The sequence below is a fragment of the Gossypium raimondii genome, chromosome 11 (genome assembly GCF_025698545.1).
Source record: "Gossypium raimondii isolate GPD5lz chromosome 11, ASM2569854v1, whole genome shotgun sequence".
In the NCBI taxonomy this organism is placed as follows: Eukaryota; Viridiplantae; Streptophyta; class Magnoliopsida; order Malvales; family Malvaceae; genus Gossypium; species Gossypium raimondii.
This window is the reverse complement of record NC_068575.1, coordinates 50,199,656-50,270,238: the sequence shown is the minus strand read 5'-3', so window position 1 is coordinate 50,270,238 and position 70,583 is coordinate 50,199,656. Positions and strand designations below refer to the sequence as shown.

General features: G+C 34.1%; 7 protein-coding genes, 2 non-coding genes and 1 pseudogene across 10 annotated transcripts; 6 read left to right on the top strand and 4 right to left on the bottom strand.

Annotated features, from left to right (window-relative positions):
• Positions 1-19,818: 19,818 nt before the first annotated feature.
• On the bottom strand, positions 19,819-22,517 carry LOC105803295 (pentatricopeptide repeat-containing protein At5g48730, chloroplastic). 2 transcript variants are annotated; one of them, XM_052624181.1, is made up of 4 exons: positions 22,014-22,517; positions 21,390-21,796; positions 20,525-21,256; positions 19,819-20,110 (listed from the first exon to the last, which is right to left on the bottom strand). In XM_052624181.1, exons 1-4 carry the CDS (start codon positions 22,431-22,433, stop codon positions 20,104-20,106), a joined length of 1,566 nt encoding a protein of 521 aa, XP_052480141.1. In that variant the 5' UTR covers positions 22,434-22,517; the 3' UTR covers positions 19,819-20,103. The 2 variants fall into 2 exon arrangements, with proteins under 2 accessions (XP_052480141.1, XP_012490850.1); XM_012635396.2 differs by having other exon boundaries at positions 19,819-21,256; positions 22,014-22,516.
• Positions 22,518-27,594: 5,077 nt separating this feature from the next.
• LOC105803299 (hypothetical protein) lies at positions 27,595-29,179 on the top strand. The gene has a single exon (XM_012635399.2). The coding sequence runs from the start codon at positions 27,854-27,856 to the stop codon at positions 28,940-28,942; it is 1,089 nt and encodes a 362-aa protein (XP_012490853.1). The 5' UTR covers positions 27,595-27,853; the 3' UTR covers positions 28,943-29,179.
• Positions 29,180-30,930: 1,751 nt separating this feature from the next.
• Positions 30,931-35,416, bottom strand: LOC105803300 (purple acid phosphatase 15). Its single transcript, XM_012635401.2, has 7 exons — positions 35,042-35,416; positions 34,273-34,464; positions 33,287-33,620; positions 32,910-33,127; positions 32,425-32,615; positions 31,849-32,133; positions 30,931-31,259 (listed from the first exon to the last, which is right to left on the bottom strand). The coding sequence occupies exons 1-7, from the start codon at positions 35,307-35,309 to the stop codon at positions 31,113-31,115; spliced, it is 1,635 nt and encodes a 544-aa protein (XP_012490855.1). The 5' UTR covers positions 35,310-35,416; the 3' UTR covers positions 30,931-31,112.
• A 6,666-nt stretch (positions 35,417-42,082) lies between these two features.
• On the top strand, positions 42,083-44,227 carry LOC105801492 (xyloglucan endotransglucosylase/hydrolase protein 2). Its single transcript, XM_012632774.2, has 5 exons — positions 42,083-42,093; positions 42,186-42,343; positions 43,297-43,397; positions 43,513-43,715; positions 43,819-44,227. Exons 1-5 carry the CDS (start codon positions 42,083-42,085, stop codon positions 44,225-44,227), a joined length of 882 nt encoding a protein of 293 aa, XP_012488228.2.
• A 3,281-nt stretch (positions 44,228-47,508) lies between these two features.
• On the top strand, positions 47,509-52,512 carry LOC105803301 (GPI transamidase component PIG-T homolog; annotated as a pseudogene).
• Positions 52,513-52,612: 100 nt separating this feature from the next.
• Positions 52,613-53,929, bottom strand: LOC105803302 (uncharacterized). Its single transcript, XM_012635402.2, has 4 exons — positions 53,549-53,929; positions 53,233-53,379; positions 53,033-53,155; positions 52,613-52,905 (listed from the first exon to the last, which is right to left on the bottom strand). Exons 1-4 carry the CDS (start codon positions 53,859-53,861, stop codon positions 52,769-52,771), a joined length of 720 nt encoding a protein of 239 aa, XP_012490856.1. The 5' UTR covers positions 53,862-53,929; the 3' UTR covers positions 52,613-52,768.
• Positions 53,930-55,126: 1,197 nt separating this feature from the next.
• On the top strand, positions 55,127-55,199 carry TRNAK-UUU (transfer RNA lysine (anticodon UUU)). Its single transcript has one exon. It is a non-coding gene; the product is annotated as a tRNA-Lys (tRNA).
• A 370-nt stretch (positions 55,200-55,569) lies between these two features.
• On the top strand, positions 55,570-55,642 carry TRNAK-UUU (transfer RNA lysine (anticodon UUU)). The gene has a single exon. It is a non-coding gene; the product is annotated as a tRNA-Lys (tRNA).
• An 864-nt stretch (positions 55,643-56,506) lies between these two features.
• Positions 56,507-58,953, top strand: LOC105803304 (uncharacterized). Its single transcript, XM_012635404.2, has 2 exons — positions 56,507-56,645; positions 56,849-58,953. Exon 2 carries the CDS (start codon positions 57,030-57,032, stop codon positions 58,830-58,832), a length of 1,803 nt encoding a protein of 600 aa, XP_012490858.1. The 5' UTR covers positions 56,507-56,645; positions 56,849-57,029; the 3' UTR covers positions 58,833-58,953.
• Positions 58,954-60,191: 1,238 nt separating this feature from the next.
• Positions 60,192-66,510, bottom strand: LOC105803303 (nuclear pore complex protein NUP62). Its single transcript, XM_012635403.2, has 12 exons — positions 66,357-66,510; positions 65,692-66,078; positions 65,179-65,604; positions 64,296-65,057; positions 63,982-64,078; positions 62,940-63,018; positions 62,348-62,470; positions 62,104-62,181; positions 61,170-61,273; positions 60,857-60,944; positions 60,679-60,777; positions 60,192-60,449 (listed from the first exon to the last, which is right to left on the bottom strand). Exons 1-12 carry the CDS (start codon positions 66,382-66,384, stop codon positions 60,354-60,356), a joined length of 2,367 nt encoding a protein of 788 aa, XP_012490857.1. The 5' UTR covers positions 66,385-66,510; the 3' UTR covers positions 60,192-60,353.
• Positions 66,511-70,583: the final 4,073 nt, after the last annotated feature.

Genomic DNA, 70,583 nt, shown 5'->3' with positions numbered 1-70,583 from the left:
TCAAATCTTGCGTTTCATTCAAACCGAAATCCAATTCAATATTATAATTCCAAAAATAATTCATTTCCAACAATAGAATAAATAAATAATACCATTCACCAATTTATACAAAATATTAAATTTTAACTGTACGAACTTACCTGGATTGAATTGTAGTAATTGTAAAAGTTCGAGACTATTCCACTAGTTTTTTTCACGAGTCTCTACGGATCTTGATCTAAAATATAAACTTATTCATTTATTATCATATATTCCATTTCCAATTCATTTTACAATTAATACCCTCTTATTTTTCAAATTTACATAATTACCCCAAACTTTTACATTTTTTAATTTAATCCCTTAATTAGTTAATCTATCAAATCAACTAATTTTCTCATCAATAATCTATAAAAATATTTTAGGCCTTCATACAGCCCTTAATAAACCTAAAATTCACTATCAAACCCTAATATTTTAATCTTTCCATAATTTAATCCTAAAATCAATATTTAACAAAATTACTTTATAAAATCATCATTCAACACAATCAAAGCTCTAAATCCATGTTATTCATCAAAACATCTAATATTTATCAATGGAAACTTTCAAATTCTTTAATAAAATCAAAAACAAAGGTATAGGACCTAATTGTAATAATCTCAAAAACATAAAATTATAAGAAACGTGTAAGAATTGAACTCACATGAAGAAAAATTGAATAATCAGCTTAAAATTTCTCCTATGTTTGTTTTGAACCGAAAATTGAAGAAGAAATGTCTAGAAAACTATCCAAATCTAATTTGTTTTATTTTGATTTCATCAAATTTACAATTTTGCCATTGAATGGCCTTATTTTATTATCTTACTCTTATTATGCCACCTCATCCATTAAATTTAGGTACAATTATTACTTAGGTCCTTCTTTAATTACTAATCAAGCCATTTAGTCACTTAAATATTAAAATTAGCAAGTTTTTCACCTTTTTCAATTTGATCCTTTTTAATTAATTAACTATCGAAACGTTAAAATTTTTCAACGAAACTTTAATATTACCTTAATGACACTCTGTAAATATTTATAAAAATATTTACGGCTCGGTTTATAGAAACGAGGTCCCGATACCTCACTTTCTAAAACCACTTGACCTAGGGTATTACTACTCAAACCTAATAAATCATTATAAAATATAAATTACCAAATCAAAAACCTTTTTAAAACCATATTTGACTCATAAATATTAAATAATAATATTTACGAACTTATTTGCAGGATTTGGTAGCCTCGAACCACTATTTTCAACACCACTGAAAAATCGAGCTATTATAATCGTTGTATGATATTAATATAATATCTTAGTCAAGCTTGATTCAGTCCAAAATATGAGCTCAAAATTTGCGAAGTCTATATTTATTTATAAATGATTAAGTCAAACTTATTTTAAGCAAACTCATATTTCTTAATTTTAAAAATTATTAAAAATAATTTATGTTATTTTAATTTAATATCTAATAATTTTATTTTATTTTTATTAGAATTTTAAATATATAGAATTTAACATATTTTTAATATTTTTAAGTAAAAAATCATTTCATTAAAAATAAAATCTAGATAAAAGAGAAAACGAGAAGAGAACCTAAACCCAAGCCAATAGTCTTACCCTATACACCCGGCCTTAACTAACCTCATTATCACCCAAATCATGACAACAGTTAGAAATTAAAATTTATCCCGTAGGAGGACAAATGACAAATTTAAAGTAGTCCACTTGAGATAAAACCATCCTCGTTAAGGAATGAGGAGTTTTATTAGTGTTTCTACAAGCCCAACAAAAAGATAATAGTTAAATCTTGAATCTACAATCTAGGATTCGAAAAATCAGAAATACCATGGGGGAGGGCAGCCTAAAGTCCATGATAATCAATTTCCAAAATGATACCCTTCGCATGACAAGATCTAACCCATGAGAGTGCCTCTTGAGCAGCTATAACTTCAGCCATAAAAGGGTCCAAATTACGTCTCTTAAAAACGGCTATGCACCGAACAAAACGACCCGAATCACTCCTCACAATAGCTGCCCAACCAACAACTCCATTATTCGTAAAAACGGCCCCATCAATGTTACATTTAAGCTTACCCGTCAGTGGTTTACGCCATTGTACCTCGCCACCCGTACTCGGTTGTGGCGATACTGTCTGAGCCTAATGAACCACGTGAGCAGCCAGCCATCTATGTAGGTAGACATTCGCATGCTGCTCGATATACCCTATTCTTGGCGTTTACTGTTTTCATAACGCGACATTTTTATGAAACCATATCCTTCATATGGTGCAAAGGTTTTTCCCTCTATGCGCCACTTGTTAATCCGCAAGATCCATGCTAATAAAATCCATAATTAATAAAGAATGGCTATCGATTCCCATCAAACGACAGACATCCCTAGCATACGTGCATTAGAAAATAGCATGCATAATATCCACCCCCACTTGCCGGCAACGAAACATCTTGGACCAATATTTTTTCCACGGTGAAGAAATTTACTGTTACAAGAAATAAACCCCCTCATACATCGCCAAATGCACTCTTTAACAGGCAAAGCTTTAATCCAAAGTGCTTGCCATGGGCCATCAATGTGGAAATTTGATATATTTGAGAAAAGTCGAATAGCAACCTGATACATACCATTATGGGTGAAGTGCCAAATAATTCTATGACGGAAACCAACTAACCCGCCTGCGCAAAACCCGTTGAGTATCATAGGGAGAAAGCAACCCTTCTACCATATCAATATCCCAAGAACTGCCATCAGGGTGCAATAAATCATAAACTTTCATACTCTTACACCCTTCAAGCGAAATAGATTCAACATAAAAAATTTCAGCAGGATCATTAAAAACATCTATCTTCGTCTTATTCTTAACTCACCATCTAACACTTTTAAAAAGCAAAGATTTCGTCTTATAAATACTTTTCCAAATGGAAGAAGAGGTTGATCTTTCCATGCATCAAGAAAACTGTACTTCGAAAAATATTTAACTTATATTATAGTAATATATGTTATTCTAGATTTAAATTTTTTTTATATAAATTATGTAATATATAAAAATAAAATAATATATTATATATTAAAAATAAGTGAGGTCAAATGGAATATGTATTTTAAATTAGCTAATATTCTATTTAGATTCTTTTTAAAATTTAATCTTTCTGTTTAATCTCGTAAATATTAGGGTTTGATAAATAACTAAATTAAAGAATCTAAGGGTTGGATAACTAACCAAATTAAAAATTCTAATCTTAATCTAATTCAAAATTGTGTCAACTGAACTTCTTATATCACTTGAACTGTGTTTCAGTATAAAGTATCATGTTTATATGAAGAGACGGCTTGGTATTTTCAATTTTGGTAGGTTTCTTTTCCATTTTTTTCTTTCTGGTTTGTTTGTCGCTTAGAGAAAAATCAAGAGAATTACAGAGACTCGTCACTTTTACAAAAGATTACGAAGATCAATGGCAGGTAATGATGAAGGGAAAGATGATAAAGGAACAAGAATCCAAGGCCAAAGCAAAAGGAAGCAACCTGATGCAGTCAGCAATATTGCAACGTTAAATTCTCTGACTAAGAAACGTCAACATCCAACATCGTTTCTTCCTCTCCCTTCTGTTACAAACCGACCGTCATTTAAGACTGCTTGCACCATATGCAAGAAGGAGATGGAATATCCTATGATTTGCATCAACGCTGAGGTTCTATGCCCTTTCTGCAATCGCTACTTTTTGGCTTCAGTTCCGCAAATTTCACAACCAAGGTTTTTCCCACCTCTCTCTTCAACTAATTCACCGGTATTCACTGATTATGATCAATATAAACTTGTACTGAGAGATCCACGTTACTTCCGTATCATGCTGGAGCTTGTATCCATTATCAAAAGCAAACTTTTCCAGTAAGCCTTTTGCTGCTTCTTGTTTCGGTCTTTTGTTATTACTTTAATGTGTTCTTGATTTTTCTCTCTGAAAATCACAGAGTTCCTACATTCCAGGGAAAAGAACTAAACTTGTATCGGATTTTCGTCGAAGTTTCTCATCGAGGTGGCATACATAAGGTAAGATGAAACAATTGTAGGACTGCAAGCAGCTCTAGGTTCTTTCTGCTGTTTAAATGATTTTTATTTCAAATGTGCCATGCAGGTTATTCGGGAACGAAGACTGCAAGAAGTGTGCGCTGCACTTGCTGCAAATTTAAGTGTTGGGCTCGTATATCAAATGTATATGAAATGGTTGTATGACTTAGAATCTTGGTTCTTTGATTCCCCTCCTAGCGAGTATTTACAAACTTCTTCAAGTTCCATTGCTGGAGCACATCTCAAGCAAGGGGTAACAGGAACAAAACCATCAGAACAAGGCCATACATCATTTGCAGATCATTCTTTCGGTTCACTTCCCACACCATATCCGAAGCAAGGGTTGATAGGAGGACAACCATCAGGACAAGGCTATTCATCATTTGCAGATCTAAATTCAGCACTTGTCAATGATCAAATAATATTGGTGGATGATGGTCAGTTGAGAAATTTCTCTTCTTCCATATGGAATTGTTATATCAAATATTTATTCTATTATGAATCCATTTCAAAGGGGCCTGAATAAACGACCAGGTACATCTCGATACTTTGCAGACGATACTCAAGACTTTGCCCCTGCTGGTTTGCGCCAATAACTTGTGTTCTTTAGTTAATATGACATAAAAGTTGGTCTCGCGTCTAATCCTACGGAACCAATGCTTGCTCTCACAGATGAGCATGGTTTATCTCTGAGCTCAGATTGGGATCCAAGTGAATGGGAAGTTCATCCTGCGGTTCCAGATGTATGTTCCCCAGGCATTGGTATGTCCGTACAAAGATTAATCATAGACTGTTGAATTTCATTATGTTATGTCTTTACATTGACAAAAGTTGCTATTGATCGCCTTTATGAAGATCCATGTCATATGAAAGGAGCTATATCGACAAGTAATATCACCAGCATCAGAGCTGAACAGCAGCCAAGTAATGACAGAAACCGGTGAGGCTCACCAAGGCAACTCCCGACTTGGACAAGCCAAAGGCAGAGAGTGTGAGATTACATTCATTGGCGAAGGAACAGCAGCAGTTAATAATAGAATAAAAAGAAAACCAAACCAAAGAAGAAGAGTTAGGAAAAAGAGTTAGATGGTATTCCAAGGTCGAAGTTTTTGAAATTATTTAAATAATAAAATATATAGCAATTCGAGAATGCAGAAAATTATTTATATGAATAACTTCCATTTTGAGTTTTCATGAAGAACTTAGTAAAATTTTATGGATGTTTAAATGCAGTTACATGAGGCCAGGTTAAGTATAAATATCTGGTTTATGCAAGAGACGCCATACCCTTTTCGTTTCTCAAAATTGTTAATTATCTAACAGTTTAAGAGGGGAGAAAAAAAAATCCTAATTTGACTCTCTTCAAGTCGTCCATTTGTTCTCAAGAAACTGAAACTCGTTCAGTAAGTTGTTTTCTATGTTGTTTATATATTGCTCATGCATTTCTTCTCCCTGTTTTCTTGTGAATGATTTTCAGCTGTTCTTCATCCGGGTGGGCTCCTTTTCTTGTTTTTAATGTGAAAACAGGGAAGTTTATGGTTCTCGTTTTTTCTATGCTAGTCGCTTAGCAATCAGGAGAATTAAGTTTCTTTAGTAAGCATTTGTTTCTGGATTTTTCTTATATGCTTGGTTTCTTGGACAAGTGTAGCCTATTTTTACGCCAAGATTTCAAGCAAAGATTAGGAGGACTAATGCAGGGAAAAGATAAAGTGAAAGATGATAGACAAACAACTGGCAGTGTTGAAGATTTGTTTCATATATCATATAATCTAGCTATTTTTAGATATAATCATAACTTGGATTTATTTTAGAATTTTTAGAGATTTTTGTTAAAGATTATGATTACGTTATTAGCCTATTTTTAGTTAGTAGTTGTTAACTTGTTTACTATATAAACAACTAGTTTCAGTTCAATAAAATATACCTTTTCCATTTCAATTACTTGATTTCTCAGTTCAGTTTTCTTCATCATTTTAGTTTTCTTTTCTGATAAAATACCAACAATTGGTATCAGAGCTTTCTTCTTGAGAGACTTGTGTTAGTGTTTGCTACATTATGGAAGCTGAAATTAATTTCTCTTCGATTGCGCCGCCTATTTTTGATTGGGATAATTATCATATTTGGGCAGTGCGAATGGAGACTTATCTGGAGGCTATAGATCTTTGGGAAGCCATGGAAAAAGACTACGAGATTCTTACATTGCTTATCAACCCCACTGTGGCACAGACCAAAGCACAAAAAGAAAATAAGACAAGGAAATCAAAGGCAAAAGCCTATTTGCTTGCTGCAGTTTTACCAACTATTTTCACACGAATTATGTCTCTAAAGTCAGCAAATGAGATATAGGATTATCTCAAGACTGAGTACGAGGGAGACGAGAGAATTCGAAGGATGCAAGTGTTGAATCTTGTACGTGATTTTGAGCTGCAGAAGATGAAGGAGACTGAGACAGTCAAGGAGTATTTTGAAAGGCTCCTTAACATAGCCAATAAGGTCAGGTTGCTAGGTTCATCTCCAGTAGATTCAAGGATTGTGGAGAAAATTCTTGTAACAATACCTAAAAGGTTTGAGGCTACCATCACCACCTTAGAGAACACGAAGGATATGTCAAAGATTACTTTGAAGGAACTCTTAAGTACTTTACAAGCATAAGAGTAAAGGCGTATAATGAGGCAAGAAGGGGTTGTCGAAGGTGCTCTACTAATTAAGCATCAAGATGATGGAAAGAACAGAAGGTCAAAGAACAAAAAGTTTCACGCTGCGAGTGGAGAAAGCTCTACTTTTGGGAACATAAGTAAAATTGGAAATAGAAGATCAAGAGTAAAGAAGGATTATCCTCCATGTCAACATTGAGGCAGGAAAGGTCACATTCCTTTCAAGTGCCGGAGAAGACCAGATACAAAGTGCAGTAAGTGTAACCAAATGGGACATGAAGCTGTTATTTGTAAGTACAAAAATCAGCAACAAGGAGATGAAACGCAAGTGGCAGATCAAGAAGAAGAATATCAGCTTTTTGTTGCAACTTTTTCACTAGTCACGAAGCAAGTGAAAGTTGGCTCATTGACAGTGGTTGCACTAATCATATGATACATGACAAAAAGTTGCTTAAAGAACTGAAGAGTACCAAGTCCAAGAAGGTCAAAATTGGGAACGATGACTACATTGCAGTCAAAGGAAAGAGCATTATAACCATTACAAGCTATTCAGGTACCAAGTTCATTACTGATGTTTTATATGTACCTGATATTGATCAAAACCTACTTAGTGTTGGCCAATTAGTAGAGAAGGGTTCAAAGTGAAATTCATGGAAAAGGTATGTGTGATAGAGGATGCTACAGGATAGAAGATGTTCGAAGTTAAGATGGCAGGAAAGAGTTTTTCCCTCAATCCAATGCAAGAGGAGCAATCAACTTTTCTAATCAAAGAAAGCCTCATAATGTTGTGCCATAAAAGGCTTGGACACTATCACCATCAGGGGATACTACAGATGAAGTCTAAAAAAATGGCAATTGATCTTCCAGAACTTGATGATCACATATGTCAATTTGGAAAGCAAAATAGAAAGTCATTTCCATAGATAGCATGGAGAGCCACTTGTAAGTTGCAGTTGATTCACACAGACATTTCTGGACCTCAAAGAACACTTTCAGTAGGTAGTAGGTATTATGTTACTTTTATTGATGATTTTACAAGAATGTGTTGGATTTTCTTCTTAAAATTCAAGTTAGAAGTGGATGGAGTGTTCTGGAAATTCAAGAAGACTGTGGAAAATCAAAATGGCAACCATATTCAAATATTGAGGTCCGATAACAACAAGGAGTATACATCAGAAAATTTCAATGTATTTTGTGAAGAAGTTGGCATTAAGTATCAATTAACAACTCCCTATACTCTGCAACAGAATGGAGTTAGTGAGAGGCAAAATAAATACATCTTAGACATGACCAGATGTATGTTGCATGAGAAAAATTTACCCAAAAAATTCTGGGCAGAAGTAGCTTATACCGCAGTTTTCCTACAGAATAGATTGCCCACAAAAGCGGTCAAGGATCAAACACCCTATGAGGCTTGGTATGGTCATAAACCATCTTTAAATTTGCTTAAAATACTTGGTTGTTTGTGCTTCACTCACGTTCCTCAGATCAAGAGAGACAAGTTAGACAAAAAGGAACTTTTAGGAGTCTTTCTCGGTTATAGCACTGTTGCAAAAGCTTACAAAATTTTCCAACCGTAGTCTAGGAAAATTGTTATAAGTAGAGATGTTCATTTGGTGGAAAATAAATAGTGGAATTGGGATGATAAAAGTGGTCAAAGCACAGCAGATTTGAAACTTAAATTTCCTGTTTCAACCACAGATAAAGATAAAAATTGGCTGAATGAGTTGGTATATGATGCTCCAACAATGGGTACTAGATTGCTTATTGACATTTATGCAAGATGTAATATAGCTGTTTGTGAACTTGCAGATTTTGCTACGGCAATGAAGGACATAAAATAGGTGGTTACAATGAAGGAGGAGTTGTCCATGATTGAGAAAAACAAAACATGGGAGTTGGTTGATCGACCCCATGATAGGAAGGTGATTGGAGTCAAGTGGGTGTACAGAACTAAGTTTAATGCTTATGGCTCAATCAACAAGCACAAAGTAAGACTTGTGGTCAAAGGCTATGCACAAGTTTTTAGCATGGACTATTCAAACACATCCACACCAGTTGCTCGTTTGGACACCATAAGACTTTTACTTATTGTAGCTGCTCAAATGAATTGGAAAGTGTATCAGCTTAATGTAAAATCAGCTTTTTTTTAAATTTCATTTTGCATGAAGAAATTTATGTTGAATAGCCTAAAGGTTTTGTGAAGAAAGGAGAGGAAAACAAGGTGTTTCTTTCAAGAAGACTCTTTATGGACTGAAACAAGCTCTCAGAGCTTGGTACAGTAAGATAAATGATCATTTGCTGAGCTTGGTTTTGAAAAAAATCTGTTTGAGACCACTCTTTATGTCAAACATCAGAAAAATGATATTTTGATAGTCTCTCTTTATGTTGATGATCTCTTGCTAATAGGAAATGATACATGGTTGCTTGAGGAATTCAAGCAAGAGATGATGAAGGTTTTTGAGATGACAGATCTCGGACTGATGTCTTTTTTCTTGGAATGGAAATTAAATAGGCTGAGCATGAAGTATTCATCTACCAGAAGAAGTATGCCAAGGAAATCCTGAAGAAATTCAAACTTGAAGAGTGCAAGGAAGTAATCACTCCTATGAATCAAAAGGAGAAACTGTGTAAAGAAGATGGAGCTGATAAAGTTGATAAGGGATATTTTCGAAGTTTGATTGGTTGCTTAATGCATCTTACAGCAACACAACCTGATATTTTTAATGTTGTAAGTATTTTGTCATGATTTATGCATTGTGCCAGTGAATTGCATCTCAGGGCTGCCAAGAGAGTAGTTTGTTATATCAAAGGCATGAGTAATTTTGGTGTTAAATTCATAAGAAGCAAGGAGTTCAAGCTTGTTGGCTTCTCTAATAGTGATTGGGGAGGTTCCATTGATGACATGAGGAGTACATCAGGCTATTGTTTTACTTTTGGACCTGGTGTCTTCTCATAGAGCTTGAAGAAGTAAGAAACTGTGGCTCAATCCACTGCAGAAGCAGAATTTGTTGCTGTAGCAACCGCTGTTAATCAAGCTTTGTGGTTGAGAAGATTATTAAGTGATCTTAACCTTGATCAGAAAGAAAACACAAAGATTTTCGTTGATAATCAAGCTGCCATTACAATTTCTCATAATCCAGTATTTCATGGGAAGACTAAGCATTTCAACATCAAGCTTTTCTTTTTTAGGGAAGTGCAAAAAGAAGGTAAGGTTATACTGGTTCATTACAAAACAGAGAAGCAGGTTGCAAATATCTTCACCAAGCCACTCCCAGTAAGCAAATTTTAAGTTTTGAGAACAACAGTTAGTGTTTGCAGCAACTGAAGCAAAGAGGAGTGTTGAAGATTTGCTTTAGTTATCATAATCTAGCTATTTTTAGATACAATCATAACTTTGATTTATTTCAGATTTTTTAAAGATTTTTGTTAAAGATTATGATTCTGTTATTAGCCAATTTTTAGTTAGTAGTTGTTAACTTGTCTAGTATATAAACAACTAGTTTCAATTCAATAAAATGTACCTTTTCCATTTCAATTACTTGATTTCTCAATTCAGTTTTCTTCATCATTTTAGTTTTCGGGTCCGTTTGATTGCCAAGAAAATGTTTTCCGTAAAATGATTTCGGAAAATATTTTACTTTTCTATAAAATGATTTATGGAAAATATTTTCGGTGTTTGATTGAATCATGTAAAATATTTTCTATGTTTGGCGATTTCACAAAATATTTTCCTAAAAGTTGTTTTACATATATTAATATATATTAATAATTTTTATATTTTAAATTGTTTTTACATATATTGCAATGATTTATTTATAATTAAATAAATCAAATTAAATATATAATAATACTCAATTATTAAGCTAGAATATTAACCGTATGAACTAGATAAATGAATCAATGAATCGTAAATTGGCAGCAAACTTTATTCAAAAAACATTGAAATTCAATTTTATCGTTCAAGATTTTGATGTTTGTATATAATACTGTCAATGTACACTTCTTAATTTGAACATCTATGGAACTGCCAGATCTCTTCTTTGAACTTTTTGTGTATGAAGAAAGGGTTGGAACTTGGAAGTTGTGAGTCGCTAAAAAGACAAAAGGAGCCAAAGATTGAAGAGAGTTAAAGCAAATGATAGAAACCACAACATGAAAGCCATAGCTGCAGACAACTGATATCTACTGCATATCTTTGACGAGCAATATGTCGAGCTGACATTGACCAAAAGACTTGTCACACTAGCAGCTGAGCAAGCCGCGGCTAGTGAGAGAAATGAAAAGGCCTGCAATCAGATAAAACACATGTTTTTACATCAAATTATGATAAGGGATAACACCATGGTGATGATATGCATAATAAGCCTTGTAACATACCTAGTCTCCAACAATGACAACCAGCAATACCCTTGGTTGTCGTGGTAAGCCTTTAATGAACACGGAATATGTATCAACCAATGCTAATGACACACTCTATGGAGTCACTAAACCCATGACTGTCACCAAGTAGCTGCGAAAAAATTTAAAGGAAAATTGGAGATTGATTTATCACCCAACAATTGGTGAGCAACAATGAAAACACAAACATTATCTTCTATATCATTATATCTAATGAGCAATTAAACATTATAGTTTGTACCTGCAATTGATCGAACAACACCATAGACAAGGCAAGTTTAGACATTAAAAGACCTTATCCTACGGCAATTTTTTATCATTCAATAGCTTCTGTTACTAGTGCAAGGGCTTTGAAATTGCAAGAACATATAAGGTAAGACGACCATGCCAGTCATAGCAAATTGCTACTTATGGTCTTATGTCATAACAAATTGGTACTTATGATCTTGTACAAATGCTCCCAACATTGTGCATTTTATACACAAAAAAGACACATTTTTTGCATTTCCATTCACCTAGTGAAAACTTTTAACAGAGGAAGGAGAATAACAAATAATTTCAATCTGAATAGAGTCAAAAATAAGAAGTCCAAAAATCCAGCCTTGGATAACAAATATCATCAGCAAATAAGTTATACAGGTTTCTTCTCACTGCAGTATGGTAGAAACAAACTTTTATTGCCTACAAAGGATGGAAGATGCTAACTCAAGCCTTAAAATAGTTCATACATCAGAAGCTGCATGCGAGCCAATGGCACCTCAAGAGGCATGAAACTTTACACAGTTAGAATCTTCACATTTACCCTTAAAGTTCAGACTTCAAACAACAGAAAATGGTAGATGAACTAGCTTTTTATAGTGTCAAACATGCTGCATTGCAACAAAATATTTCAATCAATATAATGTGATTCATTAATAAGATCATTTTGCTACAAAGATTTCAATCAATCCAAGTCTGAATTTTCCTTTTTCAGATGAACCGGCAAGCTACCTTCAGATCAAATCCTGGGGTATCAATGATGGTGAGGTTAGGACAGTGTGCAAATTCAGCTCTCATTACAATTAGCTTAGGAGAAACTGAAGTTTTAGTCTTCTTCAGAAGTGCCTCGGTTCTTGATTTTATAACATCCGCAATTGTTGATGCTGAAACAACTGGACTTCTATATTCTTTAGAATCTTCTTCCTGTTTTCAATTGTCAATTTTAAGTATCAACGAAAAAGAAGACAATGCAAACATAGGAAGCTGCTCAAATGGAGCATTTACTCAATGAACACCCAGATGTTACAGAAAACAACTTTTTTCTAGCAAACATTAACCCTATAGTTTAAGATTATTCAGATCTAAAACAAAATAAATCCTTGGTAAATAGATACATTATCGATATTTAACAAAATTGATCCATCTAATTTATTATAAAGAAAAAGCCTTAAATTTTTCGATCATAGATTCTAAATATTTCTTTTGATTATACAATTTGAAATTCTTCCATCCAAAATCTAGTTATTACTTCATATAAATTAAGTAAACACAGATAAAAGGCCGATTAATCATATAAAAAATCAATAAAAAACTTTAAATAGAAACATAAAAACAAACCCCCTAAAAATAAAGTTATTAAACCAAAAGCACCCAACTCTAAAAGCAAAAACCACCTGAAAGCGACAACAAGGCTCAAGTGCAGAACGGTAATGAACCATCTGCAGAATGAGAGGTTGACGAGTACCCATTTCAATTTCACGCACATTGAAACGCAATCCAAGCAAAGCTTCAAGGAGAGAGCTTTTTCCATCAGATTGACTGTCGAGGGCTATAATTTTCGAGAATCAGAAACTTCTCTCCGAAGGCCACTGCCATGGCTTGGAGGCGATTGTAGGCTTCGAAACGGGAAAGGGAAGGGATAGGGGAAAGGGGTAGGGGAAAGGGAAGGAGAAAGGGAAAGGGGAAAAGAATGGGTCATTTTCCGGAAAATGTCTTACCGAATTCAAAACGGTAAGACATTTTCCTAAAACAAGAACTCCTTTTCCCATTTTTTGTAAAATATTTTACAATAGGAAATCATTTACCGCCAATCAAACACTGGAAAACTTGTAATTGATTTTTCGGAAAATCAATTTCGCCAATCAAACAGACCCTTCTTTTCTAATAAAATACCAACAGGCGGACGCAGAAGGAAGGAACCTGCTCATCCGCTTAGACTCCGACCATTGTTTAGGACTTCTTGCACTGAATGCATGAAGCATTTTTACTATCCTGTGGATTGGAAGAAAGCTGTTGTTCCATGCATTTACTGCAATGCCTACTTTTTGGCATCAGAGAAAGGATCAGATCCACAAATTTCACAACAGATACATTATCCACCTTTATTCAGCAATTCTCCGTGGCCAATTTCCTGAATGGGAGAATGGTTTAAAAGGTGCAACAACAGTCCATTTATCTATTCCTCAACATCAGCAACTTGCAATAAAAGATCGATGTTACTTTTATTTCATTCTGAAATTTCTATCTGCTTTCAGAAAACAATCTTTCTGATAAGCCATTGCTACTTGTTCTTTCATCCTTTTCGTTATTATTTTTACTATGGTCTTGAATTAATCAACTATTTAATATATCATGAACCCACTTTAAAGGGAGCCTAATTCAAGTTGACCACTACCAGATACCTCTTCATATGAAAGTTCCTTTCGATACCTTCTAGACGATCCTCGAGACTTTCCCCCTGCTGGTTTGTGCCAATATCATTTTCTTTTGTTAATGTGACACAAAAGTTGGTCCCCAAGTCTAACCCTATGGCTCTGATAATTATTCTCTCAGATGACCTGAGCCCGCAGGCTGGCTTAGACTTGGATTTTATAAGTCATCCGAATAGTTCAACTTCAGGACCATTTCCAATGTCGGGTGATAAAAGAACAACCATCAGAACATGGCCATACATCATTTTCAGATCTAAATCCAGTACCGGTCAATGATAAAATAATTTTAATCGATGATGGTCAGTTAAAAAATTTCTCTTCATCTTCTATTAAATGAAACTGTTATATCAAATATTTAATATATTATCTGAATGGGAGGCTGATTCAAGTCCACTTCCCACACCACATCTGAAACAAGGGTTTGTAGGAGGACAACCATCAGAAGGCCATACATCATATTTATATCAAAATTAATCCATTGCCAATGGACAAATAATTCCAATGGACAACGGTGAGTTGAGAAATCTCTCTTCCTCTGGTGTCTCTATTGTCTTTAGACATTTCTAAATCATAATTATTTCATTTATATGAACATCAATTATATAATGTTACATGTTTTACTATCTATGTTGATAAAAGTTACCATTGATAACCTTTACGAAAATGAGGCGATACTAGTGGAAAGAAGAGAGTCAAAGGGAAGCATAGATGGGAGCAAAGAGAAAGGAGGCTCAACAAGGCAAAGAGTTCGAGATTACTTACAACTTGCAGTCAATAATAGAACAGCAAGAAAAAGCATGTAGTTATTAACTGTTGAAAATGGCCAACCATGCTGCTCTTATTGTTAAGAAATGGCTTTCAGGCAGCCTGTTTTGTCGAGTCATACATGTTGCAGCAGAACAACATGTTGCTTATGTTTGCATTTTGTATTTTGCCACTTAGTTCCATTTTGTTGAAGTTGGCCTGCATGCAGCACAAGGAGCAGACCAAGCTACCGAACCATGCAGTTGCAGATGAAGCCAATGCTGCTGATTTTGTTACTTCAAGTTAATGTTTTGTTTCTTATTTAGTTTTAAACTAAGTTGGTCATATGTTTGATGTAATTAGGTGCTGATAGATTGATAAATCAGCTTACCTATGTGTGCAAGTTATGTTTAACTATTTTCAAGACTACTTAGTGGTAGTAGGTAGTTGTTTAGGTGACTTTGTTTTCTTTTCACCAGCTTATTGACTGGTATATGTAATGGCTTTATGCCTCAATTCATTTTGTAATGAAAAATCCATCAAATTTGTCATTCATTTTCTAGTTCTACTCAAGCAATTTGTTCAAAGTTTCTTGGCTGATTTTCTTGTTTGTTCATCAAGCCATCGAGGCTTCAAGCACAAGCTTCTGTCCTTTTTCATTCATCTTTGTTCTTAGTTCCAACACATTTGAGCTAAGTTGATAATGTATTTGCTTTCATTAGGTGCTGATTGGGTTGATAAATCAGCTTAACTATGTGTACAAGTTATGTTTTATAAGTTTCAGGACAACTTAGTGGTGTTAGGTGTCTTTAGGTGATAGCCTTGAGCTTTAGTCAAGTTGTTTACTTGTTTAAATGGTTGTAAAAAATTCAATTATGATTGATGAACATTTTCAACATTTCTTTCTCTTTATTTTTGATTCAGATTAAGTAATTCTTTTTAACTAAACAGCCTAAAATTTTGTTATTTTTTGTTGCAAGTCATTGAAGCTTGTTGCTCAAGACTTAGCTTTGTCTTTTAATTCTGTTCTTAACACCAACAATTAGTATCAAGAGCCAACATCTTAGAGGGCCTTTTCTCTTTTCTATTCTCAAAACCACATGTTTTCATCCAGTTTCTCTCCAGCTCCACCACCTATGTTTAATAGTGAAACCTACCACATTTGGGTAGTAAAAATGAAGACTTACTTGCAACCATTTGACTTATAAGAGATTGTCAATGTTGATTTTGAACCACCACCCTTAACAGCTAGCACCACGGTAGCTTAAATCAAGCAACACTTTGATGATAGAGCCAAGAGGTACAAGGCAATGTCCTGCCTTCAAAACAGTGTGTCAGACTTGATTTTCACAAGGATTATAGCCTGTGAGACTCCAAAGCAGGCTTGGGACAAGCTTAAAAAAGAGTTTCAAAGCATTGAAAAAACAAGACAGCAAAAAAACAAGACAGCAACAACTCATCAATTTAAGAAGGGATTTTGAAAACTTGAAAATGAAGGAGACAGAGACAATTAAGTAATACTCAGATAGGATTATGGTTGTTGTGAACAATATAAGACTGATTAGGGATCAATTCAGTGAAAGCAGAATAGTGGAAAAGGTTATTGCAACTTTACCTGAAAGATATGAAGCCAAGATCTCTTCCCTAGAAGACTCAAGAGAATTGTCAACAATCTCTTTGACTGAGCTAATCAATGCTCTTTATGCTCAAGAACAAAGAAAAGCTAGCAGACAAGAGGAGAATCATGAAAGTACATTTCAAGCCAAGAGCAGACCAACCTCGAGCTCTTCCAGTTACAAAGGGAAGAAGAACTGGTCAGACAAGTCCAAAAGAGGTGGAAGAAAGAGAAAATATCCACCATGCTCTCATTGTAAAAGGACTAGTCATCATGAAACATATTGATGGTACAGACCTGATATGCAATGAAAGGTTTGTAAGCAGTTAGGCCATGTTGAAAAATTTTGCAAGAATAGGGGCCAACAAAAACAACAACAATCACAGTAGTCTAACACTAAGCTCAAGTAGCTGAAGAAAGCTATACTTAGGAGGAGCAAATGTTTGATGTTTCTTGTTCAGCAATCAGGAGAAAAAACATAAAAGGATGGTTGATTGACAGTGGCTGCACCAACCATATGACCCCTGATTCTACTATCTTCAAGTGCATAGACAGAAACTTCAACTCAAAAGTGAAGGTTGGCAATGGACAGTACATCAAAGCAGAAGGAAAGGGAGATGTGTTAATTGACACTCCTTTAAGTACCAAAATTGTTTCAAATGTCCTTTTAGTACCTAAAATTGATAGAAATCTACTAAGTATTGCACAGTTGCTTGAAGTGTATTTTGTTGTGTTCAAAGGAAAATAATGCATGATTAGTGATCCAAGTGGATCCAAACTTATCTCAGTAGCCATGATTGATAGAAGCTTTATTTTTTACTGGAACAAAGAGTCTATTAGTGCCTATACAGCTGCCTTAGATGAGTCAGAGCTATGGCTTGGAAGAATGGGTCATGTCAACTATAAATCACTACTTCAGTTATCTAAGGGATATTTAGTTGAAAATTTTACAAAAGTGGTTGAACAACAATGTGTTTGTGAAGTGTGTCAATTAGGAAAGCAAGCTAGGCACCTATTTCCAACAAACAAAGCTTGGAGAGCCTCTAAAAAATTGCAACTGGTTCATACTAATATGTGTGGTCCTATAAAGTTTCAATCTTTGAATGGTAGTAGGTACTTCATCCTTTTCATTGATGATTATTCTAGGTTCAGATGGGTATACTTTCTCAAGCTAACACAGAAGTTGCCTTGGTATTTTGGAAGTTCAAAGGAACAGTTGAGACTCAATCAGGTTGCAAGCTCGGAACAATAAGGTCAGAAAATAGGATAGAGCACACCTCTGATTTGTTTAAAAGGTTTTTTTAAAGAATCAGGGGTTGGACACCAGCTCACCAACACCTACACACCTCAGCAAAATGGTGTATGTAATACCCCTAACCCATATCCATCACCAGAACATGGTTATGGCCAGACTAGGGATTATGTCCGCCAATAGTTGGCTTAGAGAGAATGAGGCATTGGCCTCGCCAACTAAGTTGTGAATCCTCTTACGAAATCTAGGAAGTTTAATTTTGGGCCTAAAATCTCATTTTCTTAATATTTAAGCAATCTTCCATGAATTTTATGTATAGATCTCACTAAGTTCTTTTGAATTTATAAAATTATTGCTTGGGTGCAGGGTAGATGAAGATTTAAAAATCAAGAGGAGGGACAAAGCCAAGCCCCACCAGTGTTAGTGGTGGGCACGATAGTTGTTTCATGTATATATAAGGGTTTTCTTGGAGGCCACGCCTTAGGGTTTAAGTGATTATGTCAGTAACTGGATTTTATTTTGAAACTTTTAAATAGATATGGGAATCAAAGTTGTAAGAATTATTATCATTTCTATACGAATCTTAATAGTTTGGTTTTAAATGTTAAGTTGTTCAAGTATGCAATGAATGTAGAATTATAAATAACGTTAAGTTATTTGGGTCATTGTATCATCATGTACCCAAACTTGGCGATTGGATCGAGTATGAGGTGTTACACATAGCCCGAAACATGGGTAAATTATATCCTCTCAATAGCATTACATGATTGATGAAAAGTAAATGTGGTCACGAGTCATTCGTCTTTTGTGATGAATTATTTGATTACTATTTAATAATAATTGACTTTTCATGAAGGAAGATATAATGGTTACTATGAGATAAAATTGGATCATATTGGGAGAATGGATTTATCCCAAAAAGATTAAGGTATCCTATGAGGGTAACATGCTTATAATAAAGTCATTGGACGAGTACTGATCGAGTTACTTTCGTAATGGTATGTTGTTGGGGAGAGCTCAGTCGCAATACTATAGTCGAATGACTTCGTGACTAAATGAGTTTATAATTAATAGGCGAAAAGCTGAAACTTAATTATAAACCATTTGAGCCCTAATCACATATGTCCAATCGGTCCCTCCACTAGCTCATTGAAACCAGAAATGAATTGCATGTTAAATTAAATGAACAAAAATGGATAGAAATTGTGAAAATGGATAAATGATAAACATTTGAAAATGAATGTGATTTTCTCCAAAATAAAAATGAAAATGGAGAAATGGAATCATTTGAAAATGAATGCAGTTTTCTCCAAAATGAAAATGAAAATGACCTGGAAATGAATTTATGTTTTTCGAATTAAATAAAGTTCGAAAATAAAATTAATTCATTTGATCATAGTAAATTCATTGAATGTAGAAATACTAAATATATTTTCTCATAGATTCTTTCACGATAAAATTGTCATGATTTTAACGAAATTAAAATTGAATTGAGAAAATTATTTAATTGGAAGATGTTTATTTTGGGAAATAGAAAAACAAATATCAAGTTAAATCAAATTAAAAAGCACTGAGCTAAAAGTTCAAAAATTACTTGTAATTGGACCGATATGTAAGAAGCCCAAAACCCCTCATGTTTAAAAGAGTGACGACAAACCCTAATATGTTTAACCAGTGTTGTTACCCCCTATACTTCTAATTAGACTAGGAGTTTGTTTTTCTATTTGAAATAGACTTCTACAATTCAACAAAGTTTTACTTCTCCCTATAAATAGATGGAAAAATACACAACTTTAATATATTGTTACTCTTCCCGAAAATAATGAGAATTTCTTCTTTTTAAGTATTAAATATATTTTTTGAAATAACAATTATGTCAATTTTTAGAAAAGGAAATTATTTCTAGTTTTATGTTTGATTCGAATCATTCGAGCCCACACTCGAAACAATTTGTGGTACAAGAATAGTAGAGAAAGGCATTCGATTGAAAGCCAGGAACGATAAAAGATCCATCTAGCCGAAAACACGAGTAAAATTTCAATAAATGGTTTATTGCTATAAATATCACAAATCGACTCAATTTTTAAAATTTTTATTTTCAGCTGTGCAAAAAAATCGTTTTCAAATCTTTCTTTTTTTTCTAATAAAAAGTTGATCCCCAAGTCTAACCCCATAGCACCGGTATTTAACTCTCACAGACGAGTAAACTTCATATCCGAGCTCGGATTGGGATCCAAGAGAAAGGAGAGTTCAGCCTTTGCAACAAATGATAGAGGTCCCGATATCTTTTCCACAGGCATCCATGGGAGCACCCCAGACATTGGTATGGCCAAACAATATATAGAAGTGGAAACCAACTCGTTAGGAATTTCTAAATCACAATTATTACTTTTGTTTTACATTAATCATAGAATGTTGAATTTCACTATGTATGTCTTTTGCTATGACAAAAATTGCTTCTGGCCACCTTTATGAAGATCCATCTCATAATCAGCCAACGATGGCAGGATCAACCGAAAGCAGGATGGCAACAATGAGAAAGTGGCTCCATCAAGTAATATCATCAGCATCAGGGATGAACAGCAGCCAAGTAGTTCCTCTCCGAGTTCGAAAAGCAAAAGGCAGAGTTAGCAAAGCAGAGTGAGATTACAACCTTCACCGATGAAGAGTAACAATCAAGAATAGTACATAAAGTTGAAAGAGTATAGATATTAACCAACTGTTTCCATACTGCATTCAACGGTTTGCCATAGGAGGGAACTTTAAAGTTGAAAGGGTTTCTTTTTTCTAACAAAAGGAAGGTCATGGAGTTGGGATAAAAAAAAAAAGAGTTAGGACGTTGGGATGTTGAGATTTGAATTGAAGGATGTCAACTCCGGTTCAATGAATGTTTAATTTTCTCAACAATAACAGCACACATAGAGCTATTAAATTACAAAGTTGAATTAAATGAGGCAAACTTATACAGAAGTGGTGATCTGTATTTCATTTTACTCATGGTGCTGATGTAAATTTACAACATAAGGGGGAAAAAATGAAAATATACATTAGATCTCAGGAATATGACCTGTAATATTCTGGTTGTCGGAAATCAGGCTTTGGCATCCCCAAAGATGACCCTGCCGCTGACTCAACAAGATTGCGAAGCTCCTTTGCATGGCTAGTCATACCACTGATAGAGTAAGCCTTAATCATGGTTCTATATGTGATCTTATCAGGTTTATATCCTTTTTGCTTCATCATTTCAAGCACCCCCTTCATCTCTGCAAAGCATCCCATCCTACCGTAAGCATCCACTAGACAGTTGAAGAACACAATGTCCAATGTTACATCCGAATTCTCAATGATCCGCAAAACACCAGCAATTTTTTCAGCTTTCCCAGCTTGACCATAAGCCCTTACTAGAGAGCAAAGTGTGACACAACTAGGCTTGATTCTTTCTGACCGCATTAGCCTAAACAAATACTCCATCTGTTTCAAATCACCAGCCCTTCCAAAGGCATCTATCACTACATTGTAGGTAACAATCGTCCACGAGTAATGGTATTTTTGCATATATTCCATTACAGCACTCATCTTCTCGTAGTTTCCAGTTTTTCCATAAGAATCTAGCAGAATGTTGAAGGTCTTAATATTGGGCTGGATACCAGCACTCTGAAACTTCTCGTAACACTTCTCCATGGTTTCAATTTGCCCACTGCTGCCAAAGGCTCTAATTGTGGAGTTCATGGTCCAAACATCTGGTTCGCAATCCTTCCCTCTAAGCATCTCCACGAGTGTCATTTCCATCTCTTGAAACCTTTCAGTAAACCAAAAGAATGAGTTACTTTCATGTAAGTGGACTTGAAATTTTGTCATAGACTATAGTGCATATAATTTGGCAGCCAGACAGAGCATATTCCTGAAATCATAGAGAAGGATTAACAAGATACATTTTTGCTTTGCCATAGGCATCGATAAGGGTGTTGTATGTAACTGTGTTGGGCCTGATTCCCTGACTTGCCATGTCGGAAAGCAAGGCGCGTACTTCATCAAAGGCAAAAACCTGCAGGCATGATTTGATGAGGATGGAGTAGGTCTGCACATCAGGGTGACAAATAGGAGTGTCTTTCATCTCCTCTAAAAGGGAAAATGCTTTATCAAAGAGACCGCTCCGACTGTAGGCAGACAAGAGAGCAGTGTAGGCTTCATGGTTCATAACACAACCTTCATCGCTCATAGCCTGAAAGAGCTCATAGGCTTTATCAGGCTGCTTGCATTTCCCAAGCAAAACAATAAGCTTGATGTATATAGCAGCGTTGGGTCTATACCAAAGCTGCTCCCGTAGTAACTCAAAAACCTGAAAAAAGAAATGTGGTGACCTTGGTATTATCATTAGAATATATGCGTGATATAGGAAGCTAAACTTGTTTCTCAAGGCAACAATGAAAAGGAATAGAGAGCACTGTTTGATTTTTAAGATAAAAATTTCAGCTTCTCTTCCATTGTAACTTGTTTACAGAAGTGGTTAAGCAAAATTTGAAAAGCAAAAGGAAAACTCAAGATTTCAACCAGACCTTAAGAGCAGATTCCCAACGCAAAGCAGTGATTCTCTCGTGAAGGGATTCGAGAACAGTCCTCGGAAGCAACTTCTTGGAATTGTTAGGTCCTCTCTTTTTTTCGATAAAAGCCTTGGTGGCCTCTCTTCGCAGGATGACGGAAATAGCCTTCCTTGAAGCTATCTTCCTGCTCACTTCTTCTCTCCTCCCTCTCGTCTCTCTCTGCTTCAATTCCTCGGCAATTACAAGTCTTCCCTTTTCCCTTCCTCTCTCACTCACCGTTAAGCTCGTCGTTTCCTCTTCTTCGTCTTTGTTTGGAGCAGATGTTTCGGATTTGGAAGCGGATACGGGCGGAACCCGGAGGGGCTTAAGGCTAGGCGACGGTGGCCGATTGACAGCGGGTAGAAATGTGTGGGGGTGACTGCAGAGAGAGGCCATTTAGATTTGCAGAGAAATTGAGCACCAGAAATTTAAGTGGAGTCGGTAAGGTAAATTTTCAGATATTTTCACTGTTGGGCTTTGGTTATTGCATTCCATTTTGGATTTTTTGGGTTTCCCCTAATATTAAGTGTTGTCGAAAGCCCCGTTTTAAAAGTAGTGTTAAAGACCCTTTAAATCCGTATTCAAACTATTTAATTATATATACCTATATCTTTACTACAGTTGTACATGGATCCAATCGTGCTTGGGTTGGGCCCTAACAAAATTTTAAGCTCGATTAATAGATTTGGACTCATCTCAAAAAATAGGTCTAATTTTTGTTCAAACCCAACCCAAATTATATATGTTAAACTTGATTTCAAACCGATCCGACCTATATTAAAGCCTATATAATATTAATACTTGCTACGAGGTATCGATATATTGGGGAGGATATTGATACTCAGGAAATATTTTTTTAATTTTTAAAACATTGAATCTTAAAACAGTATTGATACTTTTGTGAAAGGTATCGATACTTTGTTAGGTATATGGGCTGGGCTCGGGCTAATAAAAGTTTATTCGAGGCCTTGCCCATTTTCTAAATGTGTCTTCTTTTTTTGTTCAAACTTTTTTTTAGCCTATATTTTTCTCAAACTATCTCATTTTTTGGGTGAGTACTGACCTGACTCATGAAGGATTTGGGAGTATTAATCTTACCAGCTTGTCCACTGTTATTTGCAAAATTGTGACAAAATTTCCGCCTTACATCAAAAGCATGTTAGTTTAGTTTCAGGCTGCATTATTACTAATAATATTGTTGTAGCGCAAGAAATTATTCATTTTATGTATAAAAAATTGATTTAAGAAAGGCTCACCACAAGTTAGATTAACATTGTGGAAACCATTTTTTTCAAAAATTAAAAATTTAGTTATCGACTTATTAAAAATGAAAATTTGGGAGTCGCCACCGATCTTTTATTAAGGTGTGACCGGTTCACCATTAAAATGATTTTTGGCCTGCGAATTTTGAGAAAATCAGGTTCGGGAGTCGGTTACGCACGAGGAAGGGTTAGCACCCTCGTAACGCCCAAAATTGGTACCGAATCGATTGTTTAATGTCTTAATGTCGAAATTTTGAATACAATCTTTTTGTTTTGAATAAAATGAATTAGACGATGAGATTCACTTATTTCAAAGGAATAAATCGTCACACTCAGTAAGTTAGAGTGCAACATTTTAAATCCTCAAAATTAAGTTTATCTTTTGATTTTTAAAACCTATGCATATTGAGAATGATATCTGATTATTTGAAAACCCAATAAGTTAGGGTTCAATTTCTCGAAATTCTCAAACATCAGACATTGCCTTTATTTTAAAATCGAGATAACAAAATGTTGTATCCAGTAAGTTAGGATCCGACATCTTGAAATCTTAAAAATTTTATTTTGAAATTGTATGGTTTTAACAAAATAAGTACTCGGCCATCTAAATTCATGGAAAAGGATTGAAACCCAGTAAGTTAGGGCACAATCCAATCGAAAACGATGAACACCAAGCCTTTCTTTTGAATATTATGAAATAACATGATTGTAGTGCTTTAATAAAATACAATTTTTACAAATGAATCCCGATTGAATAGCAAATACTTAATGTAAAAGATACAATTCATAACCTAGATACATATTGAGGCAAAAATAAACAAAGAATAAATTCGAACAAAATGGCTACATCAATTTTATCATATTATACAAATATCAATCCTAAGTGTCAAATATCAAATGAATTAAATACAACAACATTCATTAATAACATTATTAAGTTGAAACATTTACACATGAACTCAAAATAGACTTAAAACAAAAGAATAACATTATGGAATAATAATACGTAAAATAAATTTGAAACAAGCAATACATTTATTAATCTACCTCAAATAACACATATAAAATAACCATGTAAAAGTTTAAATTTGAAAGAAGTAAATTATATAACTAAAATTGACCTAAAGTACATATCTAGATATAAAAATACTTGAAATTTATAATCATAATAATATCAAACATCAAATTAATAATATATTTTTTAATAATTTAATAGCACATGTAGTAGCATTCAAACATTATATCAAAAGAAAATTAAGTTATATCAAAATGAGTTACTAAAATATTTTCAAAGTATGTCAAATTATTATAAAAAACATTTTTACATATAGATATGTCAAATTATTATAAAAACATTTTTAGATATAGATAATGAAACATATAATGATATAAAGTTTAAAAATAAAAGGATAAATTTTAAAACAATGTTAATCCTAATATTTAAAGCTTATTAAAATAAACATATAAAAAATACTAAATTAATTTTTCATTATGTTGTATATAAAAACTAAATTTGAATGAAATTTTCTTTAATATATTCACTATAAGCCAATAATATTTATGAAAATTAACGAAACTTTATGACTAATGAGAAATAAAAATAAAATAAAAAAGATTAAATAAAAAAACAACACTTAGAAGACTAAATCTGCAATCAATCGAAAACATAAGGACTAATACCGCAATTAAACGCAAAAATTCCAGAATTCAAATTCAAGTAATGAAAACGTCGCCATTTAACAATGAACCAAATTGAAACCGGAGTAAACTATACAGTATGAATCGAAAAATTGCAGAAAATCAAACTAGAACAATACAAAACAAAGGAGGACTAATTGCGCAAAAAGACCAACGAGCGAAAGGGCACGGATCCTCCCTGGGTCGGGTCACCGCGCGGGTTGCTGGGGTTAGTCGGCCAATACGACACCGTTTAAGGGCCACTGAAACAGGCCCTAAACGGTGCCATTTTACGCGCTATAAAAGGCCCCTGTTGAAACCCTAAAAAAACAGTCTGTTAAAACAGACCCTAGCCTCTTCCCTCTGCGCCGCTTCGGGCCTCCATCCCCCATCCGACTTCGACTTCGACGGAGTAGATGGAGGATCGGCCACCAGGTAAGTTGGTTTCTCAACATCTTTCTGTTACTTTTTCATACGGTGAATAATAAAAACAAGAAAAGAAAGAATCAAAAGAAAATAAAGAAGCGAAAAAAATGAATCACCTTCCAAAAAAACTTTGTTCTTTGAATCTTTTTTATCAATATTTCCAGAATATTTTTTTTTTGTATACAATATCCCTCCTTTTTTGAATACAAAATGAATGGCTTTTTATATAGTCGAATCCAAAAGAAAAATAAATAAAAAAATCCCTTTTTTTACGTTTTTTTCTTATTTTCTGCCAGTTCTTTTTTTTGATTTGCTGTCGATTTCTGCTCTCTTTTGTTGCGTTCTTTCTGCCTCTATTTGTTGCAGGTACAGTGCTTGTGCTGCGATGTGCATGGCAGATGTGGAGGGTACAGGAGCGATGGCAGTGGCGCGGCTCGGCGCAGCGCATGAGGCCGGCGTGGAACGGCTCGGAGGTGTGGCTCGTGGGGCCGAGGGAAAGCCCTGGCTGCGGCGTTAGAACTACGTGGGAAGGCTGGTGGCGCGCTTGTGGGGAAACGGCGCTAGGGGCTTCTAGGGTTCCTTGCTCTGATTTTTGTTTTGGGCTGCATGGTGATTGGGCTGGAATCGGGTTTAGGTTTGGGCTAGGGTCTGGGCAAATTGGGTTGATTGGGTTGGGGCTAGGCTTAATGGGTTTAGGTTTGGGCATTAGGAAATTCGGGTTTGGGCTATTTTGTAGTTGGGTTTTGGGTTTAGTTGGGTCTGTAATCCGAGCTCAGTGTTTGTAAAAAAACTGGACTGTTTAATAATGACATTTTAATTTCATTTGTTTTTATATTTGGTTTATTTATTTTTGTTTGTGCTTTTGGTCCTGGGCAAATTGGGCCTATTACCAACATTTTATTTGTAGGCATTGGCATTCTTGTGAAGCTGCGGGGCATCACTTTTGTATCTATGCAACTCAATTAAAAAGGTAGCCTTTTCGAAAGCTTCAAATTGAAAAGAGGAATCCCCATGGTGATCCCTTTCATCACCCTATTTGTTCATTCTTTGTATAGAGTGTTCCCAGGCTTTTTCTTTTGAGGTAGACTTGTTATCTTTCGTGGATGATATGATTCTTTTTACAAAAATTTCTATTAATTAAATGAGAGGATTGAACTGAGGTGTTGATCATTTTAATCAAAGCTCTGACCGGCAAAAGACTCAATGTACTAAAATATTTTTATTTAAGTATTTTTTCCTTTTCTTTAAAATTTTAAAATTATAACTAAATTGAAAAAGGAATTAAAATTTTAGAGCTAAATTTATTGAATTTTTTAGAATTAGAATTAAAATGACAAATTTTGTAAACATAAAGGGTTAAAATTATTATTAGGCCAATAAAAAAGATGCATATCGCTTTTTCATCACTCATCTAACGACAACAAATAAGAAAGTGACTAAAATATTTAATTTCGAAAAGTTGAGTGACTAAATCGAAAAAATAATTGTTTGGTGACCAGAATAGAACTAAAGGCATAGTTTAGTGATTTTTTATTTATTTACCCTGATAATAAATATAGATAAACTTCACAAAAAAAATTTAGGAAAAAAATACTTTCTAAACAGACTTCGCTTACAACATAAAAATTTTACCGACACCTTTCATCTCAAGCAAGATTATTTTATATATCCCAAAGCCTCCGCTAAGAGAAGAAATCTTGCCAAACTCCATCAAGAGATATACTTTGTAAAGTATTATACCAGTTTAATAAGACTACCATCACATCACATTAAACCTACTTGATCATATGACAACATAAATTATAAATGTTCCTTTAAATATCCCCTAAAGACTACCGCTTATTTCTCTCTATCTGGAGTATCTTTCAAATTCTTCATAATTTTTTCTCTTCCAACTCCATGACTTAATCACATTTTTCATAACAATATTACTTTATTTATTATTTGTCCTCAATTAAACTCTAATTCTTGATTCCATCAACTGATTTAAAAAAAGAAAAGGAAAAATGTAAGCAAAAAAGCAAAAGAGAAAGATGATTTGGTTGGACAAACGACCTACTTTCAAGCGATTGTCCCCTCTTATCTTATTTTATCACTTTATTTAATAGATATTGTATTTTGGGATGAAAGAAAGGCAAAGCTGAGAAAAATATGATTGCTGTCTCACATCAAGAAATATTTACTATTTTGTTTAATGGAGAAGCAGTAAAAGAAAATATTTTCACCGTTTTTGTGCTCTGAAGGAATCCGATGTTGATTTATTTTATTTGTAAAATAAAGAGGATTTCTTCCTTTAATCACAGTTTTTTATTCAGATCTCCTTTTCTTCGCGTTTTAAGCCAAACAAACTCTCCCAATTTTCTCATTCGTCTTTCATTTCCAACATTTCTTTCTCCTAAAATTCTATTTTATTATATACTCTTTTTGTTTTATTTACTCTAATCTAATGCCATGGAGAGTAGTAACCGGAGACTTACGCTTTTCGAGCAGATGTCAGCGGTCGACAACGGCCGCACCAGTCTGGCCGCTGCTTTCACTCTCGATGCCCTTTTGGGAAACACTAAGCCGCCTCAACAACCGCCGTCTCACAACCGTACGCTTCTGGAGATTATATTAGACGATGGGTCCAACAAAGACAAGAAGAGTTGGAAGGCGTTTCGGGACAAGATCCGGCTCAAGCGACCGGGCTCTGCCTTGACCTCCTCGCTTCATGTTCCGGTTTCCGATGTCAATGTTCAGACTGATAGATCTCAGTTACCGAGGCGCGGTCCGTTTCTTTCCGACCCGGATGACTCGGTTCGGGTTGAGGATGGTGGTGAACGTGCCCCGGTTTCTGACCCGCCGGTTCTGAATTCTCTGCTGCGATTGGAACGGACGGACTCGGACTCGGATCGGTTCGGGCACGATCCGATGCAGCCCTTTAACGATGATTCAGCTGATGTCAGCATGCCTAGTAACGCTCCGCCGTTGAGAAGAGTCAGGCCACAAACAGACCGCAATGATTCGAATCGTTTACCTTCCTCGAACACTGCCGTAAACAACATTGACAGCAGCGAGGACGATGACTCTCCCCTGGCGCGTCATGTAACGCGCCAACTGGGAGCGGTATTGGCAGAGGAGAGGGCATTGTCTGCAAGAGAAGCAGCGGAAGCAGCCGCTGCGGCGGTGGAACAAGCTGCAGTGACAGTGAACAATGCTCCACCAGCGTCCGAGGAACCGGTGAGGATGTCATTAATGGAATTATTAGAAGAAACAAGCCAACAAATGGGGCTGATGGGATCCAGTTACATCATAAGCGACGCCGGTGAAGAGTATGAGAAAGAGGAAGTGACGGATGAAGACGAAGACGAAAAAGAGGTGGTGCAAAGCAGCGGTGGGATGGAGCACGCTTGTTGCGTTTGCATGGTTAGGCATAAAGGTGCTGCGTTTATTCCATGCGGGCATACATTTTGTCGTCTCTGTTCAAGAGAACTCTGGGTTCAGCGAGGGAATTGCCCACTTTGCAATGGCTCCATCTTGGAAATTCTTGATATATTTTAATCTATATTTAAATCCGCGTTATCGTTTGTTCTTCATAACAATTTTATCTATTCTTTTTCTTCATTATCAGCAAGGATAACAATAGTTCATGTCTTCTAGTTTCCAACTTTTGGTTGATTGTCTTGAGGTAGATAGTAAATTATCAAGTTTCAGCGATCCATTTAGAATTTGTCAGTTCAGGGAACGCAATAAATGTATATCATTGCTAGGTGGTTGACAACTTGATTACCATGATTATGACCAAGACCCATGGTTTTATCGTTTTCCATTTTGTTCTTTAGGCTAAAAAAACATTTGGAAATAGCTGGAAAGCGAATTGGATGATGCCATGATGATTATAATATCATGTTCTTGTCTCTATGCTTCAAAATGAATAGGGATGACCAGTGGCCCTGAATATGGGGGCTTCCTTTCTTTCTTTCTTTATTTATATATGAAAGAAACAAACTGATAGGCTTTGGAGACTGTAAAACAATGCTGATTTGATGAATTGTTTGGGTGAGACGCAAAGCTGTCTCTGGCTTTGGAACTGTTAAAAAGGGATTGCAATGATTTTTGCTCCTCAAAGTGAGAGATTCTGTCTTTGAATTTTTATTTAAACAGTAGGTAACAAATTTTAATAAATTAAAATTTGGTATATATTTGTTTATATTATACTGTATTTTATAAATGTTTATCGAGAAGAGGTGTGTCGAATTGATCGCTAGTCACGTGCTGAGATGTGATTTATTTCATAAATTTTGTAAAATAAAAAGAATGTCAATAATTTATCATAATGCTCTAAAGACAAGAGGACGTCGATGGTAATTAATTTTGCATACTCTCGGTTCAATCATTTTGTTTCTGCCACGTAATAAGCTTTCGATACATTTTGTCTAAAGTCATAACCGAAGTAATCAAGTAATCAGAACTAAAACATAATCAAAGGTAATTCGTGCAATCATTTTAGGTATCCAATAAGCTGGAAGCTTGAGCTTCAACGTCTTCAAACTCTTGTCTCTACTCATTTATCTATAATGCCAAAATCCACGAAAATAATGGACAGACACCATTAACCTATTCAAAGGTCAGGTTATTGGTGGAAGATTTATCCGGAATATAGGAGAGAAAAGTTACTCATTTAGAACTTCAAAATCTGGCTCCAACTTAATCCATTTTCTACACTGTAATACATATTTTATTATTTTATTTATATCAAATAAAATTAAATATATAATACTTGTCTTAAAAAATATGTTATCTGATAATATAAGAAAAAAACATATAAAATTAAGAAATCTTAAATTTAAAATAATATAAATTTTAAAAATAATAATCTGAACTAATCTAAAATAGATTTAGATTAATGGTTTAATAATATTGACGGACTTAAGCAAAATTTAAGACTCGTATTTCAGATCAAACCTAACTTAAATAAGTATAACTTGTACTAATATCATGCATAAATACAATCTAAACCCAACCTGATCTGACTCATGATCAACTCTAATCAAAGTTATAGAGAGAATACTTGGTTGGGTACAATACGCTTAAACACACGACTGTTCAGGGAAAGCCATTTGGCTTATATTTATTGAGGTGTTGCAGAGGCTCTACCAGCCTGTCTCAGAATCAATTTCAACCAACCACAAACCATATGAGGTTCAACTCTGTTGACCAACAAAGATTCTAAAATACTACCTACCATACTCCAAAGTTACACACTTATTTTTGCAACCGAGAAAGCCATGAGTGCATTACTGAACCATGGTTTCTAATAATTCTGGAGGCTACTTTAGTTTCTACATGAGAGAAAGCTTAGATGACACAACAAACAGCTTCTGTTTTGACCTTAGTATCAAGCAATCACTTGGCTAGATTCTGATGATACAGTAAACAGTTTCTGTTTTTCCAAATTTTGGGATTGTTTCATTCATGCTATAAAATAGAAAGTTACTTCATGATGAAAAGTTGTCCCCATTTGTGGACCAGCTGTTCAGAGAAGTTAGTTCTGCATGAGAAAACTGCAAGTTATATTATCATGATCTTATTTCTCTTTTTTTACATTCCATCAGCTGTATCGCATATAACTATAGCTGTAGCATTATTCCCTCATTTCATATATGCTTGAAAATACCTGGATCTTCCTTAAAGCCCTACAAGGGAACATTAAATTCCTTTGTAGTGTCACTCAACTGTCTGCAAATGAACTTTTTGGGAGTTTGATACTGCCAAGACACAGCTCAGGTTGCCTCACTATGTAAACTTGATCGCCGACCTTACCACTTGAATCCTGGTTCCGATACCATGTCCATAGAGCCCAAGTCTCATTCTTCACCTGCAATTCACTTATAAGTTAGAAAAAGCCAATCAAGGGCTCGCAATTAAATCAAGAAAAAATAAAGTAGAAAAATAATTAAGTACTCCACGTCAGAATTTTTAAACATGTTGTGGAGCATTTCGAATCTAGTTGTCTAATATGACGCTATCGTTGAATGATAACAGGCTGAAATTGAACTCACAATCTGTTTGTTTTGCAAAATAATGGTTTTTTTTTTCAGCACGTTTATCTGGTGAAACATTGACTGATTAATGGATCTATCCAATAATGGATCTATCTAAATTTTCTCCCAATATTTCAGCTGATGTCAGCAAATTTTCCTTGCAACTTCACGAGATAACCATAGAAAAGCTATTCCTACAAGGTGCAGATGTGATGAAGGGCACCACGACAACGTTGTGGACAGTAGCACATACTAAATCAAAGTTCTCTCAGGTGCCTTTGGAAATATCATAAATAAAGCAAATTAGTACATGGCAAGTTAAAAATCCAAATTCAATATATATAGGAAATTTTTGACGGTTCTATGATGCTTAGGCTGTGGAACATGCAGAAGCAGAGAGACAAAGATGCACAGAAAAAATACCTCCAAGATCCCATGACCAAAGCTACTCTCTCTGAAGGCACTGTAATCAGGTTGCTGGTCCCAACAGAACTTTCCTGCTGCTGGACCGCTAGTGAAGTTTGTTGCACAAAAGCCACCCATATCTTCGTCATGGGTAGATGATGGCTCTGGACAGTTAGCAGCTTCATCAGCATGTTCAATTGCCATTTTTTCACGGTTTCCCCCATCTCCTACTGTGATATGTACTGGTCCACATGGATCTAATGTATAATTGTAAACTCGATTGGACCTCTCATAGGCATGAACCTGTAAATTTTGGAGCGGAATAAGTTTGACATTTCTAAGAGATAACATATGTTTAGGAGGAAAGGATTTCCCCTCCAAACCCCCAAAGAAAAAAAACCATAAATACATACATACATGTGTGTGTGCACGCTCGCGTGTGTGTGAATTCAATCTAATGGCTCTATCTGTGAATTCAGATGATTTGATTAAAAATTAAAAATTAGTCCATGACCATCAACCCTTCATGTTCTTTTACTGTTTCAACCTTGATACCATATTGCCTAAATACCAAAGTTGGTTTTCGTGACTTACATGTCCATTAAAGACTATATCAACACCATAACTATACAGTAATTCTTCCATTTCCAGCCTCATACATTCTGCCTCTTTATAATGAGCAGTATATGTATTGTACCATGGTGGGTGCCAGGCAGCTACCAGCCATGGTGTCATGGATCTATCAACATTAGCTAAGTCTCTCTCCAGCCACTTGTATTGCTTTGCTGCAGAAGAAATAAGTAAAGGTCTTAACAAGGTTTACACAATAATTTGAAATAAGGAGGGGGGGACTCGTGAGTCAATATTATAATTTTTATTCTTCATATTAGCAAGAAAATGGTACATATTCCTAAGATATTGTTTACTCTCATAACATAGTAGAAACTCCCAACTGCTTGCCTCATTTCAAAGAGATTAAAATGCTTGAAACTCTACATTAGTAATAGATTATTATCCTTGATATCATTACGAAAAAGCTTTGTAGAATGATTATACAAGGAGTCAAGGACAGATACTACCTGATTTACTATAATCAACATATGCTCCAAGCATGATAAAATGTATCCCCCCTGCATTAAAGGAATAGTAAAATGGGGATGAAGATTTGCTTTCTTCAGAAGGGAATGCAAATCGCGATCTGTAAGCTACAAAGCTCTGTTTCCCAGCTTGCTCCTCTATTTCATGGTTCCCTTCTATCACCATTATTGGAGTTCTAGAAATTAAACTCTGCATAAACCTGCAGAGAACATTCAATTAACAGAAGTTCAGCCTTTTGGCACAGTTGATTTTAGGCTTAATAAGGTGACTCAACAAACTCCTCTCCTAGCCACAACCAAAAATAGACAAAAAGAAAGGCAATAAATACAAAAAAGAATGTAATAGTGAATTATCTGACCTGCCCCAGTAATCCCAACGAGGCTGATAGGTCTCATGTATTGGAGTCTCCGGAAATGAGCAATCATAGCAGTCAGAGCCAGTACCATTTGTGCGGTAAAGGTTTGCATAACTTACGTCACCAACTAATAGAACTAGATCAGGCTTGTTGCTTTTCAAATTATGGATAGTATCAGTTGTATTATATGTTAGTCCAAGATCTCCCACAACTGCTATTCTGTTTGGATAGCTCCTGGGACCAGAAACTGGCATGGCCCTGAAATGGTAGATACCACTCATGGCTGATATTGAGGGATCTCCACATCGATAATAATAGAGTGTGCTGGGTTTCAGTCCTACATTAAAAGGAAAAAAAACACACACACACAAAACTCATCCAACGGCTCAAATCACAAGTCCTCACCAAAATACGTTACATAGAGATTATAAAATACGTTACATAGAGAAGTATTCACCAAAATAGGGGAGAAAAATGTCTGGGAAGGGCATTTGAGAAATGATTTCTTTTTCAAGAGTAAAATACTTGGAAAAAAATCATTTTCCATCATCTAATAACTGGCAACAATCATCAGGTAACCTTATCCTAGTTTCTTCGCAGAGTTCATGCATTATCTTCAGCTCAAACATTTGTGGATATTATAAAAATTGGTGGTAAAAATAACTATTTGATTTAAATCCAACCTGGTTGCTACTATTGCAAACTGCATGATAACTGTAAATTGAATCCAACAACTCCTCCATCAAAAGTAGAAACACTTTACCAATCCAATAAAACAAGAATAAGGCCAAAAGTTTTCATTAAGCTCGTCTCTATTGTTTCTTATTTAATTTTTAACTTTTTTCCAATCAGCAGACCTCTTCAAATACTATCATCACATTGTTGGAACAGAAAAAAATCCGGTGGAACCAGGCATAGTGGCATACTGAATTCCAAGTTAAAATCCATATGATACTGAGTTAAAGTAAGGTAACCACTATGTCTCAAACCTGTTAGACGAACATGGTGGATGATTCCAGAAGTGTAATTCTGGAGACCTTCAAAGGGATAAAGTTGGTTGTACACCAAAGAATAACCACTGGCTTCATCAGTTAATGGAACCCTTGACCTCCCATAACGAACCACACTTGCAACAGTATTGGGGTTCAGTGGCTTTATGTTATTACCAATTTGGAATTCCCCTGCCAAACTTTCCAAAAGCTAGCTCACATAAAACCAAGCAATAGACTAGTAACAACAGAAACAGAGACAGATAAAAGCAGATATGCAGCTAAATTTAAAATATCAAACGAAAATTTATGGCAGCTAAACAAATTTGTGTTGTAGCAACCAAAAAGAAAAAGAAAAAAAAGTTTTGCCTATAAATTAAAACCAATTCCAAAATCAATAAGAAAGAAAATTCTCATGATTCTCCTTTTACTTATAGCTTTTGGTATTTAAATTTCATTTTATTTACTTGGAATTTGTTAAAAAAAACCAAATGGCTAATAAACAGCGGAGTTCAAACATGGTAAAGCATTTCTTTCATGTAAGAAAATTATATAATATTGTACTTGAAGCTTAAGTCATTGAGTTCATTTCGTTCATGGCATGCAGATGCATTCCTACTCAAAACATACTTTCATTTTAACTCTGTTATTTATGAATTATGATTCTATACTTTATACAGTCAGTAATCTAAGAAATGGTAATTTACTGGGAGCCAAGCAAGCCAGAAACACAATAATAAATAATATAGATAAGATTCGGAGGAGCAACCGGTGATCCATGAGATCCAAACAGAGTCATAATTGACGGAGAGAGAGACCGAAATCTGCTCGGGCTCGAATCCTTCGACGCAGCGGCGCACACGGGGATCGGTGTCGGGCAAATCGACAGCGTTACCGCGCAAGCTGACATCGTAGGGGACGGTTACGGGTTCGAAAGGCCCGTCGAGAGTGGAAGGAATCAGGTCGTCGTCGATAGCGGCGACGGCGATGGAGACTGAGAAAACGAAGAACCACCGAAACGTCATCGTTAAGAACATCTTCGACTTTCCAGCGAGAGAAATAGCGAGTATGTGAAGAAATGAATATATTTTCCTTTTTATCGGATGATCGGAAATATGATAAGCTGACGCGTGGGTTTTGCTGGCAGTTACGACAGTCTAGTTTATGAAACTTGTCCAGTTGTCTGCACTGCGTGTATTAATATTTTTATTTTTTAGACCCCATTAATTTAATTTAATAATTAACTTAAGCATATTCCTTTTCTCATAACTTAATTTTTTTTCTTAAGTGATATTTAAATTATTATTTTAAAATTTATACTTTTATTAGTTCAACTATTTGTGAATGGTTAAATCTATTTTTAAAAGAATATATAAATAATTAAAATTTTTCATGTAACAAGAAAAACAAAAGAATTATTTTTTCTTTTTATGTATAATCTTTTACTTCAATTTTATTTCCTTTCTTTTCTTTCTCAATTTTTGATATCTTCTGAGTATTTTAGACTTTAGGATTTTCAAAATCGAATCGATGGTCGAACCAATCGACTATTATTTCTTGTTTTGATCTTTTGTTCAATTCAATCAAATAAATTATTAGAAAAATTATAATATAAAAACAAAAAATATTTAACTCAAGTAGAAAATAATTAAAATATATTATTATAAGGATATTTTATCTTTCTATTTTCTATTAGATTATTATGGTACTTTTGCCTTTTTATAAAAAATTACTAAAACCAATGTATAATGAGGTTTGAACCTATAGCATTAAAGATTTTAAACTTTCAATTTTATTATTTTAACTAAAATATCATTTTATTTTTACATAATTTTTAATAAATATGTTTTTTCATAATTCTTTCATCTACATCATAGATCTGTCATAATTTAAACTAATTTAATTGTAAATATAAAAATTATTTAATTGCACATATAAAATTTCATCTTAATTTAGTTGTACTCAATTACACTCATGTTGTAATAAATATATTTTAGAAAATAAAGTAGTATCTTTTAAGTAAATGGTTATTTTTAGGGTTAGTATTTGGTACTATATTTTTTAACTCCACAAGCATGGTTAAAGAATTAATATATGTCTCATTCTTTTTAAAGTAAGTATTTGATACACTGGCAATATTTTTTTATTTTACAAGTAGTTTTAAAAATTTGACATGTGTCACTTTTTCTTAATATTTTATTATACTTTTATGCGATACTTGTTAACCCTAACCCACTTACGGAATCTAAAACTCGACTAATAATATATCAAATATTTTCCTTCATTATATGCATGTATATATATAATTTATTATATTCTTAAAAAAGAGAATGCATGTTTGAAAAGAATATTATTAATAATCACAAATCTTTAATATAAACTTTAAAATCAACATAGAAAACATATTTTAAAAATATTATACATAATTACACTAAATCTCAATCCAGATCATAATTATACTAAAATAGATTTCATACATAATATGGTATTAAAGGATCCATTTTATTAAATTATTGAAGACAGTAAGTAAGAAATCTAAGGCTCAAAATAAATATATAAAATCATGGTGCTTAAGATTCGCTTTACCACCTTTAACTTTTAGAAATGTGTGAAGCGACCATCTTTCTAGACTGCTTTTCCCTAGGCGTGAAAGATACGTAGCCCAAGAGTTTAGTAGTATACAACATTCACTTCACTTCTTATGTTCAGAAAATGGTTAATATATAATTTAATACAAGTATTTAGTTGGTATTTAATTTTTTTTATTTAGTTAATATTTGGGTTTGTATTCTACTATTTAGGTTGGTATTTTTGCAATGGTAAATTATACCAACAGTCACTCAACTTTTATGCAACTGATAAAATCATCACTCTGATTTTAATTCAGTCACTTAACTTTTGAAAAATAACAAATTAGTCCTTTTAACCATTTTCCGTTACAGACATAACGAAACGATGACCTATCATCCTACTGCGTAAACGGCCCCAATTTAAAACCCTAGCTGGGCTGGGTAGTAAAAGAAACAGAAGAAGAAGAGAAAAATTCTAGAATGGTTCAGCAGCAGCATAAGGTTGTGGATCGCAGTGACAGCGGTGGGGAAAACTTCAACCTTATTTTCCAAAATCTACTTCGATTTTCCTCTCCATCATCTTCTTTATGACCCTCTGCTTTATTGATTTGAAACGTTTCCTCATTTAACCAAGAGAACCCTTTACAAATGCCAATTTTGACTACTAGAGGATTCTTTTTAAGTTGAGAATGCTCATTTGGATGCAATACAAGCACATTTCAATGAATTGACATGGGAGGTTTTTTTGTCTTTTTGGCCAAAGATGATGACAAATATTTGAATCCTTCTTATCAATAGTTTCAAATAATGTGGAAGTACCCAAATATGTTTAACCCCATGTCCGCATTTATAGAGCAATAATTAGCATAAAGCTTTTCGTAACAATTCAAGAGATTTTATTAAAAGCTTATTCACTTACTTGTAGCAAGCTGGGAATTAGCCCAACATAGATAGCGGGAATTCCTTCTTGCTCAACAATCTTCAAACCAGTTGCCAGTGCGCCCATTTTGCTTGCTTGGACTTGCAGTTGCAACTGTCTTCTCACAACCCCAATTGGGTAAGTAGCAACTTCGGCACTAGCAATATCCCCATATAGTAATGTTCTGACTAGTCCCAACTCTACCTGGTCCAAAGCATTCAGATCCTACCCCATCTGTCTCATGTTCTGAATTCTTTTCCTACCTTTCAAACTTAGATGGGGAGAGATTGGAAGGTAGAGAAGGAGACAAAAGAGGTTGATGGTAGAGTGAAGCAGATCACCATTTTTTTAAAACAAAGATTGTTGGGGTGAAAAAGAAGAAGTACAAACATATTGGGTCATTTGCGCAAAAAGTAAAAATATTGGGTCATTTATTTAAAAACGAAAAAGAAAGGACGAAAAAAAACAGACACTCAACTTTGCCTCGTCCAACGTGGCATGTTAACTGGCCACATCAGCTAAGTGATTGGCCACGTCAACTGTCCCATTAAGCTTGTGACAGAAAATGTTAATGGGTGATTGATTTGTCACTTTTCGATACGTTAGTGATTGATTTGTTATTTTTCGAAAGTTGAGTGACTAAATTGAAATCAGAGTGATTGTTTTGTCAACTGCATCAAAGTTGAGTGACTGTTATTGTAATTTACTCTTTTTGTAATTGTACCATTAGTTTGTGCTGACGTGACACTAATAATTAATCTAATGGTTACATGTGACAATCTCTCAATATACTATGCAGTGAACATAAATTAAAAAATATTTAAAAATATATAAATTTATAAAATATATTTCTTCACATCAAGAATGAACCTAGAGAAATGGTTGTTCAAATACATATATTTGTCAGATTTATTCCAGATAGATTTTTAGTAAGTTTATATATATATATATATATATATATATATATATATATATATATATTATAAAATATTAGTTTTAGGTTACTATTATTTTTAAAAATATATAAAATATAAATATAGTAAGAATATATAAATTTATAAGAAGAGTTTATAAGAGAACTAAAATGTAGGTCTACAATGAATCTGGACAAATCTAGATGCATTTGAATTTAGACAACTATACGAGGAAATTCATTCTTCTATGTAAAGACTTTTTTTTATTTTATTATTTTAAAAAATTAATTTTGCTTAATTAGCACCAGGTATTTCTTTGAAGACACAAGATATTTACGCCATCATTTTTGGTAGCTATTACTTGGACATTTTCACTGATGAAGTTAATATTTTTGGTAAGCTCCTTTTCGATTGTTTGGTACATGCGTTTCCATAAGATTGTTCATAAGTCTTATGATAAAGACCATGACACTTTCCGTCATTGCCTTGCCTATTGTTGGCCCTTCTCAGTTCATGAGAAATTCACCTTCAAGGAGGTAATTGTTTTTCAACCTTTTTATTTTTCCAATTATGTTTTGATTTTGTGGAAAATGGGTTCCAGGTAATGTGGACTTTCTCCTTATGTATATCTAGAAGCTGTTACCACTTACCATACTTCCTCAACTTATATATTCTTGACAAAGGACTATAAACATTGACAACCTGACTGGCAAATGCGTATTTTTTCTTGGGTATGCTTCAAAAATTTTCAATGTTTTTAAAGCAGTGTTTATTTAGTTTATTGGCAATATCTTAGATCTTTTGCTCTCTATGTTAGTACTTTTTTTTTCTTCGATTGGTCCTACTTATGTTTTAACTGTTACTCATATGGTAAGGACTATCTTTTCAATTAGCAAGTTGAAGTTCACACTTCATAGTCGTCTCACTGCCAAAACTTGGGTTTTCCTTTACCTTTACATCATATTTTGGATGCTAAAGTAGCTTTTGTTGTTTTAGGACTCAATGAAGTTTAGTATATTTTTGTGTTTCAAGCAATAATGAGTTCTGCTCGTAATATGAAATTGTTAGGTGCCTTTTATTTCCGAAGAAAAGAATAATAGGCCTGAATTAGAGATTTAAGGTTTACTTTATTTTGGCAAACTAAAGATTGAAATTGTAAGTTGTTCTACATATGACTCCAAATGCGATATGAAGTTTTGAATAAAACAAAATGAGTCCATTTACGAAAATAAAGAAAAATATATAAATATACATATATATATATATTAATAACATATGTGTTGAAAATATAAGTTTGTATTTAAGCAAATAAAAACATAGACAAGTGCGTATATATATATATAAAATATTCATTAGAAAATATATAAATACATACATGTACATATATACAAAAGTAAAAAAAATTGAAACTAAATATAAAAGTATACATATATGTATATAAAAGTTAGGAAGTAAAATAAAAATAAAAACATATGTATAAAATATATATAAGCATACGTATACTATATATAAAACAATATATATATTACATAAAAACGATGCATGCATGAATATAAAATAATAATAAATAATAAAAATAATAATAATAATGATACAAGATTAATGATGCCACATAATAGTATTAATAATATTAAAATAATTAATTTAATAATAAAACACTAAAATAACAAATAGAGGATTAAATAGCATCAATAATCAAATACCAATGGATTTAAAACAAAGAGTATAAAATAAAAAATATAAGACCATATAAAATGTAAATAAATTTGAAAATAATGAATTTGAAAATGAATAATAAGGGAAAAAGAGATTTGAAATCAACAATATACAAATCAATAAATAAATTATACACAAATCAACAAAATAAGAACGCAAGAGAGAGAGAAATTTGAGTAAATACTCTTAAGGATTATTATTACTCCCCACTTCCGTCTGTTACAATGAAGGGAGAGGCATCTATTTATAGTTGAGCCTCCCCAAATCCAACGGTACAGATTAATTACATCAACGGCTAAGATTAAAAGGTATCTACAAATTAAATCTCTAAGATTACAAAATCATATCTTCTAAGATTGCATATCATATCTAAGATTACATATCATATCTAAGATTACATATCATATATAATATTGCTTATCCTTGAAGATTATGTTTCCATATGCATCAAGCTTGTAGATAGACCTTCAACCTTTTCAAGTAATGGCCCATCCAAATCGGGCCAAATGATATAATTTTGGACTTTGTTTTATTATTTTGGGTTTATTATTTTTTTATGAGCCCGGGCTAAATTGGCCTATTACAATTATTAATTTAAAATTTTATAAACTATAAAAGTACCTATCAGTCCAGAATTTGCCATTATACTTCTAATGTCGAATCAGGATCAACTAGGACAGAAATAAAGGATTAGGTCGAACTCTTCTTTGGTATCAAGGTAATAGCTATGAATAGTCATTGATTCCCTGGAAAGGGTAGAAGAATGGAACCTATTATGGGACATACAATGCATTACAGGCGTATGATCATTACGCTTCAACCGGGTTATTCTATTCCACCTCTTAGAACAAAAAAAAAAACTTAAATCAAAATACTTAATACATGGCGATACATTTATACAAAACTTCTACCCCGGGCACAAGCAATGGAGCCGTAGACAGTCAAGTGAAATCCAATCCACGAAATAATTTGATCTATGGACAACATCGTTGTGGTAAAGGTCGCAATGCCAGAGGGATCATTACCGCAAGGCATAGAGGCGGAGGTCATAAACGCCTATACCGTAAAATTGATTTTCGACGAAATGAAAAAGGCATATATAGTAAAATCGTAACCATAGAATACGACCCTAATCGAAATGCATACATTTGTCTCATACACTATGGGGATGGTGAGAAGAGATATATTTTACATCCTAGTGGGGCTATAATTGGAGATACCATTATTTCTGGTACAGAAATTCCTATAAAAATGAAAAATGCACTACCATTGATATGATGTCGTAAACATAACATGAATTAGTTTAATAAATGCATTATAACTTCTTACCTTACTGGAACTCCTTTTCATTATACTTTCAATATACTCATCAATATCATTCATAAAATTTACAGAAATCATGCTTATTAATGATAATTAAATGAATATTATTCAGGAATATAAAATTTATGAAAAGCATACTTATTAATGATAATTAAAATTATATTTTGTAATAAATTAACCGAAAAAGTAAGGGGAAGGAATTAAGAATTCCCGTATCTTCCTTATAAATAAAATCTAAAAAGAATATATATTATTAAATAAGAGACTTGTCGTAATTTTCTATAAATACACAACTTTCTTTCTATATTAGGGAAGAATTTATGTTTAGGGTTCCATTCATTCAAGCAGAAACTTCAAAGATAATAGCCATGGCAAAGAGGTGCATTTTTCCCCTTGTCTTGCAAGTCACTTTTTTTTAAAAAAAATGGGTTTCATGGTTTAATATATTCATGGTTTTATTCTCAAATGCAGGTTGTTGGTTGTTATGGTTGTTGCAGTTATAACATGTGGAAGCAAAGCTGATCATAATGTTAGTTTTGACAAGAATTATCACGTCACATGGGGAAACTCTCATGTAACCTCTGTAAACCAGGGAACTGAAGTCCATCTCCGGATGGATAAAGCGTCAGGTCTTTTGAAAATCAATTAATCTTAATAGCAATCATATTTATGTGTGTATGTTTCGATGCATGCATGCGTGCATGTTTTTTTTTTAATACACAATGCATGCATGCTATGCAAACATATTAGAGCTAGCTAATTCTATGCATGTATGCATATAATAATTACGAATATTAAAATACACATAACATAAATACAGGAATTTATTAAAATTTACATAGGCTGATATATTTAAAAAACCTTTAAACTATTATACACTGTTTATATAAGCTCTTGTATTATTTTTAATTAAATAAGCTCCTAACATACAATTTTACCCTTTTGCTTTTAATATTAAAGTACAAAAATTTAAAATTTAAAACTAATTTGCATTTTGTGCTGATTTAAATTTGATAAAATAGTTTATTAAATAATAATATTTTAAAATTTCTGTCATTCTATACTTAACTCATTTAATCATTCTTTTGTAATTTTTATTATTCTTTTAAATTTCATATTGATGTTAAAATATATAGAATTTTATTACATCAACAAAAATTAAAATAAGAGTTTGAAATTCAAAATGATTTTATTTTAATATTAAAATCATTGGCTTTTACGGGTAGAAATCATAAAATAAGGGCTTGTTTAGCTATAAAAATAGTTTAAGAGCTTGTTTAAACATAATGTAATAGTTTAAGGACTTTTTTAGTATATTAGCCATTTATACAGTATTTTCTAACATTAATCTCATCCTAAGTTCTTATTATATATGCTATTTTTTTATAGCATGCTTAAAACTATCCATATCCTCCCCAACCCTTAAATAGGAAGATAATGCACTTTAACGTGCTCGAACCTGCACCTCTTACACTGACAACAATGCCAGTGCCAATCAAGCTAAATTCAACCGGCAGTATTTTAAGATGCCACACTACGTATATAAGTGAATAACATGGTTTCTTTGTCCAACATAATGCAGGGGCTGGGTTTGAATCCAACGTGGGATATGCTTCAGGGTTTTTCCAGATAAAAATAAAGCTACCCAACAAGGATTTTTCTGGGGTTGTTGTAGCCTTTTACGTACGTTATCATTTACCTTTCAGGCTCTCAAACATAACATGTATGAAAATTACTGTCTGCATGTGTGTTTTTAATGAAAAAAAAATGGGTGGGTTGATTGCATGCATGCATGCAGTTGACATCGGACCCAGATGGCAAAGGAGGAAACCATGACGAGCTGGATTTCGAGTTCTTGGGTAGCAATGGACCACCTTTTACATTGCAAACGAATGTGTTTGCCAACGATGAAGGAGGGAGAGAGCAAAGATTTCATCTCTGGTTTGACCCCACTTCTGATTTTCATACCTATGGAATTGTTTGGAACCAACACCAAGTAGTGTAAGTAACACCTAACCGTGTTTGTTTGTAGATTATCAAGATGTCCAATGAATTGGATCGGATACTAAAAACGCTTTTACTTTTGCTTTTTCTTTTGGGGTAGGTTTTATGTGGACAAGACACCCATAAGGGTTTTCAAGAACAACACAAAAATTGGAGTGAGTTATCCATCGCAACAATTAGTGATTCAAGGAAGCATATGGAATGGAGAAACTTGGGCATCAGGTGGAAGGAAAATCGATTGGAGCCAAGCGCCATTTGTAGCTAGTTTTGTAGGGTTTGGTGTCACCGGCTGCCAATTCCAGAGCAGTGATAGCAAAGATCAATGCTACATTTCCAGCCCCAAGCTGTGGTGGAATGGGGATAAGTATTTGGGACTTGACCCTGCTGAGCGTAAAGCTTTACAGGATGCTAGAACCAAATATTTGTATGATGACTACTGTTCTAAACATGCTGACATTCATCAAGAATGCCAGATTAATAAAAATACATCATATGGTATAGGTGAATAAATATAGGAGAAAGAATTGTATGAAATAGGATATTATCTCTTCTCAACATTAGTAATTTTATCTTGAATTTCAAAATTTTTATTTGAATTTAATTTTTTAAGGATGAAAATATTAAAATTCAGGATGAAAATAGTAATGTGATATTAAATTATTAGAAAAAGTTGCGTACATCTTTACCCTATAAATACTTACAATTAAGAAATACTAATATATATAAAAAAATAGTTCTTCTGTGTTGGACTGTTTTACGCATAATTAGATAGAGCAAATAAATTATACTATATTGTCTTTCTTTGTTTGATGTTACCTATAATTAAATCTCTAATTGATGTTATTGGTTAAAAAAATATTATATTAGTAGCAGCATATAAGTAATTCAGTTTCTTTTTAAAAATTTGAAGGGTGAAATAAGTTATAGATTTAGTATTTGTATTTTAATTTGGTCATTTTCGGTCTTTATATTTTTAGATTTTGAAAATTTTAGTCCTAACTAAATGATAATTATTAAATTCATTAAGTTAATTAAGTTTTATTTTTAAAATTTAGTGTGTCAAACATATTATCGCATGTAATATTATGTCTTTTATTATTTTCACATATTACTCACAAAAGTTAATTAATAGATTTAACAATTATCATTTTCATTAAGATTAAAATTTTGAAATTCAAAAATATAGTCACTAAAAATAATTCAGTAGGTGAACGTGGACTAAATCTATAACTTTATGCATAATACAAGACTAATGACATAATTTAACCAAACAGATTTAACTATTACTATTGAATTAGGACTAATATTTTAAAATTCGAAAAATACAGAAACTAAAATTAATCCAACTAAAATACATGATCTAATAATTGAATTTGACAATTCGCTCTCAGTCTCATAGAATTTTTCACCCTATCAATTTTAGATAGTATTTTAATAAAATAATATTTATATTTTACTAACCGTTACTTGAATAGTTTTTATCAAAAAAAGTTTAGTATTTTTTTAAAAAATTTTAAAAACTTATTCTATTTATTTATCCAAGCACATAATGAGTGTGCATATGACTAATCATATATGTTGGTAAAATAAGAATTATCATGCTTAACTTTCCTCTGAAAAATTTTAATAAACAAATTTTTGGGTTTTCAATTAGTCAAACTGCCAAAAAAACAAATTTCAAATGTAAAGAAATAATTTGAATATACATTAAATTTTAAGATATAATTTTGGTGTAAATCAAAATTTTAAAATTGATTTACTGTAACAAAAAATAAAAATGCATAACTATCAATAATCAAATTTTTATTCAATATTAGGGGTAGGGAAAGGGAATAAAGGTGCGCACTGTTCTGGTATCAAAACGATCACTTCTCTTTTCCGTACTAATTTAAATTTCAATTTATATCGGTTGCACCGGCTCGTTTCAGCCAATTTCAATTGCACCAACCGAAACATTATATAACGGCTGATGCATAAATAATGTTAAAATTAGATAAAATTATTTTTTTACCGACTTTAATTTTTTATTAATATTTTTATTAATCAAATTTGAAATTCAACATTAACCAAAGTAAAACAGCAATTCTAAATTTTAAAGTAAAAATTAATAAAGAATAAAAAAATTTTATAACAAACAAATTGAAGGGAAAAAAAACAATTTTAAATGCTTCACGAACACAACTTTTGTTTATATTTTATTAAACATTCATTTTATATATTTAGTGTGGGATGATCTTATTGTAGATTTTTAAAAATAATGTTGTGATAATTTTGTTGTTTAATGTGTAAGATGTTTTTTCTTTATTTACTTTAGATTTATTAAATGATAAATTTTATCTGTGAAGTTTATAGATAAGTATTTTATATAATCAATTAATATTTTTTATATTTGAAATTTCTTAATCTAATTCATTTGATATATTAAATATTTTTTTAAAAATCGGTAAATTTGAAACATTATGCCAAAATAGGTCAGTACCAATACATACCAGTTCCAATAGAAAAATAATACATCCATTGGTGGTACCTGCTACCTTAGGTAACACAGTTAAAACTCATGCCAAACAAGTATTTGACAATATTTTTAATCACCACTCCATTCTAGAGGTGAGCTTTCGATCGAATCGAGTGAAAAAAATTTCAAATTGACAAGTCTTATTTTATTATTTTAACTCGATTTGAATTTTTTTGAATCGAGTCGAGTGAAATGAAATTTGAGTCGAGTTAAATCAAGTGAAATTGTTCGAGTTAAATTAAAAAATTAAACATGTTAAATTAAATTCTTGTTACAGTATAATTAATTTCATGTTAGAATACATAAATTTGAAACCATATATATTTTAAATCTTTTTCAAACCAAAATAATAATAAAAATAACATACTTTAGCTTGATAAACTTAAATCATTAATAAACTTATTTAGGTCCCAAAATTATTATTTTAGAAAATTTTAGTTTTTTAATATATTCTTTAGAAATTTTTAAAAATTTTATAATTTCTTTAAAAAATCTTTGAATTTTAAAAATTATTTTGAATTATTTTGTAATTTTTCTTGAGAGTGAGACCAATTTGCTCATTTTCAAAATTGACATTCTTAAATTATATTTAAAAATAAATAATCATGACATGTAGTAGGTTTGTGTGAAGTTCTAAAAAAGTATAATGTAAATTTTAGCCTCAACGTTTATATTTTTTGTTAATTTGATTATTATTCTACTCTTTTAGTCAAATTTAATAATTAATCTTTCAAAATAATCGAATTATTTTTTAACGAAAATAATAACTGAAATATTAAATTTTTAAACATGACAGTTTGAATGACAATTCACATATACTTTATACTATTTTTATTGAGTATTTATTAACTTTTATATTTTTTGAATATTTGTATAAATTTTAAATTATTATTGATATGAAAATAAATAATGTTATATAAATATGAAATAAAAGTGGATTGTGATGCAGATTTCGGCAACAATATTATTAAAATTAAAATTTTATTCAATATTTTCGTTAAAATTAATCTAACTTTTTTTTAAGATTATTAACCAACTTTAGTTTAAAAAGTGCAGCATAAAAGATCACCATGGTAAAAAAATAGAGATTTATTACTGGTTTTTTAAAGAAAATCCGCTTTTATTTTGTAAAAGTCAAACTCGTTCATTTTGCAATGTAAATGGGGTTTTTAAGCCCAATCATAAAAAGAACATCTGAAATCGGCCTAAAAGAGAAAGAGCATTTAAGGTTTTTTTCATAACAAAACAAAAAGAATGCTCTTTAGTCTTCGATTCAGGTATTATTTTTTAATAATTAATAATATTATTATTTGAAACCTCCGCGGACTGGGTGTCCCATGGCGAAATATGTGCACTCAATATTATAGTTTCAATTTGGTAAGAAAACCCAGTAATGGTCCTTCTTCAGAGACCACATATTTTGCTCCTCCTTATAGGCACTCATCAATTCTTGCAATGCTGGATTGCTTTTGGATCGGTCAATGAAGAAGGCCAAAAACAAGAAGAATTCAGTGAAGAACTTCTATTGAAAACTTTGCCGGATCACAAACTGTTGGCTCATTTCCATTTTCAAAGCTCCGCCCCTCCTTCTACCTCTAATGGCTGCCACCACCACTTATTTCCCAAAGCCATTTCTCAGTTGGTACTTTTTCTTCTTTTAATTCCTTTGGGTCACTGCCAATTCTTGTTTATTATGTTCTTTCATGGTTCTTTTCGTTTAAATGAAGTTTTAGCCAACTGCATTCCTATAGTGTCTGAATTTATTATTAAGAAAAACCTAAGGATTTATGCATTTATTATTAGTTAATTATTGAATATTTCTCTTTTTCTACGTTGATACATTGATTGGCAATATATTGAACCATTTATTATTGTAGGAGGACGTTTTATTAGCTTGGCTCGGGTCATTTAAGATAGTTCTTTAAGGTTCCTTTTTTGGAAAACTTTTTATTAGCCTATAAACTTTAAATTATCGTTCCACCTTTTTCTTCTATTTTCATGCTCAAGGTATGATTTCCAAATTCATAAACGTACATGAGAGTGAAATGTTTTTGAAATATCTAACTTTTTCGACAATGTTATGTTTGACATGAAGTACAAACTCGGTTACAAGTTTACTTGAAAAATGTCCTGCACTAGTTGTGTATGTGTTGCAGTAATCTGCATCTCACTTTCTGCAAGGAAAAGATAATAGTTCTGATAAATAGCTTTGTTGTAGATTTCAATAAATTGACAATTAAGATAAGTAGCTTTCTTGTAAATATTAAAAGATTAATGATTAATCTAATTTCTTTTCTTTTTTTGGTGGGGGTTATAGGCCTACTGCCCTCCGCCTTACCAAACATTATAAATGATCAAGTCTTTGCAGTGTTCAAAACTGTGCACGTAAACATCATTGAACAGGTTCAGAAATTTCGAATCAAGGAAATGGAGTTGTCTTTCACACAAGGTCGTTGGAACTATGAAAGCTGGGGTGGATTTGATCCCAAATCAAGCAGCAATGCAAAGCCCGCTGGAGTTGAGTTATGGGCTGTTTTTGATGTCCCACAACATCATATTGATGCTTCCTGGAAGAACTTAACACACACTCTCTCAGGTCTTTTCTGTGCCTCAATCAACTTCTTAGAGTCTACTGCTACTTATTCTACTCCAGAATGGAGTTTTCCACCAGCTTCAGGCAATGTGAGGTATGGTACATTGCCCTGCGAAGCTGTTTGCACGGAGAATCTGAGTCCATGGTTGAAGTTGCTTCCTTGTCGGGACAAAGCTGGGATTGCCTTGTTACTGGATAGGCCATCACTTTACAGAGGTTTTTATCATTCTCAGCAGTTGCATTTAACCTCAACTGGATCTAGTTCAGAGGGGATTGATTCGGGCATCATATTAGAACAGACCCTTACAGTTGTTCTCCAGCCTAATAGTGAAATGGCCATCGAGGTCCATGCTAGTGAAAAACATATTCAACCAAGCTGGTCTCTTAGTTCAATTTTTGGGAAACAAGTTAGTGGAAGATGTGTTCTTGCAAAGTCCAGCAGTGTGTATCTTCTCCTTGACAGGGGCTTAGTTGCCGAACTGTAGTTTCCAAATAAAGAAAATGGGAAGTCTGCAGCAAATGGTTTGACCTCTGAGAACTTTTGGTCTAATCCGAGCTTTGAGCTGTCTGCTAACCCAGACAGGATATTTTTAGAAGAAAGCAGTTCGCATAGCAAGAGCTTATCAATTTTGTACATGTTTCAAGTTGAGAAATACTGTGAATCTGAACCATTTGATATTGGTCTTATGTGGAAGGTTCCTTTAGCTTGGTTCTGTCAACAAACACCATTACATGCTAGTAGGTTTTTGATGGGAAGCGGAAATGAGAGGGCTGCCATTGCTATTTAATTAAAATCTACACAATTCACTGAGGGCTTCATGAGTGCTAATTCCAAGGATGGAAGTTGTGAACTGCGAGTTGATGTTTTCCAAGTTGTCCCTTGGTATGTTAAGGTCTATTTCCATTCATTGAGGGTGTTTGTTGATCAACAACCTAGGGCTGTTTCAGATATTATTGAGAAGATACACGTTTCACCTTCCAAAGATAAATGTCTCCTGGTGTGATGGAGGTGGTTCTGAAACTTCCTTGCAGAGTGAACACTGCTGCTTTAACCATAGAGTTTGATAAGGTGTGCTTTTTATTATATTTATTCAGCTAATAGTCATTCTAGCTTTACAAGTTCTATTAATTCAACACAATTTATTTTCTTTTACCTCTGAAGTGAATTTGTTAAAACTGTTAATTTGGTTCATAGCGGTAAGGTGTTAGGCATAGTGATATCAGCTCAAAATATTGGTGTGTATTTTTGCTGCAATGGAGTCCAATTATTTAGCTTAAAACAGAAAACCTGTTTCTGTAAAAGCTATTTCTGATAAAGCAGTCATATAAAATGGCAAATTGAATCCCTCGAGCATATATAATATTGATGATGCAATACTTGGTTGGCATTGGCATTGTTGCCAGTGCAAGAGGATGTGGGGTTGAGCGCACTGAAGCGTGTTGATCCTCCTATTTACGGGTTGGGGAGGGGTTATGAGTAGTTCTAGGCATTATATCAAAAAAATATTGGTGATGCAATGTATCTGAATTCGGACCTTGACTATAAATGTTTTAAAATTCGAACAAAAACCAGTTAACCAATGCCATTTGTTATGTGTAATGCTGAAACATAGACCTATCCCAATTTCTAGATTCTCAACCCATTGGTCACTCCTTAAGCTGGATGGATATGATAAAACCTACCAATACCTTCAAATTACATAACCTTTGCTTATGTCTGAAAAAGAAAAACGGATAAGTTAGCAGTAGCTGTTTCCATCATCCTCAAAAGACTGATGTATCTTATTTTTAGATATTTCATAATTTTTTATTTCACTTACAATGTTAGAAATCCTTTCATTGCATACACAAAATAGAAAATTAGTTGCTATCCTAATATACTGCTATCAGTCTAGGACATTCCCTGCTTTGAGATGATATGTATTTTGATGAGATTAATAATATTGAACTGAAAAAATACATAGTGGTTCTTGCTCGAAGGACCAAACTTTACTATGATTTATGTGTCTTGGTATATTATCGATTAGTTGATCCTCTGTTCTGAATTGTCTGAATAGGGTTTTTTGCGCATTGATGAATATCCCCCAGATGCTAATCAAGGATTTGACATACCATCTGCTATTATTAGCTTTCCCAACTTCCATGCAAGCATGGTTTTTCTCGAAGATGACTCTTTGAACAAGTCACCACTGTTGTCAAAGTTTCAGGTATTAACCTCTTGATATTTTCTGCTCCTAAACATGACCAATTTCTCTTCTACTCTCATTTGATATTAGTTTGATTTGTCATGCAGGAAAAATGTCCTGTAATGCCTTACACAGAAGTCTTACTTGTACCTTTGACAACTCCTGATTTTAGCATGCCTTACAATGTCATCACAATCACATGCACGGTGTTTGCACTATACTTTGGATCATTGCTCAATGTGCTGCAAAGGCGTGTTGCTGAGGAGGAGAGATTTCTTAAAGCCAAGGGTAAATTTATATCATTGAATAAGACATTATCAGTTATCTTGAGAATGTGATTAACGTCATTCTCCTAAATTTTTTGGCAATAGCCCTTCTATGTGTAGTTTGTCAATAGAGACAAGTCTATTTGTCATGTTCAATGCAAACTTTTGTAACATCTGTAACAGTTGTTTCTATCAGTATATATCTAAGTACTTTAGCCCCACATGGTCAGTTGAGCAGCTTTGGAGATGAACCCAAAATTAAAGGTGGTAGACTTAAGTCGTAATGAATGATTCTTAAATTGTGCCCCTGTCAAGTTGCTTAACAACTTGATAATATAGTTCCTATTTTCTTGTTTTCTAATCCAAGATCTCTCTCTATGTTTCTGGTCTGGTTGGTATTTGGGGTTATGTTAATTCAACTCTTCATTTTTTTTGAAGTACCTATATTCATGTTGTGGTTGCAGCTTTTGATGTCTGACTGATATTTTACTTTTTTTATTTTTTCTGCTTGCAGCTGCCAAGAAAACTGGCCGGCTACCTCTGCTGCTATCGAAGTTGTCTGCCAAGCTTAGAGGTAGACGACTGGAACCTCTTCATTCACCTCCATCTTCATCATCTTTCATAAATTCTAAATTAGTATTAAAAGTCATACTAGTAGCTGGACTTGCTGTAGGTTGGCAATACTTTTTCTCTTAAAAGTAAAAATATGGAAATTTTCAGCATAGAATATGAGAGCAAAATGAAAGAATACTTTGACCTCCGAGTTAGTGAAAATGATTATGTTCCTCCACAATCCCATGAGACTCTACTTTGCATCATTCTCAGCAATTGATCATTTTCTTTTACTCCCTGAAATTTTTAATCCTTTTTCATGAAACTCCGACACTAACTGAACTTTGTTTCAAATGGTTATTATCATATGCATCAAAGTCATTAAGTTTCAAGCTGTTGTGGTGTGAGGGTTTGTGTAAATCTCCTAGTCCGACAAAGAAAATTGATCAAAGTTTCAACTTTGGTATATCTGCCATTTTCTTAAGGATGTTCCTCATGTTGCTGAAGTCTGATAATTTAGCCTTCACTAATTTCTTGTCTCATTATTCTTAAAAACCAGTCATGGCATCCCATTAGAGCTACTTTAATAAGCTCCATCAATAAAAGACATGACTAACATGCACGAATAACATAACAAAATCATCGGCTATCAAGGAAGAGATCCAACTTTTCTTTGGCACTCTTTATTTTCATTGCAGCAAGTACTTTTCCAGTATAGATTATACATGTTTGTTGTGGAAATAAACTAAGCTGTGCATGTAACCTGTAAATGCAAACTAGGGTTATGGCAAGCTCTCTTCTTTTTATTTTTTATTTTTACTTTTTGTGTGTGTCTTCACTACAAGAAACATGAATTCAGTCGAACCACTATTTACATCCTTAAAACTTAAAAAACTCTCATCTACAATGTTTGCCATTTGGTGCATTAGGCTCGGGAATCAACCAGAACTGATCCTCTTGCAAGGTACACCTACAATCACTTCATCTTCCCTCCTCCTCTTCATAGGGCCCCTCAAATAACTGCACTTAAAAGGTGTGCTCGAAACATTGCTAGCTTTACTGTTGCCTTTAATATCTACAATATGAAGCACCGAATGCATCAGTGGAAATGGTAAACGAACAAGGAATTAAACAATGAATTAGAACCATTCAGCTGTAATGATGATGGGATGATTGTTGAATGGTAAATGGTTTTAACAAACCTGAGTTTGTGTGATTAATCTTTAATTTCTTGAGCAAGCTTGCATGGTCTATCGAACACTGTCTTTTGAGGCCAACCCCAATATTGATTTCGGAAACTGAACGATCACCTCCATCATGGGATCCTGTATGCCAAGGCGAATAAGCTGCTTTAACCAAGCCAATTCCCCGTTATTTTTAAACAATGTTGTTTGTATTTTACCTGTTAAGCTGCTTTCCCTTAACTTTTTGTTCTCAAACAAGTAAATATCTTTACGTTGTAGCTTTGCAGTAAGTCCGACATCGTTTATTCCAGGCTTTCCAGCTGAATCTCGACTCCAGCTAACACAATCTTGAGGCTCATGTGCTCCTACCAAAAAAAAAAAAAAAAGAGGATAAAATGGCAACAATTCTAAAAGAACAAACCAGTGGCCACCTTCCTGATTTTCCCAAACTTTCCCAAGAACCAAACAGAAATCCAAAAAGACGACTATATTCATCCGAGAAACCCCATAAAAAGACAACAATAGTGTGCGTACTCTTGCTCCCAACTTTGCAAAGCTTGCCATCGACTATGAGAGCGCCCTTATGACCATCAGTCCCAATACACAAGCCTTTAGAAGAGAAGAAAGAAAGCAACGACCTCCACGTAACAGAAGAAGAAACAAGATCAACCCCTCGGCTTATAAAGTGGCCATTGAGCTTAACCGTTAATGGGTCTAGCCCGAACATTCGAGATATGGACCCAATGTCCAGTTTCTGGCTATCCCATGCCACGAACCGGATTAGCTTGGATACCGAAGGGCAGAAAAGCTGGATTGTCTTTGGTTTCTCTTTGTTATCACTTGACATTGATTCTCAATCTCTGTTCTCAGCCTTGAGCTATGGAAGCTTTGCTTTGCTGAGATGGGTAGAGTTGATTTCTAGTTTGCGTTGCTATCAACTTCCAACGGCTTCTGGAAGTATCTTTCAAAAAAGTTGTAGACCCATTGATTTTGGATGGGGCTTAAAGACCATGGGCTGATGGGCTTTTAGAGGCCATTGTTGAAGCTTTTGAAAGACCATGGGCTGATGGGAAAAGTGGGTGTAGCGGTGTCTGTTGAATCTCAAATCGATCTGTATTATAATTTATTGGCAAGGAATCCGTTATTACTTCTTTAATTTGTGCTCTGAGTGTAGCTTTACTGACAAAAAAATGGGTTTATGAGCTTGGTGTTGAAATCAAAGGATGAAGGGTCACTTTTTCATTGCTTAAAAAAAGTACTTTTGACTCTAAAAATACTTTTGAAAGAAAAACTGTGAAGAACAAGCTGCTTTTAGCTAAAATTTTTAACTTTTCAGAAGTGCTTTTGAAAAGAACTTCTGAAAAGGAGCTGAAAATGAGAAGCTAAAAATTTTAGTTTTTTTTCTCCCAAAAGCACTTTTGATACTTAATTACTTTTTCACCCCTCCAATAACATAGTAGTTTTTTTTTCTTGGTGCTTAATTATAATTGTGTTAAAATCCTTAATTAAAAATAAAAAAATATTTTTTAAAATATTAATTACAAATATTTAATGGTTATATTTAAATATTTAAAATATAGTTTATATATTCTAATTAAATTTTATAAATAATTAATATTTATTGCTTAAAAATATATTAAAATATTAGCAACAAGTTATAATAATTTTTTTATATTCTTACTAAAATATAATAATATTAACTAATTTAAATATTATTTAAATGCATATTTGTTACTTTATAATAACATGTCTAAAATGGACATTTTATTTCTCAAAAGTATTTTTTGACAGCAATGCTGAACACTCAAATTTTAAACCAAACTTTTAAAAAACACTTCTCAAAAGCACTTTTTCACAGCACTTTTCAAAAGTAATTTTCAAAAGTAATGAACTAGGCTGAAGTATGAGGCGGCTGTCAGCAAAATTTAAGAGCAACTCCTTCATTTTGGCCTCCATAGAGAACACATCTGCCTACCAAAATTTCAGTTCCAATCGACCCTTCTCCGCTGTTACACCACCATCAGCGGCCATCCTCGGCTGCCTTTATGGTGGATTCGGTTCTATAATTTTCTAGTTTCCTCGAGAAAGAACTTAAGCAAGTAAGAAACAATTGCCGTCTTAGCTCAGCCGGTAGAGCGCATGGCTTTTAACCATGTGGTCGTGGGTTCGATTCCCACAGACGGCGATTTTATGCTTTTTTTTTTCGGCTTCAAATTTCTGAGACATGGGAGATTTGTGCCTTTTGGGACAAAAGTAGCCTGCTTTTTCTTGATGGAGACAACAAATAACCCACCAAGAATATGAAGCTATGGCATCTCCATTCGACTGTAAGTTGACAAGTCTGCCTATCAAATTTCAATTCCAACTTCCAAATTGAACTCCTTTGAGATGGACCCTTCTCCTATCACTACCGTCAGCGCCATCCATCCATGCATGCCGGAATAACTCTGCCTCTCACCCCGTTTTGGTGGGATTCAGGTTTCCATTTGGTTTGAGGGTTAACTAAAATTGTTTTCTAGGCCTGAGCATTAACTTAAGCTCAATTATACATCAAAGCCGTCTTAGCTCAGCCGGTAGAGCGCATGGCTTTTAACCATGTGGTCGTGGGTTCGATTCCCACAGACGGCGGCTTTTTCTTTTTCTTTCTCTTTTTCTCTCCCTGGCTCCAGCCACTGAGATATGAAGGTATTGCATCATCAAAGAAATTAAGAGCTCCCTTTTGCCTTTTCCATCATCATATGCTTTTATAGTTTATATCATGTCTCCTGAGGTGCTCTTTTTGGTTACTGTTCATATGCTAGTAGTTATGAACCCAATACACAATGTAAAACCTGCAATACTAAGTTCAGACTGTCAAACATGACCAATACCAGTAAGAAAGAGAGAGCTAGCAATAGAAACAGAACAACCATTCAGCCAATTCACTTCCCTTTGAGATCACCCAATGGCATAATTCGCATCAGAAAGATTCAACTTTTAAAAATTCTCTATCTTTTCTGTCTTGTAAAATCACTTAAACACAGAAATATGTACCATTCTGCAATTGGGTTTCCGATTAAATTCAAGATCAAGTTAGATCAGATTTCTTGACGAGAGGCAAAGCTCTAACTTGAATGTGATGTCATGCCACGTCAAAGGAAAATGTTGACCGATAGTTTTTGTAATTGTCATCTTATTTGAAAATTTGTTGCAATATTGTGAGTGAGAATGAGGAAAAAAAATTAAGAGCCAAAGTGAAAAAACTCACAAACATTAGGGTAAATTTTGGTCAAAATAATTTTTTTTGCAACACTATGGGGGGAGAATTAGAATGAGAAAAAAGATTAAGGGTCAAAATGAAAAAATATACAAACATTAGGGTAAATTTTGCAATTCTGCCAAAAGAATACTACGCAATCCAACGGCGTGAGTGAAAACACAAGAGCGCCAAACTTTTCGCGGTTGCTTCAAAACAATTCAAATTCCAAAATCCAAATTAACGTCTTAGCTAAATCAAAACAGAATTCCCTCCCTCCTTCTCTCTCTCATTTGCTCTCACCACTGAGACCTGTGATTTTAAAAAATAAGGTGAAAAAGAAAGAGATCGGCACAAAGGAATTTCACCCTTGTTTTTTCTTTTCTTCATTCTCAGGTACTTATACTGTTCTTCATTTCCAGTTTTCGAACTGTTCCTCTTCTTGGATCCTTCTTCTGTATTTTTATTATATCACCAATTTTTAATTTGTTGTTTTTGGTTAACATTTTCTTGTATGTGGAATTGTCTCAATCTTTTTTTTAATTGTAGCTAATTGAAATTAATATGTATAAATTTTTATTATGAGCTGTTTCTTCTAGGTTATCGATGTTGGGTGCAATCTAGTGAAATGATGGAAAATCGAAGGAAAGAGGGGTATTTTCTTTCTGGGTATTGATCTATCTCTTAAGATCCCCGATTCTGTTTTTTTTTTTTTCACGTCAAGAAGAGTTTCCAATTTTGCATCGAATTTAAGTGTTGGTTTGAGGGAAAAGAAATAACATGGTGAGGGAGGAAAGAGTAGAGTCGTTTTACGCAAGGCTTAGAGAATCGGCTAGGGCATCATCTTTCTCTCCTTTACTCATATTCCCTTCAACCTCTGATGTGGACTCTCTTTGTACTCTCAAAATCATTTTCCACATTCTTGAATCTGATTCAGTCCGGTACTCGTGTTATCCGGTGTCTTCATTTCAACAAATCCGTGAATACGTTGGTTCTGATTTGAGTTCTTCCTCTGAGCCTGTTACCATACTTTTGATAAACTGGGGATGCCACCGTGACCTCCAAAAGGATCTTAAATTAGGACGTGGCGTGCGGGTTTTTGTTGTTGATAGTCATAGGCCGATTCACTTGCATAACTTGAGTGAACAGAATGATCAGGTGGTTGTTATTTATACAAATGACGATGAGCGGTTGGCTGATCTGGCGTATGATTTTGAGGTCATGGAGTTGGCTAATGCCAGCTATTGTTTACATAATTCGGAGTTGGATAGTGAAGAAGATGAATATAGTGAAAGTGAAGATGAGGATGAAGCCAATGGTGATGAGGAGGAAGGTGGAAGTCGGGATGGGTCTAGCAAAAGAAGAAGAATGTCTTCAGAAGGTGAAGAAGAGCCCGCGGCGCGGCGTTTTAAGAAGTTCAGAAGGGATTATTATCGGATGGGAACTTTTCATGGTAAGCCATCAGGGTGTTTGATGTATGACTTGTCACATTCTTTGAGGAAAAACACAAATGAGTTGCTTTGGCTGGCCTGTGTTTCGCTTGCTGATCAGTTTGTTCACGAGAGGCTGACAGATGAGAGGTATGAAGCTGGGGTCATGGAGCTTCAGCAGCATATCAACAGTTTAGGGAATTTGGATGTAGTTACTTCAGTGACTCTTAAAGATGGAACCAAGGTTCGAGCACCTGATTCCTCAAGAATTGCCTATGAAGAAGAACCAAGACTTATGCTGTTAAGAGAATGGAACTTGTTTGATTCAATGCTGTGTTCCTCGTACATTGCCCCTAAGCTGAAGACATGGAGCGATAATGGTATGAAAAAGCTTAAGCTTCTTCTTGCAAGGATGGGGTTTGCGCTGGTGGATTGCCAGCAGAAGTTTCAGTACATGAATTATGAGGTGAAACAGAAGATGAAAGATCAATTCGAACTAATTTTGCCTGAATATGGACTCAATGATTTTTACTACAAAAGTTTCTTGCGTCATCATGGTTATACTTCAAGGGTTTCAGCTGCAGACATGGTATATGGAGTCACTGCACTGCTTGAATCATTTGTGCAATCTGATGGCTTTTGTGCTTTGAAGCAATTCGGGATGGCATACGATGCATTGTCCTTAAGTAATCTTGATAAGCTGACGGCTGGAATGGAACAAGCAATCAAGATACAAAGGGCTATTCTCAGACAAGGAAGTGCTGCAATAACAAAGAGTGGGTGCATCAGGAGTGGAAGAAAGTTTAGGTGGGTGAAGGTTGAAGATTCAGTGGACGCAAAGCTGTTGGGTCACCCGCAGGCTCTGACCAAGTTCTGCTACTTTCTAATGGATGCCTTGAAGGAGAAAGGAGCTAGGTTGAAGCCTTTGCTTTGTGCCTGCACGTCAGAAGAGGCAGCTAAGGTGTTGATTGTTGGGGTGTGTGGAAAGCCTCGCCTTGGAGCACTTCAAGGGAATGCATTTGGTCTTGCATTCAGGAATGCTGCCGAGGAAACTGGAGCTGAATACTTCCATGAGCTTTTTGAATCTTCATGGATTGGGTTGAATGCAGGTGCTGTCAATTCCTTCATGGTTAGATTAACTGAGAAGCTTTGATGTCAATCTTTCAATGTGTGGTGAACCGAAAACTTTGCATGTTCTCAATAGAAAAACATTTGCTCCTTGCTCCAAGTGACTAAAATTTTTAGCTAAAATGCAAATCGATTATTTTCCTCAATCCCTTTTTGTTGATACAGAGATTTAGCCGAGTCTAATAATTATCTACTTTATTTGTAAGTTTCCTTCACTTAAAAAGTAGTGATAAATTAATTTAAATGACAATTAAAAATTAAATACTTTTGAATAATTAATATAACTTGTTAAATTTTAAATTAAATATAAATTAGTTGTTAAAATTAATAAATTTGTGGCTTAATTGAACAAAAAGTTTTTAAAACTATGATATTTCGCTAAAAAGTCATCTCAACCAATCAAAAAATCATGTTATCACCCATTAAGATATAATTAAAAATTATGTAAAAATATAATTAAAAATTATTTTATATTAATATTAAATCAAAGTAATTATATTAATATTAAAAAAAATACGCCACCCCGTCCCTCTCCCTCTTTCCATCTTGAAAACCTATTATCAGGTTAGGCATAATACAAAAATGCTGTAAAAGTGATTTGAAGTGTATTAAAAGAGGGAAAAATAAGCAAGCATGAGTAGTGGATGGTGCAATTGTAAGGCAAAAATTGGCATAAGTTATGCAGCTCTTTCTAGTTGTGATCGATAGTAAGACAAGGTGGAAACGAAGGAATAAGGATTAAGATGAATGTGCAGGTGACATGGGGGAGACACGGGCCGCCATCACTTAGGGTCGTGACCCGACCGTTTCCCCTTTAGAAGTGAAGTTTTTCGCACCATTAGGATTGTGCCGAGCAGAACAGGGTCAAAGACGTAACTAGGCAAGAACCGAGTCATGCAGCAGGGACGAGAATCGAGCAGAAGGGTCTAGAAGGGTAAATTCATAAATAATCCTTACATTCCAACAAAAATACTTAATGAACCAAAACGTTAATCAGTATCTTTCCATAAATCACGCCACATTCCATTAGAATTATAACATGAAAAAACACCAATCAACACTTAATAATTGATACTTAATAGTTGAGTGATTAATTATATAATTAACCCTAATAATTATATAAAAGAATTTCCCACTGGCGAAGCAAATTATAAGACCTTATCAGTACGTCATAGTGGCGATACTAAGAAATCGGTTGGATTTAGGTTTATGTACCCCATCTGAACATCTTCCATTAAAGCCATAGCAAGAAGTGAAATTATCCTTTTTCTCAATGGAATTAATTAATTAATAAAAAAAGTTTTGTTCGAACTTTATATATAGACCGTGAAGCAATCATGCTCAATAATTAGACTAGCCAGGAAAAAGCGGTACAAGAGCGAAATACAGGCCTTGAAACCTCAATTTTTCTTAATGAAACAATCAGTTAGACCAAGTCTGAAAGTCAGGTCTTATACATAATCCATCTGATGCCAAAATAATTTGGAAAAATTAACCATACTCCCTCTGTAGTTACTAAACTCAACAACAGCAACTCCTGGAAGGGTCAGGACATCCAATATTTTGGAGCAGCAATTAATTCTCCATCTGCAGCATTACCCTGGGCTGCAAGCTTCCGAATACGACCAGAGAATTCCTCAGCCTGACATTAACACGAGTCAGTGCCTCCTCAAAACTATCTACAGATCTATTTTGGGTACTCTAACATGATGTTCGTTACTCGGGGGTATGATTTTTTTATTCAGGTAAACAGGGCATATTCCCAGTTTTCTACCAAAAAGTTCCTTCTCACAAATTACAAACCTAACAATTGCATCACACAACATATACAATTGAGGAGACCAAGGGATGCCAAAGTGAAGATTACTAACCTTCTCATCGATCCACATTAAAGAAGTTAGTTGATTATTCAAGATCTTGACCACCACATCTAGGGGAGTCATTCCGTCAAGTGCCTCGAGTTCCCCACCCTAAACATATTGCAGGGCAGTTGTCATTTCTGCTTATGTTGTAAAATCACAAATTGATCATAAGACCAAGGACAATTACCTGACTAGAGTTTACTGTCTCAATAATCGACTTGATCTGTTCCGTCATATGCTCCAGCTCCCTCTCCACATTTTCTGCCTGCTCATACCTGGAAAGAAAATGAAAGAATAAACTCCTACACTTTGCAAATTACAATATATCAATGTACATAGAGATGAAGGCCACAGTTTGATTGCACTCCAGATTTGACAAAGATAAGGTTCTTCAAATGTTTATATGTAAAAGCAAAGCTGACTTGAGCACAACTAGACCAAGCTTGGAATAAGAATGCACAGTGGACTTCAGTAAAAACTTCAAACAAGCATGTTCTCACATTGCATCTCTTGTTGACGCAGCTTCATCATCAAGAAGCAATCCACGCTCATCTTTATAAATTCGTTCTGCTTCTTCTTCCATACTTTGCAAAGCCTTATCAACCTAATATTCAAGCACATTTTCAAATAGTTATGACTATATCGCATCACATTTAAGTTCATAGGTTTGATGAAAAATCCACTAATCTTCTTAAGGTTTATTTATTAAATGAATTTTAAATGAAAAGACAACTTTACCCTTAATTAATTATTCTATTTGTTTTTGTTATTTTTAATCTTTATATTCCATCATTTTCAATTAAAAATAATAAAAATCTAATTGGTTATAAAATATTTTAATTATTATTAAATTATAAATTGCATTATATTCCAATATATCATATGTTAAATATAATATATATTTTCAATAAATATATGTAAGTTTAATTTAAGTTACAAATACAGTCACAATTACAAAGAAAGCATCTAAATAACTATCATTAGAATTAATCATTATAAAGCAGAACTGAAAGAGACCTCACTAATGAAAAGTTTTAAGCATATTGGACAATACACACAAAGAGATACACGGAATAGTTGGTCAATTCAGAGATGCTACAGTCACATGCAAGGTTAAGCATAAACAAGCTTCAGCGGGTTTTAAAAACTAGCTGGCTTATTGTTGAAAACCTAAAAGTAGCATAAGGAAGCAACAATCTAGATGGCAAAGTCATTAATAGTAAAGACAAATGAATCCTCTTAGAACTAGGACAGCATTGCTAACCAAAGCAAGCAAACATTTTCATCCAGAGTTTAAGTAATACAAATCTCGGTAGTTATATATAGAGATTCCTTCAACAAAACAACATTAATAGCGGTCAAATGTCATCTAAACTAAAGTCTGTGAAGTTTAAAAGTTAGCAAAATGTATACCAGCAAAAACCATTGAAATACCTCTTGTTGGTGAGTCTCAATTAACTCCAGTTGTCGCTCCAAGCTAGCTTGGGTCTCAACCACTTTTGCCACTTCAATCTGAATTGATGTTTAGAATTAATAGAGAAATATATGTAGACAACTTACTTGCAAAAATTCAGTAAATAAGAGTATAAAAACCTTATTAGATGTCAATATAAATTCTTTGTCAACAAGGCATATAAATAAACTAATAGGAAAGTTGCCTCACAGTAAAATATAATACCTCAAGCCTAAGAAGAACATCACGATTCTGCAAGATTCGCCTATCCCACTCAGCAATTGCACTAGCCTGCTTTCGAAATTTTCCAGTGCGTTCTTGCAGTTCAGCATTCCATTCCTTGATGATCTGTAGGCCCCAAAAGGAAGAAGCTTATTAGCTCAATGACAACCATAAATTAGAATGCAGGGGCTGAAGAGATGAAACATGCATCTTGGATCCACTAAAAAGATACTGTTACTATTCTTCCTGCTAAGTGAAGTTTGAGAAACACTCAAGAAAGGAGACTGAATGGTTTGAAAGAGGCAGATCAATCAGACTTGTTTGCTTTGAACATGCTTGAGATATGTATCCCTCACATCCACTGTTCCACCTGTTGACTTCTTTATTCTTCCAGATACCCTATGAATATTGCCTTTTTCTCTTAGATTTATTTTGGAATGACCTAAAATCTTATTGGATATTGCTATGGAAAGATAGCCTGCCCTTTCTACTAGCATGATTACAATAATTGCTCATAGCCTATGAAATACTGGGGAAGCATTAAGAAGACACATCAAAAAAGAAGTTTACATCAAAAAACCTAAAACGAAGTTACCTCCTCCACTGTCTTTCCGGTTATCTCCGAAGGTAATTTTGGGGTGGTAGATACTGCAGCAGTAGCACTTGAACTTGTCCTATAAGAAAAATAAACAAAAGTGGAAACATTATACAGAAGTTAAACCAAAAACTATTTCATACATTCAATAAGAAATTTAACAACATTTTTATTGAAGACTTCTTAAAGAATATAGAAGAAATAATAACATTTTTAGTAAAGAAATACAGAGACGATAATAACATGCACAAGGGTGCTACCCTGTAAACAGTAAAGAGGTACAAAGGAATAGTTCCTATAGTCTAAAACATCAAAAGGCTCTAAAAATGTTTCAAGCACTTGAACTCGTCCTGTAAGAAAAACAAACAAAAGTGGAGACATTATACAGAAGTTATGCCAAAAACTATTTTATACATTCAATAAGAAATTTCACAACATTTTTATTGAAGACTGCTTAAAGAATTTAGAAGAAACAATACCATTTTTAGTAAAGAAATACAGAGACGATACTAACAAGCACATGGATGCTACCCTGTAAACAGTAAAGAGGTACAAAGGAATAGTTCCTATAGTCTAAAACATCAAAAGGCTCTAAAAATGTTTCAAGCACTAGAACCTCCAAAAATCAGACCAGTTTTATTTAGCACCCTGCAATCTTGTACACATCACAATCGTCTCTCACAAGTTCCACCAATCGCAAGTTCAGGTGTCCAATATGACAGGGTTCCAGACCTATCTATACTCCTGACTTAGGCACCCCAAATTCATTTCCAATGCCCTAATCTTGTTTCCATTAAACAGTTTGACACAAAAAAAAATTAAAACAAGAAGTAATGCCAAGGAAATATTAGAGAAGCCAGGAAAGTGAGAAATGATGGGTTTAATCTCCCTTCCGCTATTTTTCTATATAAAGTTTCAAAGACAATAATAATACTTGTTATAAAAGAATTACAATATAATATTGACAGAAAAGCAGATAAAGTTAAACAAATACGGCAAAGGGATAAAAGATAAAGCCACCAAAAATAAAACCTAAACGTACCCACTACTTGAAGCTACAACAAGTGCCGATGATGTTTGGGCAGAAGTACTAATGGAAGTTGAAGTTGTTGAAGCAGAAGAACCAGAAGCAGTGAGACCTGCAGGTTCAGAATTCACAATTGCATGAAGACTTCAATATATTATCACCATTACTTAATCTAGGCACTTTAGAATTCTATGAAGTGACTGATTACAGGATGAAAGCAATTTGGAGTAAGAACTTCATAATTATTAGAACTTAATGTAATATATATAAACACAAAATAAGCATTAAACAAACAAACCCAGAATATTGTAGTATATAATAAAACTCACTGAATACAGGAGCAGTGGCAATGGCTTGTGCTTGTGAGGACGAAGCAGGAGTGGATGGTTTTGTTGATAAAGAAAAGCCAGAGAAAGAACCAGAACTCCCAGATGTAGCGGCTACATTTGTCACACCAAATCCAGTCAAAGAACTCACAGCAGCTGATGTAGCAGCTGAACTAGCAGGTGCAGCTGATGAAGCTGTAGCAGAAGAAGACGAAGAACTTAAGTTAAAGGCCGGGAATGCTGGAGTTGAAGCAGTGGTAGTACTAGCTGCAGGGGTAGAAGCAGTTGTGGTAGTAACAGTCGAAAACAATGGTGCTGATGATGTTCCAAAAGACAAGGAAGTGGGTTTTGACACAGCAGAGCCAGACAATGTGGGTGCAGGTGTTGATGATGAAGCTGCATTGCCAAATCCATATGCAGGTTGAGAAGCTGAAGGCGAGGCAAATGAGAAGCTTGAAGAGCTTGATGAAGAAGCAGCTGCTAAAGAAGGTGCTGTAGTATAGGTGGATGTTGGTGTTGAACTAGCAGTGCTCTTCAAAAATGGTGAACTACCCCCAAAAGAGAATCCCGTAGAAGAAGCTGTGCTCGATGATGATAAGCTTGGAAAAGATGGAGTAGTAGCTGTAGCAGTAGAAGGTGAACATAAAGAACCAAAAGAGCTCATAGCAGCAGTAGTGGTAGTAGTGGTAGCCGGTGCTTGTGAAGATGAAAATAGAGGGGAACCACTACTGGCTCCAAATGGGGATGAAGATGTCCCAAATGTCCCTGATAATTAAAAATTAAGAAAAAAAAAAGAGGGGAAAAATGAAAATCTTGGTTAGCTTTACCAGATTAGAGAACAAAAGCAGATGAGACAACAACTAAGCAGGTTTTGACAGGGCAGAACCAGGGACTGTGGGTGCTGATGATGATGACGAAGATGAAGCTGCATTGCCATAACCAAAGGTAGGTTGAGAGGCTGAAGAAGGGAGGGAAAAAGAGAAGCCTGAAGAACTTGATGAAGAAGAAGCAGCTGTTAAGGAAGGTACTGTAGTAAAGGTTGCTGTTGTAGTCGAACTTTCAGTGCTCTTTCCAAAAGATGAACCACCCAGGAAGGGGAACCCTGTAGAAGATGAGAAAGGTGAAGTGGTGGTAGAATTTGAAGCTGAGCTCGAAGATATGAAGCTTGAAAAAGATGGGGCTGGGGCTGGGGCTGCCGCTGAAGATGAAGACGAAGAACCAAAAGAACTTGAAGTAGCCGGTGCAGGTGAAGATGAAAATAAAGTTGAACCACTGCTGGCACCGAACGGGGAAGATGATGCCCCGACCTTTTCTGAGAAACAAAAATTGAAAAAAGGAAATGTTAGTATAAAGAGATTGAAGCAGATACAATAAAGAAGTAGATTTGACAATGCTACACCAGAGAATACGGATGCCGGGGATGATGATGAAGCTGGATTGCCAAATCCAAAGGAAGAAGATGGAGCAAAAGAGAAGCCTGAAGTGCTAGAAGAAGTAGAAGCTGCTGCAGTAGAGGCTGCTGTTGTATTCGAACTAGCGCTGCTTGAAGAAAATGGCGAACCAACTGAGAAAGAGAACCCAGCAGCACCGAAAGGCGATGTAGTGGCTGAATTTGAAGCTGAACTTGACGAAAACAAGCCTGAAAACGATGGAGTTGTAACAGTAGTAGCAGTAGAAGCTGATGAAGACGAAGATGCAAAACTAAAGGGGCCAGTAGCAGATGAAGATGAAAATGGAGAAGAACCACTGCTGGCTCCAAATAGGGATGAGGATGTCCCAAACCCTCCTGAGAAATATAAATTTAACCCAAAAAGAATATGTAACAATTTGTTAGTTTAATCAGATCAAAAAACAAGAGAATCAGTTACAATTGCGAAAATAATGAAGATACAAACATCACAGTCACACCAAAAGATGGAAAAGAAAATGATATTATTCTTTGCTAAGCAATGTTGACTGTTATAGTGTTAAGTAAAATACTAAATGAATTCCAAAATGTCCAGACAGATCTCATTGATATAAACTAAAAAAGAAAATAAAAAGTAAGAAATTAAAGAAACAAACCCGAAGGATTGAAGGGATTATCGGCCATCTTCGTTTCCCGGACTCCGCACTTTGGGGTGCAAAAACCAGCGGACACGGCGGTGTGTGAGAACTGAGATGAGAAGAGAAAACTGATTTGCAGGGACGAGAGAGAAGACTATTCAAATAAATGAACCGGTTAAACCCTATATTTCTATGCGTAAACTACTCAGTTGGTCACCCAACTTTATGGTGCTTTCATTTTGGTCACTTAAAAAGGAAATTTTTACAATTTTATCATCCAACTTTTAGGGTACTTTTATTTTAGTCTCTAAGTGTAAAATCTCTAACAATAATTGACTATACATTACACACTCTATCATGTTTACACTTTTATTTTTTATTACCCATCTTCTAAGTCGCTTCCATTTTGTCTCACAAAAATACTTTTTTAAGTATTGATCAAGGTAAAAAATTTAGACATTAAAAATTTGTCAAATTGTAATTGTTTACCAAGATTGAGTATGTCTCATAATTTAGTCAAATTTGAGAGATAATATTCTAGTTAAACTTTGTTTATTTGTTCCAATCAAACTCTGATTAGTCTAGATTGTTTTATTATTATTTGACATTAGAATTTAGCCTATAAATATGCTCTTTTACAACCGATAACACTTCTGAAGAATGTTGTCTTTACGTTGTGAGGGTTATTTGTTTTCAAGTTTTGAGGTTTAGTTTTTATCTCTATCTTTTATACTATTTGTTCTTCTGCTATTATAGTAAAATTATATTTGCTCGTGGTTTTTTATAGTCTTTGATACGGGGGTTGCGCGCGGACCAAGATTGAGTTGCCAAGTCACGGGAAACTCCTACGAAAGCTCTAAACGAACAGATCTGAAAATTAAAACAAAGAACAAGATTAAACTAATCAGATCTAAAATTAAATCCCCAAATTTAATTAAATGAGCAGCAAGGAACAAAGAACGAATGAATAAATGTATTCGGAGTTCAAGAAGATGAAATCGAAATCCAATAGTGAAATCCCACGTTTAATCGCCAAGAACACCAAACAAGTAAGTAGATTGAAACAGTCAAATTTTTTTATTGGAAGATTAGGGATTTGGGCAAAAAAGAAAAGAAAGAAATAGATGAAATTGAGCGGTTCAAGAAGTGAATTTAAGTTGCGATTCGGTCCAATTGAACACCAAGATGAATTGCCCAAATTTCAAAAATTAATTTCACCCAACAAGAAGAAATAGAAAGCGGCAAGAACCCTAAATTTTGGGAATTTTGAATTGATTAGATCTTGCCAATAAAAGAACCGATTAAATGAAGAGTTCTTAGAGTTTGAATCAAGGTGAAACACAAACAAAAACAAAGAAAGAAATTAGATATAGATTCAAAGATCAATAGAAATAAAGAAAAGAAATTGAACAAAGAAGAATAAAAGATAAGTCCTAAAGATCCTTGAAATCCGAAAGACTTCACAAATCTCTTCAAACGGCTCTAATCTCCCTCCAAAGAATATCGATGGCAAGAAGAAGGTTGAAGATGGCTCCCACAATCAAAAGATTGTTAAAACAACTTCTAAAGAAAACTCAAGAGAGAAATCTTGGAGAAAACTCAAAGAAAATTACGCTCTCTCAAATCAAATTTAAGAATGAATCTAAGTGTTATGTACAAGGGTGGTAGCCATGCCTTTAAATAGGCCTCAAGTAATCCTAATCTAACAAGTAACTAATAAAATTAAACCTAATTAATAGAATAAAATAAAGGAAAATTCAATAAGCATATATATAGGTCAATTTTTTTTGGTAATTTTACATGTATGTTCCTAAAGCTTAAAAATTAAATTAAACAATTAAAATGTTTATAAATTGGGCCATTTGACATTTTGGCCTGATTTTCAACTAAGTATGAAGGAATTTCTTGATTGGGCTAGAATTTGATCATTGGGCCTCGCCTTTAAGAATTTGGGCTCGTGATCCATCTCCTTCCGAAATTGGGTCGTTGATGCTCGTAACGGAGATCCAATGCGTGTTGGCTGCAAGATTTGGTTTCTTGGACCAAGATTTCCAAGATTTGAAATCTTGATTTTCTTGATTCTTGAAATCTCTTCGAACAGCATAATTGGGCCAAGATTCGGTTTCCTGATTTTCTTGAAAACAAGAAAGTGAATCTTGATTTTCTTGTTCTCTTGTGTATGAATCTAAGGCCTTGCTAACAAACTCTTGAATGGTCCTATTTAGTTTGGACCGCATTTGTCGGGCCTTTGATCTCGTTATTGGGCCTTGTGGCAATTTGAGCCCACCACTTTCTTGAACTTGGGTTGGGCCTTTATGACTCGTATCATTCCCCACTTCCTCAAAAAGATTCGTCCTCGAATCTGAAAAATCAAATGGGGACAAGTCAGCCACATTAAAAGTAGAACTTACATTGTACTCACCAGGTAGATCAATTTTATAGGCGTTGTCGTTGATCTTCTCGAGTACTTGGAAAGGCCCATCGCCCCTTGGGTCCAACTTAGTCTTCCTTTTTGTAGGAAATCGTTCTTTCCTCAAATGAACCCAAACCCAATCTCCGGGTTCTAGTATAACCCGTTTGCGTCCCTTGTTTTCTTTGTTGGTGTTGGCATCATTTGTTTTGGCTATTCGCTGCCTAGCCTTCTCATGTAAGGATTTCACCAACTCAGCTTTCTGTTCGCCATCTAAATTCATAATGTGTTCAAGAGGTAATGGGGCAAGATCAAGTACTGTTAGTGGGTTAAAACCATAAACAAGTTCAAATGGAGAATAACCAGTTGTAGAATGAATAGATCTATTATATGCAAATTCAACAAATGGTAGGCATTCTTCCCAATTTCTAATGTTCTTTCCCACAACAGCTCGTAATAAAGTCCCTAAGATCCGATTAACTATTTCAGTTTGGCCATCAGTTTGGGGGTGACATGTAGTAGAATAAAGTAATTTAGTATCAAGCTTACCCTACAATACCTTCTAAAAGTGGCTAAGGAATTTGACATCTCTATCATAAATAATCGTTTGAGGGATGCCATGAAGTCTTACCACTTCTTTAAAGAATAAGTCTGCCACATGTGTAGCATCATCTGTTTTGTGACAAGGAATAAAATGTGTCATCTTTGAAAACCTGTCAACAACAACAAATATACTATCTCTGCCTTTCTTGGTTCGAGGCAAACCTAAAATAAAATCCATAGATAAATCTATCCAAGGAGAAGTAGGAATCGGTAAAGGAGTGTAAAGGCCATGAGGCATTACCTTAGATTTTGCCTGTTTGCATGTAATGCACTTGGAACATACCTTTTCCACATCTTTCTTCATATGTGGCCAATGAAAGTGTTCTTGCAAGATATCCAGTGTTTTGGCCACTCCAAAATGTCCCATTAAACCCCCACTATGGGCTTCATGAATCAATAAGTTTCTCATGGAACACTTTGGTATGCATAACCTGTTCATACGAAAAAGAAAGCCATCTACAAGATAAATTTTATCAAAAGCAGTATGTCCACAATTCTTATAGATATGGCCGAAATCAGCATCATCATCATATAGTTCCTTAATATGTTCGAACCCTAAGACTTTAGCATTCAATGTAGTTATTAAAGCATATCGTCTAGACAAAGCATCTGCAACTACATTATCTTTACCTGTTTTATATTGTATTACATAAGGAAATGTTTCAATGAATTCTACCCATCGGGCATGCCGTTTACTCAATTTACCTTGTCCCTTTAACCATTTAAGGGATTCATGATCTGTATGTATGACAAACTCACTGGGTAGCAAGTAATGTTGCCATACTTGAAGTGCACGAACTAACGCTAATAGTTCTTTGTCATAAGTCGAGTAGTTTAACTGTGCACCATTCAATTTCTCACTAAAATAAGTAATAGGCTGCTTATCTTGCATTAAAATGGCGCCGATTCCAATTCCTGAAGCATCACACTCAAGTTCAAAAGTTTTAGCAAAATCAGGTAATTTAAGCAAAGGAGCAGAACATAACTTAGCTTTTAGAGTTTGAAAGGCCTTTTCTTGGGTTTCACCCCATTTGAAACCCACTGACTTCTTTATAACCTCTGTCAATGGGGCAGCAATAGTAGAGAAATCTTTCACAAATCGTCTATAAAAACTAGCTAAACCATGGAAAGATCTCACCTCAATTACCAATTTAGGAGTCGGCCACTCCTTAATTGCATTGACTTTGTCCTCGTCGACATGAATACCTTGAGCACTAACTATGAAACCTAAA

Excerpts from the sequence above, each read along its gene's own strand:
- LOC105803295 (XM_012635396.2), bottom strand. The coding sequence starts at position 22,433 with ATGGCCTCTCTCTGCAGTCACCCCCACACATTTCTACCCGCTGTCAAT. Across the intron at positions 21,797-22,013 it reads GTTGGGAATCTGCTCTTAAG|GTTTTTGAGTTACTACGGGA; the intron begins GTCTGGTTGAAA and ends TTCTTTTTTCAG. Across the intron at positions 21,257-21,389 it reads GCCTATGGCAAAGCAAAAAT|GTTTCAAGAGATGGAAATGA; the intron begins GTATCTTGTTAA and ends GTTTACTGAAAG.
- LOC105803299 (XM_012635399.2), top strand. The coding sequence starts at position 27,854 with ATGGAGAGTAGTAACCGGAGACTTACGCTTTTCGAGCAGATGTCAGCG.
- LOC105803300 (XM_012635401.2), bottom strand. The coding sequence starts at position 35,309 with ATGTTCTTAACGATGACGTTTCGGTGGTTCTTCGTTTTCTCAGTCTCC. Across the intron at positions 32,616-32,909 it reads TGTTGATTATAGTAAATCAG|CAAAGCAATACAAGTGGCTG; the intron begins GTAGTATCTGTC and ends TTTCTTCTGCAG. Across the intron at positions 31,260-31,848 it reads TTGGTCATGGGATCTTGGAG|GTGAAGAATGAGACTTGGGC; the intron begins GTATTTTTTCTG and ends AGTGAATTGCAG.
- LOC105801492 (XM_012632774.2), top strand. Across the intron at positions 43,398-43,512 it reads GGGTTGTTGTAGCCTTTTAC|TTGACATCGGACCCAGATGG; the intron begins GTACGTTATCAT and ends GCATGCATGCAG. Across the intron at positions 43,716-43,818 it reads TGGAACCAACACCAAGTAGT|GTTTTATGTGGACAAGACAC; the intron begins GTAAGTAACACC and ends CTTTTGGGGTAG.
- LOC105803302 (XM_012635402.2), bottom strand. The coding sequence starts at position 53,861 with ATGTCAAGTGATAACAAAGAGAAACCAAAGACAATCCAGCTTTTCTGC. Across the intron at positions 53,156-53,232 it reads AAGGGAAAGCAGCTTAACAG|GATCCCATGATGGAGGTGAT; the intron begins GTAAAATACAAA and ends CTTGGCATACAG. Across the intron at positions 52,906-53,032 it reads GATTAATCACACAAACTCAG|ATATTAAAGGCAACAGTAAA; the intron begins GTTTGTTAAAAC and ends TTCATATTGTAG.
- LOC105803304 (XM_012635404.2), top strand. The coding sequence starts at position 57,030 with ATGGTGAGGGAGGAAAGAGTAGAGTCGTTTTACGCAAGGCTTAGAGAA.
- LOC105803303 (XM_012635403.2), bottom strand. The coding sequence starts at position 66,384 with ATGGCCGATAATCCCTTCAATCCTTCGG. Across the intron at positions 63,019-63,981 it reads GTTGTAGCTTCAAGTAGTGG|GACAAGTTCAAGTGCTACTG; the intron begins GTACGTTTAGGT and ends TTTTTCTTATAG. Across the intron at positions 60,778-60,856 it reads AGACAGTAAACTCTAGTCAG|GGTGGGGAACTCGAGGCACT; the intron begins GTAATTGTCCTT and ends CAATATGTTTAG.